The 72089-nt window shown below is 39.3% G+C and overlaps 2 protein-coding genes across 2 annotated transcripts; both read left to right on the forward strand.

The window, feature by feature from the left end:
• Positions 1-1360: 1360 nt before the first annotated feature.
• On the forward strand, positions 1361-14775 carry ctsc (cathepsin C). The gene is made up of 8 exons (XM_041805370.1): positions 1361-1960; positions 3347-3492; positions 4240-4394; positions 6193-6348; positions 8419-8537; positions 9775-9906; positions 10310-10542; positions 13609-14775. The coding sequence occupies exons 1-8, from the start codon at positions 1801-1803 to the stop codon at positions 13873-13875; spliced, it is 1368 nt and encodes a 455-aa protein (XP_041661304.1). The 5' UTR covers positions 1361-1800; the 3' UTR covers positions 13876-14775.
• Positions 14776-16510: 1735 nt separating this feature from the next.
• Positions 16511-33953, forward strand: rab38a (RAB38a, member RAS oncogene family). Its single transcript, XM_041809112.1, has 3 exons — positions 16511-16888; positions 21988-22268; positions 33073-33953. Exons 1-3 carry the CDS (start codon positions 16687-16689, stop codon positions 33226-33228), a joined length of 639 nt encoding a protein of 212 aa, XP_041665046.1. The 5' UTR covers positions 16511-16686; the 3' UTR covers positions 33229-33953.
• The last annotated feature ends 38136 nt before the right edge of the window (positions 33954-72089 follow it).

Genomic DNA, 72089 nt, shown 5'->3' on the forward strand with positions numbered 1-72089 from the left:
ACTCTCTCCTTTACTCACACAGAAGAGTTGACAGTCTGACCTCCATAAAGAGACAAGCAAGAAGAAATTCCACCATAGGATCACAATATAGAACACATTCACTAAATAGCAGCAGAGAAAAAGATCAGCAAGACTTCATTTCCATCTTTACACTGACTTAATGTAAGGTCCATTTCTGGGGCTCAGCATGTACAGGGATCAACCTCATATCACCATAGAGTAACTGCCCTGCTGACTCGGGCTATTCACTGCTGCAGTAATCGGTGTCACCTCTTGGTAAGATGTCATTTTGGCTTTCTGGCTCGTCACACAAGAGAAAATCTTTGCTTTTCTTTAAGCCTCGGTGCATGACCAGATTACAACTAAAGGTTCCTGTTTGATTCCAAACAGCTTTAGTCATAGTTAACAGACAGTAGGTGGCGACATTTGCAATTTAAAGTAGTTTCACTGCAAATATTAGAATCAGTGTTGCTTACTAGGTGGAAAAGGCCCTCCTGTTTGTGTCGCCTGGTTTGAGTTTAACCCTTTTCAGAGAAGCAATTATCATGTAAGGTAAGGTTAAAACTTCTGTTCTATAAAACTGACACATGGACTTTAGTAGAAAAAAATCATGACATATGACATTAACAACAGTTATATATCAGCTTCATTCTGGTGCTCACTGAAATCTCACTAAGATAGACTGGCAGATAAGATGCCCAAGCCAACCTTATAACACATTTATGTTTGAAGTTTCTGATTGAAATGACACTACTCATAATTTCTGCATCACTGAAATTGAAATCTGTGTCTTACCAAATCTTTGTCTTACCATTGCTTCCTATGGGATTTTTTGTTTAAATTAGCAAGCACAAATAAATGAAATTTGGATATTTCTTAACTGTTATGAATGAGAAATGTCTGTACTTTTCCTCTAAATTAAATTATGTATTGAAAAATGCTTGATATATAAAAACTACCCTGTAGATAACACATAACCCCACATTTTCAGTGACAAAAATGATGAATTAAAATGTTCAATCTGCAATAGAATGTTCAAGGTTCCTATTGCATAGTAATTATATTGTAGTTTAAACTTCTATACTTTGTTGTTATCCTTAAAAATGCATAATTATTACCAAAATGTTCAGTTTTTTCTCATTATCCTTTATTGATATTGAGAAAAAACTGAAATGAAATCATCATTGAAGCGAAGAAAGTTTACTGATGTAGAAATGCACATTGATACTTTGCATTCGTTTCTCGACATTTGAACATTTGTGTCTGTGTCCCGAGCTGCTCTCGGCTCCTAAACCAAGCGTACTGCGCCTGCGCCTCAGCTCACATGACAAGGAAAACGAAACCAAAAAAGACAGCACAAACATGGCACTGTCGTGTTAAGAGGAATCCGCTTTTGCTTCCTTTTTCGCTAGAAGTTTGGAACTCATTGTTGAAGTTCGGTGTAAAGGTCACTCTAAACTGCTGCTGTCAGGCTGTTTCACGTACATGATTAAGAGATCAAACGTTTTCTGTAGACTATAGTTTCTATTGCGGAGAAAGTTAGCTAGTAGGCTATCCAGCTAGCTAATTCCGCGCATGTGCATTGTGTTTTTTGGTCTTCGGGGACTTATCTCGACAGAATAGGTTTTGTTCTGAGTCTTTGTAAAAGTTCAGTTTGCATAAATAGCGGGCAGAGGACAAGGCCAAACAAAGACATCAAAGTTACTAGCAGTGAGGTACGAAGGCTTCCCCCAATCAAGGCAGACCTAGCTGCGCATTTCTACATGTGATTGTTGTCTGGTGAGGTAGCTGTGGTTAAAGATGAGGCTGAGCGGTGTGTTGGTGTGTGTGATCCTGCTTTGGGTTGAAGGGTCGTGGGGTGACACACCTGCCAACTGCACCTATGAGGACCTGCTGGGGACTTGGGTGTTCCAGGTGTCCACGGGTGGACACGACAAGACCATCAACTGCTCCGCTCAAGGTAAAGTCGTTCACCCACCATCATGGTGTGAAACCGCTGACACCATGGACAGGCCAAGAGTGATGGCGAGTTCCTAATTTGGGAAGCATGTGACATGTTTGGGCTTGAAGCTGTTTGTACGTGTTGTGCTCGGGCTTGACACAGTAAATAATTCAATAAAAAATGTCAAGAAGTCAAGCTACCACTCGTTGTCCTGGTAGAGCATGATTATAAACGAACTTGACGCGTTTTAGCGTCCTTCCTTCCTTCCTTTCTTCCTTCAGGAACTTACAGAACGGGTACGCAGTCAAACAGCTTGTACCCAATGTGGAGCAACAGGTGGAAACTATAAGTAATCAAAGTGAATCAGTTTGAATCAGTGTTCGCTAGCTCACAAAAAAAAAACAAGGTCAGCAAGGGACAGACAGCCTCCCAAGAGGTAAATATGAGGTCAATAAGGGTCAGCCTTAGGATATACACAAATAAAAAATGGGGAGACAAGACAAAAAGTCATCATTGCACAAACGAATGTATGTACTGTGTCTGTCATTTCATTAAATATCTCCTATTGTTTTTTTTTTCTCCTTTTGATTCATGCTCTTCACCAAAGACAACACTTTTTTGGTCAATACTACTAGTTTTAAGAAGTTTTCCAGTCATGTGATTTGTCACAGCTTTCTTTCTTTCTGTCACTTAAGGTAGTGTGGTTAAAAAGAACCTGTATGCACTGTGGGACTTCTGTTTTACTGATTACAGTTATTCACAAGGTGTGCTATAAACTACAAGGTCTTATCCTTTTTATATAACCTGCTGTGGTCTAAAGTTGAAAACAAGCTTTTGTAGCATGTGCACTGCCATGGAAAACATAATGTGTATTATTTCTCTATTAATTTTAAGTGAAACTCAAGATACGTGATAAGAAAAATTGATGTCAAAGGGGATTTTTTTCAAGCTATGTGAATCATATGTAGGTGCTTGAAACAGCCCATAAATGTGAATGTAGGATAGCCTGCAGATGTTTTAGAGCTGGGTTAGTCATTTCATGAAATATCTCTGTCATCCAAACTCAGATTATTGTATTGATATTCAAATACATCATTGGCGAAAATAATCTTAAGTTATAGCCTGCATTAACATTTTTTAAAGTCCCTCAGGGCCCTACCACTTCAACGTCATACATGTCCAAAAATGTAAAGAATTTGTACACATTACTTACAGATAAAGGTAGCAGTCAAATAATAGTTACAACCCTCCATTTTAAGTATGAATTTTGCTTTATGTAAGGGCTAAAATATGTTATCTATGGGAAGTCTATGTATGCCTTGGGGAACCAAGGATAGGAATCTAAAGTTGACATTGAATGTGTCAGTTCTTTAACATATGGCTTGTTGTAATGTTGCTCTTCAGCTACAGGTGAGAGCACAGTGACCGTGACCCTGGACAAACTGTCGGTAGCCACAGATGAGCTGGGGAACACCGGCTTCTTCACCCTCATCTACAACCAGGGTTTTGAAGTGGTCATTAATGGATACAAATGGTTCGCCTTCTTCAAGGTAAAACATACAGCTCTCTTTGTTAAGTCATTTCTGCTTTTACAATGACAAATCTGCCAAAAGCAAATTATTTAGCAGCCTGTCCAGCTTCATTTTGGTGAACTGAAAGTATTCTGTTTAATCCATTATAATATAATCCATTATAATACTCAGTTTATTTAATGCATTTTTAGTTCATTCATCAAGTACCAGCTGACCAGAGACTTTCTATAGTCAAAGTTTTACTTCTATAGGTGTCAGGGTTTATCGGAATAATGTGGCCAGGAAATAGCACGATGTTTAACAGTGGTTTGGGTTATATTTAACACTTGACCAGAGCGTTGGTTTCACAATTATTCAATTTCCTTTGCCTTTATCTGATTTGATGCTATCTGAGAAAGTCTGCATGTCTTTAATGCAAAGGCTGAAAATCGCTAGAGATGTGGAAAGTTAAAAAGTAGCTGCTGTAGTTGAGGTTAACTTTTAGTCATGAGTCACTTCTCATCACTCACATGACAAGAGTTGTAGGAAGTGTTATAGCCTGTCTAAAAAAACCCATACTGTGATTCATTCTTGTCCTGTGAAACTTCCTCTTTATTTAGTTTTGTCAACACAAATGGAAAGATTTTGTTGTGTTAATTCTTAAACTCAGTGACTTTATTTATGAATAGTGTGCAAAAAAGTATTTTTTCTTAAAAACGAGATACAGAGGATTATTAAAAAGATCTTAATGGAATACTGTTTAACAGTCTCACTCTATACTTTCAGTACACTGAAGAAGGCCCTAAGGTGACCAGCTACTGTGACCAGACCCTGCCAGGGTGGGTGCATGATGTCCTGGGTCACAACTGGGCCTGTTTTGTAGGGAAGAAGGTGAAGTCAGTACCATCTCACTCATACTACAAGCCAGTCTACAGCAGCAGGTATGTAACACTGTTTCCTGGTACATTCCTGAGCTGAGTAACACAAAGGAAAGCTAACAAGTGAGACATCAGTGGACTTTAGCAAATAGAAAAGCTTTTAGCGCACAGAATCCAGCTACAGATGGTGTTGTTGATCCTAGTTCTGAATACTATGGACATCTCTGCTTTGATTAAAAAGGTCTTGCTATTTTCTTTCTCCTAACATAAATAATGACTGTCCCGATCTGGGAAGTGGACTTTAACTCTGATTTTATAACTGAGGAGTCTGACTTAAAGATTCATACTATTTGAAGTTCTTTATTCCAACTGAAACATAAGTCTGCATTAACTATAATTTCTCTGTGCTGCAAGATGATAAACTGAATTTTAGGTGAGAAAAACATTGGGATCACTGTTACCGAAGATATAATCATGTTTTTGGGCATTATTTTACATGACCTCTTTTGAAAGTGTTTTGCTTTTTTCAGGTCTCATTTGAATTTACAGCAAAGAGTGACAGGAGATATTTGGAGGAGAGAGTAAAGGACGTGTAGCAAATATTGAAGGTTTGACTTAAACCTGGACAGGGAACATTCAAAGCAATTTGATCATGCCACTCATTTGCACCTCTGCCGTTAGGGGGGATTCAAACTGCTGATTTAAACCAGCACTTCCATTGCCTAAATTGTTTTTTAAGTCAGGACTTGAGTAGAGAATCTAGAATTTTTTCCAACTATTTAGGGTAAGTATATTAGATAAAAATGTCTTAATTTATTTGAACTTTGTCCAAGCTGTTCTTAAGCAGATATACAGATACTCAGATTTTATATAGTTAATCACAATAAATGTAACTTTTTGTTACATTTCAAAGTCCACCAGTTTTAACCTGCTTTTGTTTCATTTGGTCTTAAAGTTATGGCCGTTGACTATTTGTTATTGTGAAAGTTGAGAAGTATGGAACTTAGGGTAGATCAAAGATAATGACATGAACTTCACCACAGTAAAAGTACCTTGTTTTGGATTAAAAACGACATTGGAGAACAACTGAAAAGGTAAAGACTGAAATCACAGGGTGTAGATGACTTTTGACTTATCCACTGAACTCTTTTTGAGTTACTTTAAAAGAGAAATGAGACATTAAAGTGCAGTGATGGACTTTTTCACATCACTGTGGCTCCAGGGAGACACTGCTGGGGCTTAACCAAAGTGTTCAAAGGGGACGATAAAGCATTAAATGAAATGCGATTAATAAAATATATATATATATATATATATATATATATATATATATATATATATATATATATATATATATTTTTTTTTTTTTTTTGGGCCTTTTCATGCTTTTATTTGATAGAGGAAGGACAGTGAATAGACTCGGAAACAGGGAAGAGAGTGGGGAGAGACATGTGGTAAAGGGCCACAGGCTTGATTTGAACCCAGGCCGCCCGCGTACATGGGTAGCGCCTTAAACCACTCGACAATCTGCGCTCCCGCGATTAATAATAATTTAAAAGAATGGTAATAGTGGGTGGCAGTTTGGCTCAGTGGGTAGAGCAGATGCCCATTTACTGAGGTTATGGTCCTCAACGCGCTGGTTGCAGGATGGATTTCTGGTCTCAGTGCATGTTTGGTGCATATCTTCACCTACTCTCTCTCTACACATTTCCTGTCTCTCTCTGGATGTCATACCTAGAAAAACCAAAAAGACCAGAAATAATTTAGTAAATATAAATTAACTGTACTTATTATAGACCTTAATCATGACTAATGCATTAATGCTGACAGCCCTTGTCATTTTGTTTTTTATACCCTCCAGGCTGCTCCAGAAGCCGTACAAACACAACCCGGACTTTGTGAATTCCATTAACTCTGTTCAGAAATCCTGGAGAGCCACTGCCTACCTTGAGCATGAGATGTACACTCTGCAGGAGCTGCACTACAGGGCAGGAGGTCCTGCCTCCCGGATCCCCATGTGAGCATTTATTTACATTTAACTACTGTGCAAAAGATTTCCATTATGAAAGAAAAACTTTGAATCAGAGGCATGAATCATAAATGTTGCCTCAACATTTAAATCAGTGAATACAGATTGTCAAATATCAGTGTAATTTGTTTAAATACTGCTCAATATTGTCTTATTAATGAGGTTGGAGGAAGTCATTGGCATTCTTTTAAACATGGCACTCAGATTAATTGTTAATAATCATAATAATAACTTTATTTATATAGCACTTTTAAAAACAAGGGTTTACAAAAGTGCTTTGATATGCAGAAAAACAAAGCAGCAGAACGCAAGAAGAGATAAAGACAGCAAAACATTAACACAAGAGAACACTCAAGATAAGAGAACCTAAACAAGATCAAACCCCAGGCTACATGTTCAACCCACACAACATTATTACTGAGACAACATGAGACATTATTAGAACTAATTAAAAAAAAAAATCATGAGTATTGATATCCCATGACATCATCAGAACTGAGAAACCTAAGACGTCATTAGAACAAGACATCCTGAGATATTACAAGAACTAGGAAATCATGAGTAAGGAAGAACCCACAAGTACCCGGCCAACACAGGAACCCAACCACTAAAAACCTGAGACCAAAGGGACTGAAGTTTTAAAAGGCAAGTAAAAGAGAAGCAATAAGAACTAAAAACATTAAGAGAGGTAAAATTGTAAATGAAAATGAATGTAAAAGAATAAGTCTGAGGAAGGAAAACGCTAAAATGATACAAGCATGGAGAGGGTGAAAGCAAAAACCAGTAAGAACTACCTAAGTAAATACTCAAGGCCATGGATATAGGAAATCAAAACAATAAGAAGAGTAAGGGATATTAAAACATAAATAAGAAAAATGAAAGATATTAAAACAAGCTAAAGATCAGAAGTGGTAATGAAATAATAATAACAGTAAAATAGCAAAAGTAGCAGTAATGGCAAAAAAAAGTGAAAATAGAATGATGAATAAAGGAATAAAAGGGAGTAGAAGATGACATCCTATAAAAGCAAGTCTATAAAAATTAGTTTTAAGAATTGATGTAAAAACAATGACTGTTTCTGCAAGCCTTACCTCCTCAGGTAGGTCGTTCCAAAGTTGAGGGGCCTTGATGGGAAAGGCCCTGTCACCTTTACTTACATAGGGGGTTAAAAGTTCTGTTACATATATTGGAGCCAGCCCCTTTAGTGCTTTAAAAGTAATGAGTAAAATCTTAAAATCACTTCTAAAACTAACTGGAAGCCAGTGTTAAGATGCTAAAATTGGGGTGATGTAATGTCATCTGTTAAAACCAGTTACAAGCCTAGCTGCTGCATTTTGTACTAGTTGGAGGCGAGAAAGAGGTTTCTGGCTAACGCCGGAAAGAGGTGAGTTATCTAGGCAGGAGAAAATGAGGGCGTGGATGACTTTTTCCATGTCTGACTGGGAGAGGATGGATTTTAATTTGGAGATACTACATAAGTGAAAGAAGCATGACTGTGTGGTTTTATTGATATATGCTGCAAAGGTGAGGTTAGAATCAAATTGAACTCCTAGATTTCTGGCTGTTGATTTGATATTTGATGAAAATGAACCAATGCTATTATTGATTATGTTTGAGAAATTTTGTAAGTTGAAGAGAATTATTTAAGATTTGCAGTTGTTCAGTTGTTTAGTTGTAGAAAGTTCTGTGCCATCCAACAGTTAATGTCAAACAGGCAGTCTTTTACAGCAGCTAGGCTTCTAGGGTCCTCAGGTCTCAGGGGCAGGTTAAAGCAACCATGTTGCTGTTAACAGCAACATGGTTACTTTACTTTCCCTAAAAGGATTATATGTTTTGGTAAGTCTAAAATATGTACTATGGCCTGCCACATTACTTTTAATGGACTGTAAGTGCTCTAAATTAATTTAAGTATCTTTCCACCACCACTCCACACCCCTGCATAATCAACATCTGCTTCCACTGAACTCATGCATTTCATTTACATAGTATTATACTTTCTATAAAACTTTCTGTAGACACAAAGTATCTGACTTCAGGTGTTCTTCATTTCTTCCCCAGGCGTGTGCGTCCCATGCCTGTGACAGCTGAAGTGGCAAAGATGGCGGCCGCTCTGCCTGAGCGCTGGGATTGGAGAAATGTTAACGGCGTTAACTTTGTCAGCCCTGTGCGAAACCAAGGTGAAATGTAATGGTTGTCCTTCAAAAAATCTAAATAGGATTGAACTTTTCATTCATAGTATAAGAAACTGAAAAATAAAAACCTATAAAAGCAAACAATATAGACCTGCACAAGACTTGTTGAACCAAAGGAAGTCGAAGCCTTTTACAGTTGAGCAGCTGTCAGTAAGAGCACACACTGAACTGCAGCTCCAAGCGACTTTGGTCCCTCTTGGCAGGCCTGGGTCTGCTTTCTGCTGCTCCTGTGTTTCTGCACAGCCTGGTGTGTGAGTAGAGATTATTCGTGCTGAGTAGTTTGAGTGTCTGAGAGGGCCTCTGTAGAGCTCGGTTTAAGGATCTGGAGAGGGCTGGAGTGTTTCAATAGGAGCCCTCTAAGCCACTGCGGTGCTGTGCAGCTTATTTTCCTTTAGTGTTGTGAGCCAGGTGGGTTTTGTAGTTACCATTTCAATTCACAAAAATTGGTTAGATTTAGAACAAGTTGGATAATAATTGGCCAAGCTTGCATAGGAGCATGGCTACTTTTCTCACACTTCATCCAACTCTGATTTTCTTGAAACAAAGATGTGATCAAAAATGATAAAAAATTGAAAACTTATTTCACCATATTGTGATGAAAACCTAAGGACTGCCACAGTTTTGAAGGTAAATGGCTAACTTAAAGGAAAGGTTATTAGTTTTTTAGTCTATAGAGACTTTAGGTCTGCACCAGATAAAACCCACTCTCGATGTGATCCTGACTTTAATCACTACTACAATTAAACCTCCCTGCAAATCCCCACAGCCTCTGTTCGCTGACCTAATTTGTGTCTTTACAGCCTTTTATTAAAAGCTGTGGCTCACACTGTAGATGGAAATCTATGTCTTGAAGCCATGTTTTCTACCTCAGTGTCTTGCTTCTGTAATATTCAATGCATTATACAAAGATAAGTAAACTAAGGCAAAAATATTCTGATACAGAAACTTAAATATGTACTGAAAACATTTCTGAACAGAAAACATCATAGAGCAAGGGTTACTAAGAGTTAAAATTTTCCATTAAGTTGTTAGCTTCAGGTTATGGAGGTACATTTTAAGGCCATTAGCTGCATTTATTACAACATTAAACATATTACTGCCTTGAGGATGTTAAGAGTTGACTTAAATGGTGAACAACATACTTTCAAAGCTTCATTATGTCAGTGCTGTTGCCTGTAATTAGATTGATTTAACCTGAGTATGTGTATCTGTTGTGTTACAGCATCATGTGGTAGCTGCTACTCCTTTGCTTCTATGGGAATGCTGGAAGCTCGCATTCGAATCCTCACTAACAACAGTGAGAGCCCCATCCTCAGCCCGCAGCAAGTGGTCTCCTGTTCTGAATATTCTCAAGGTAAACTAACGCTGTCCTAAATCTCCTTTCCTTACTGACTAAATTAATTCATTCCCATTAAACTGACTGATGAAATATACAAAAGGTACCTCAGAAAGTACAGATAATACAGAACGAGATGAGTAGTGAAAAGGCTATTTCTTAATGCATCAGTTTTGTCCACTCTTCTCTTCAGTCTTTTTTTATGTTTGTTAAAATCTCCAAGTTGCCATTTTAAAATGTCAAGTGTTTCATTACTGCCTTGATTAATGCATTTAACCAATCAAAGAGTCCTTATAAAAGCCTCCATTTAAATTTTTGATGTTGGATCAAATAAGCAATTATTCCCTAAAGAACATCAAGACAAACTCCTAAGAAAAAAAAATATGGAGGTTCTACACTGAATTCTTCTTTACTTTTCAAGGTTGTGACGGAGGGTTCCCATACCTGATTGGGAAGTATGCGCAGGACTTTGGGATCGTGGATGAGTCATGCTTCCCGTATGTTGGAAAGGACTCCCCGTGTGGCGTTCCTCAGAACTGCGTTCGCATGTACACTGCACAGTACAATTATGTCGGTGGGTTTTATGGCGGCTGCAGTGAAATGGCTATGATGTTGGATCTGGTCAAAAATGGACCCATGGCAGTTGCTTTTGAGGTACTTAAGCCCATTATAATTTCTGGAGTATTTTTCATTTACATGCAGGATGTGTTGATTAAATGGGGATTTTTGCTGTAAGTGCAGCTTAAAGAGGGGGTATTATACTTTTCCAGTTTTTAAAACATAAATATCAAGTCACAATGTTGGATGTCCATACTTCACGTATACAGATTTTCAAACCGCAAGATAAATGTATACGGCAGTAACCTTGGAATTAGCATGTAAACTGATGAAAACGGTTCGTTAAAAATCTCTCTGAGATTCTCCCAGTGTTCTCCTGAGACGAGATTTTGATGGAGCAAACTGATGAGGTCATCACAATAGGATCTCCTGACTGGTTCGTCCGTGCTGCCGGCAAAGCGGAACAGACCGCCCCCACAAGGCCTTTTAGCATTTAGCATTTAGCAACACAGTAGTTAAACACTTACCAAACAGATATGTCCCATGCTGCTGTTGGTTTTATTCCCCCTCTCTCTCCAAACTATCAGTCAAACTCTGGGTCTAACACATATAGAAATTTGCCATAATTTACTCATTCGGACCGGTTCATTCAAAGTTTACAAGTACTAGCCTAGCAATTTAGCCACATCGGAGGGGGCGGACACAAAACATTGAGTCCTGTTGCCGGCCAGCCTCCGGCAAATCGGCCAGTCGGAGGAAAGCAAGTCCGTGGAGCGGGGTTTAGTTAAAGAGACAGCAGCGAAAACGAAGCGTTTCAGATGAAGGTTAAAGTAAGGGCTTTTCAGGACGCCAGTGTGAGAAACATGAGGAGTTTTTTGAGCTGTAAACCATGTAAAGCTACTGCGTGTGTATCAGAGAGATGGTGTAAAGCCTTGAAAAAAGGCATAATACCCCCACTTTAATGTGGCGTATAACATAATTTTCATCTTTCCTTTTCTCAGCCCAAGAAATGAGACCTATACAAAGGCTCTTACTGACTTTCTGAAACTTAAGTTATTTTTAATCTCAGAACACAAAAGAGCACATTTGAATATATTCCTACTTTCTACCTTGATCACCAGCTGGCTATGAGATGAAATGATGTCTGTTTTGAGCTATATGGTTGGTGTTTTACTTAGAATCTTTATTTTTATGTGCACAGACCGGATCAAAGCCTGATTTATTGTTCTGCATCAAATCTACCAATTTGACCAGCGAACGAATATTAAATTTATACATTTCATGATCTATATTTCACATACACCTGGAAAACCTCCCATACAAAGTGTTTTGGAAGGGCATGACTTCCAAAAAATTCTAAGGCTGATTGGACAATGGTTCTGTAATTATCCGCCAATTAAAGCAACAAGACAAGATGAGGCAGTAGGCAGCTCTGGTGAGCTCATGCAGGCGCTGTTTTGGTTTACATTTGAAGGAGCTAGTTGGTGGATCAAACTCATGCCAAGAAAAAGCTTTCAGTGTTAAAGCCAAGTCCAAGCTTATCGCTTCACTGGGGACAGTCATTGCTACAGGCTTGCAATACAATTGAACCATTTGACTTTTGACTTTTGCAAACTTATGCCAGTGGAGGTTGGAAAAAGAGCAAAAACATCTCTAATGGCAAGAAACGCTTTCAGTGCAGTCATTTGCGCTTTTTCAACAAAGAAATTCGGTCCAGTTCTGATAAAACCATCTGCTGTAATATAACTACTGCCAGGCTCATTGCTACACCAGCATCAGCCATTGCTACTTAGGCTTCCAGTACAGCTAAACCCTGCCTGAAGCTACTGCCTTGTTCTCCTCAGATGACGCTGATTGGTCCGGGCTGTTCTTAGACCTGCCAGAATCATTTTAGACTGGAGCTTTGCTCCATGTTGGATCTGCCTGATGACTGACATGGAATCTGGCCAATTAATTAGCTTTGGAAGGCTACACAGGCACACAGACACACAAGTATGTAGTGCTTACAGTAGGATTGGTGTAGCCATGGATTGGATTCAACATTGATCAGTAAACAAGCTTAAGGAGGGAAACTTTTGCAAAAGGAAAACTAAGGAGGTCAGAGCTAAAGTTATTATTACAAAGTTTCTTCTGCATTTAGATGCTGTGACACTTCACCTTAGGGAGACAAAACAAGGGCCTAGTAAAAACAGTGGCAGAAATGCCATTAAATTACGCTCTGAACTTAAATTATTTTGTTCTTTATTAAACTGGTTGAACCTCCCCTGTAAAAGCCTAAATGCAGACTGAAAGAGCCATAAGTCTTAACAAATATTGTTGGTACTATAGTAGCCACAAGTGGACATTGACCATGCATTTAATACTGTGAATTTTTGTTTTTTTTCCCCTATGATAACCACTTATTTCCATCCCATCCTCAGTAGGAATGAGTATTGAAATCAGGCACTGACATGGTACCAGTACCAACACATCCGATACCTGCTAGACTGAATTACAACACAGATATCTTTAGCTGATTTCAGTAACCTCCCACCCCAAATGAAAGGCAAGAAAACAGTCATGAAATTTGTGTGATTTATGTAAGTTACACCAGTTTCCTTTTCTTATCCTGTACTTGACTGGCATCTTCTAAAGAAGTCTCACTGACTTTTAACACTTTTTTCATCTCAAAAGTATTGATTCAGGCACCGTCTAGACCTCTAGGCACCATATAAAAAGTACCAATTTAGCAACAATATCTGAAAATAATCAGATACTCATCTCTACTTCTCAGAGTAGCACAAGCACAAAATAACCATAGAAATAGGCTTAACTTACCTGAGTAGTGTAGGTGAGGTCAGCATTGCATGCTGTGGTCTGGCCTATTACAGTGACACCAGAAAATTGTGTTGTTTTATGAGAAAACAAGCTTTGCTATCTCAATATAATGAGATTACTGGGACTACCAGAAAGTCAAGACCTCAAGAAAACCGTAAATCACTAATATCAGAAAAACCAATGTAAATCAAATGTGTGGATGCATGTTCACTTAAAGCTGTTTATTAATGCAGCCTTCATTCTTCAACATTCATTCATTTTTTCCTAAATATATAAGGGGTTTGTGTGTCATAGGCTTGACTTGTATTAAGTAAGGTGTAAATCAACTTTTAACTGTTCTCCCAGGTTTATCCTGACTTCATGCACTATAAAGAGGGCATCTACCACCATACGGGCCTGGCAGACCCCTTCAACCCCTTTGAGCTCACCAACCATGCTGTGCTGCTGGTGGGCTATGGCCGCTGCCACATGACCGGACAGAAGTACTGGATTGTGAAGAACAGCTGGAGCACCAACTGGGGCGAGGATGGCTATTTCCGAATTCGCCGTGGGAGTGATGAGTGCGCCATTGAGAGCATTGCAGTCGCAGCCAATCCCATTCCCAAACTGTAGAAACAAGAAAGTCCGATTGCAGTGGAGCTGATGTGAATTTGATTCTCAAAAGTGCAACTTGAAATCAATCTCTGATCAGTCTAACAGTTTTTATTCCACAATAAATCTCAAATCTGATTTTTCACAGCAGGTTACATCATACGCCTAATGGGTAGCACTCAACAGGCCTTTGCTTCTAATCAAACAAGTGGTGTCAGCTAGACCTGTAGGGGACCTGATGACAATTTTGAAAAAAAAAATGGACAAAGATTTTTTTTTTTAAGATAACTGCATTGGGTGTTGGATGAGTTGGGCAGATGTCCAGTATTGAAGACAAGTGGGACATAAGGTTCAGTTGTATGCCTAAATAATAAAATGACATGTTTATAGCACCTCAAATGATTGGAGTTGAAGGTACACATTAATTCTGAGTTTTGACATCCATGTTTTCTACATACACTATACCAAAGTCCTGTCAAACTGAAACTACCACAAATTTCTAGTTTGCTGTGCTTTTTGATTTGCTGCCCGTGGTTGAATTGATTTCAAGCTCAATCTGCCAAAACAAAAGGACCGCTGCTTGCTGTTACAAATCATGGTAGTTTGTTATTGAAAGTTTAAGGGAACTGACAGCTGAAGGGATTGTTAGCTTGTCAGGCGCACAACCTTGATTCATTGTCTCAGGGAATCAGTGAAGAGATTTTCTGTTTTGTTTCTTTTTTGCCACATATTAAAGCCTCGACTGCCATGTCTCTCGGTGGACTAAATTCAAGGGATATTTGATCAATGGAATAAAGGGATCTGGCTGGCTGATTGTAGTGCCTTTTATTTTCACTCCATGTTAGAAAAGTGTTGCCATTGCATTGTGAAATTTTCACTTTTGGATAAAATGTACAAAATAAAAATTATTCAGAAGAATAACCAGGACTGGTTTTGTGTAATATGATGGAGAAAACTCTTCTTGGGGTCTTTAACATGTATTTCAGGTATTGTCCATTTAAAGAGTAAATACAACCTCAAACATTGGATACTGATGAGGGTTTCATGCTTTAATGATGAATCAGCATTTGGGTAATTTCAAAGACCCTTAAGGCAGGGGTGCCGAAACTTTTTCCCCTGAGGGCCACATCAAAAATACAGATGGATAATGGGACCACTTTCATATACCTCACATGGGGATTAAGAAAGGTCAGCTCAGACTACACAGATTTTGGCCTGACTTCAGTGTTGCAGCTGATCGTCAAACATCGGGCCTCATCGTGAGCGTTGCGAACAACAAGACAACGCGACAAAACTTGCATGCCAGAATCTTCCTTGCATTGTTTTCTAGTTTGACACCCTGACCTGACATTAACGTATATTCTGATGCCTACCATTAGGAAAGTATTTATCTTTGCATCATTTACCAGAGTCCCTAGTTTTTCATCCTCCGAGCATGTAATGTGTACATTTTATTTTTGTTATCCCATGCATATCTTACAGAGAGCCAGTCCTCTTTAATACATTCATGATAGTTATCCATATTCCATCATCTAATCCAAAGTTGTTTCTTGTTTGCTTTTTTCTTCTATTACATGATTGACACTCTTTGACCTGACAACCTGTGAAGTTGCATACAGTCTCAGAGACAGTGGCGATGCCAGCATAAGATGAGCACTTGTAGTGAGACCAGGCTGTCCTCCAAAATGGGTCGAGATTTTAGTTGCATAGTCTGACATGGTGTGGTCAGGAACAACCAAAAAGTCTGTAGCTAGACCCGGCATTTAGTAAAACCACTCTAATGTAGGTTAAGAAAGGCCTAGTGATGCTGTGCTTAAATGGCAGGTTAGTGGTTGAAAAGGCAAAAAGCCTATTGGGGAGGCCAATACAATTTCAGGGGTGTTGGTCCACCATGGCTTCCACTGGCTCTGCCTCTTGAATGCCATTGATACTGCTGTTTGCTACCTTGTTCCATCAGGGTGTTATAAACTAAGAAATTGTTATTTTGGGTATCAATATGTTTACTATTAACAGTGTTGTCCTAATTTAGTCATGCAAAAAACAATACGTTTTGCAGAAGTGTTACAGAAGTAGCAGGATACTACTGCCTTGTGATGAAACTAAGAGGTATAATACAGTCAAGAAAAGGCTTCCTAATGTGGCCATATTTCTTTTTTATTTTTTAGAATTAACTTTGTAGGCCACATGTAGCCCCTGGGCCACAGTTTGGACACCCCTGGCTCAAGAGGGCATGTGTACGTTTCCCTACACTTTTCTCTGTTGTTTTCTCTAGATCTTGAAAAACCAACACCAGAAATAACTCTTTCACAAAATTGAGTACAATTAATGGATGTTGTTTGCTTTAGGCTTACGTGTTTTTGCTTGATGCTACCGTTTATTTCAAATCGCACTTGTTTTTGGGAAAAAAAAAAAGGGTGGGGGTTCCCTCCAAAACGTCCATTTTAAAGCTTAAATGTGCAAGCTTAGGTTTTCCACACAATACATGACGTTTCATAGATTTTGTTTCTAGATGTTTCATCGAATTTGAAAGGTTGGACGTCCCCCCATCAGATGATAATTTATTAAGTTTTGTGGTCTAAAAGTTTTTTTTCAGACGGGGGTTGGAAACCGACGTGACTCCAGTACGTAGCTGCCCTGCGTCAGTCACAGGGTCCAGACGTCTGTGCTCCGCTTCCCTGCGTAGGCCAGGGCGTACCTGACCTCGCCTTCTCTCACTTTCCCCAGCTCTCTGGAGTTCTCTCAGCGCTGTCCTGTTCTGCTACCCTCTCCTCCCCTTCCGTCCTTTCCCATTTACGGAGGATTCATGCTCAGCTCTCGCCCTCCTCGGTCGCCATGCAGAACAGCCACCAAAAGGAGCATCTCTATAAGATCCTTGTGATAGGGGATCTCGGGGTCGGCAAGACCAGCATCATCAAGCGGTATGTCCATCACAACTTCAGCCCAAACTATCGAGCCACCATCGGGGTGGACTTCGCACTCAAAGTCCTCAATTGGGACCAGGAAACGGTGCGTCTACAGCTCTGGGACATTGCAGGTACAGTCCAACTTTTTACGCACGGTTCAGATGAAAAGTCGATACACGAGGCTAGTTTAAAACTGTGAGAATTTAATCAAGAAAAACAATGTTAAGCCCTAAAGCTTACTTTACTGTTTTTGTTTTAAACATTTTACACACTTGCTCCTCACTTGACAGCCACAGCCTAGGAATAGGCTATAATGGAAACAGTCTGAAAATGTTATTTGTAAAGAAATACCTTTCGTCAGGACACATCGGTCAAGATGGAGTTATTTAGAGATTATATTTGTTTTATAATCTAAATATGAAGGAACTGGAAAATTCACTAGAATAAATGCATGTTATCTAATTAAAACTTTTTAGAGTCAAATCAGCCTAATGCAACGGTTGGAAATTAATTATAGTGGCGTTTAAATGAGATGTTTTCTTCACAGAGATGAAGTGGTTTATGAATTTGCCTCATGCTTTGGTAATTAGCCTATAATAAGAAAATACTTTCTCATTCCACTCTGCTGCCATTGGAGGTTAAACTTTTAAAGTTATAAATTCAGTTTTTGTCAGAGCTTTGCTGATAAAAAAGAGAATACAGCCATTTTCTCTACAAATAGGCAAAGCATTTCTTTCTTCTCTTCAAGGAAACTTGTGTCACTTTGAAAGCATTTGAGATGTACAGATAGTTCAGAGTTGGTTATAAAAGACAGCGATCCAGGGAATGAGCATGAGACTATTTCGTCACAGTCGCTCTTTCAGTTTTGTGGCTGATATTAAAGGTTATCCAGGGTTAATGTTCCTCATGTGTACCGGCTGACCTGTTGGCATCACAACTCCTAAATCCCTGTAATCAACACATTTATACATCCACATGATTCTCTGTATCTAAGGAGCACACGCATTTATCCTGTAATGTAATTAATGCTGCCTTACTATGGCTTTAACCACCATTTAGACCACTTAAAAAAACCATACTGTTCATGTCACGTGACCTTTTTTGGGGTATCATGACCCCACGTGATGTAACAGGGAGCAACCATGGCAACAGTCAGCCATTATGTTTTTTCAGGTTATAGAATGAGCCAAATTATAAGACTGTTGAGCCCAATCATTTATTTGTTATTGTCCTTCCAATTTATTACTAAATAGAAGCACATGCTTCAGATTATTACAAAAGGTATCCTTATTTTTTCTTCATAATTTGCACATAGCCTTGGCAGTGTTTTTCCCCAAGTTTCTGTCACTTTTCCCTCAAATCTACTGTTGTTTCTTAACTACAAAATGAGCATCTAACATCTTAAAGGACATCCCAGTACCTAAAAAACATGTCACTAGATTACAAATTTAAACACACATATAGTTTATATCTAAGTCTGATCACCTGAGTGGCATTCCTTACTGTATGATGCTGTTATTTTGCACATTTGACTGTCTCAAACTATTTAATTGGGATTCTGATATGATGAATTTTCACATATCTGGACCATTTAATAATTTGTTTATTAGAGAAAAATCTCATAATAAAATTGGAAGTTCTCACATCTTTTCCCAGTCCACATTGCATTATCATGGTGTTTTTGAGCACATAAATCTTAAATAATAGAAGACCTTTGAGCGGGATGCTGTTGGGTGTGATAACAAATCTGAAGGCTCCAGCGGTCTCATCTCACATGAGTGTCGGCTGAGGTTTAGAAGAATCCTCTGACCTGCTGCTCTCTCCCCTCCTGTGCGCCCTCTCCAGTAAGCGCAAGCAGTCATGTGTCTCAAACTCATGTGAGGGAGATTTGAGGCCCGAGTCCGTGTATACAGAAAGCTTTTATTGTGAACTAAAGATGAGTGGCTCTCTCAGAGGAGAACTGTTACAGGTCTGACTATACATACCCCCGTTCAATCGCCCTGCAGTCATTGAAGCCTTGAGGCACAGAAACAGCTCTGCATAGTTTAGGTGAGCTATGTAAATTACAGTATCATAAAGTGCTTCTAAGTTTATTTCGGATCATAGAAAACAGTTAAGATAAGCTCAAAGTAGCACATGGGTTTCAAAGTATATTCAGCTTCTCAAAAGTATTTTTCTGATGTGGGAAAGTGATGGTGGCCTAAAGTTTTCTCATGCCATAGATGTAATAAATCACTCATGATTTCTGTGCGTTTTCAAAGACAAATAGTGACCTCAGCTGTTCTATTTTTGGTAGCCATTTCTCTAACCACAAAGTTGAAAGGCCAGCTGCACAGAAAATATCACGACTGGAATATGGATGATTATGTACCAGAATTATGTTGTTATACTTGTGAAGTTGTGGAGGTCAGTGCTTGCTGATCAGGTTTAAATCTGGATATTTTTGGCCTCTGCTTCACTTCAGTTCTTAGTTATTGCAACACTGAATCCCTGCTAATGAATCCAATGGCTCTTCTTACATTAGGTAACTAATGAACCCACACTGCAATCCATTTCTAAACATCATTTGTTTTTATGTTCACTGTTTTTCACCTACTTGTTGACTCTTTTCTTTAAGATTATTTTAGCTTCAAAAAGTTGGTGTACTTTTATGTGCGCATTTGTCAGGACTTAACAGCTGTTGCGTCAAGATCATTGAAGCCAGACCAAATTCAGTCGATTCTACACAAACAAAATCCTAATGAACAGAAGAAGAAGTCTTAACTTTTAAAGTAATAGATAATTCTAATAAATAACCTAGCAACTTTAACTTCAAGGCTATGCTTTGCAAAATCAGAAACTGAGCTATGTATGTTGGGAAAAAGTTGTTCAAAATTGAAATGAAAGAGAACCATGTTTGACTGAATTTTGGATTAAGACTGTTATAAAGTTTTCCAGAAGTTTTACATCCAAGTTTTAGATTTTTAAAATCTTTTTTTTGATGGAGCTAAATGTAAGGCTTGTGACACTCTGTGAACTCATACTCTTGCTCCTCTTGGCTCTACAGTGATGTAAAAACACTTTAACATCTTTGGTTTTCTCACTGATGGCAGGTTACCACGGGTTTTCTAAATAGAGTCTGCAGTTTTGCTAACTATGCCTCCCTTCTGCATGTGTATCTTCACTGAATGCCTGAATTCATAGAAAATACAGTTTTTGTTGGTGAAGAGAGATGCAGCGTGGCCAGGAAATTGGTGCATTCAACAGATAACCCCCCCAGCATCCCAGAGCAAAGATTACAGCTAAAGTTTTCATGGTTTTGAGCCTAACAGATTTTTTATCCATTACTGAAAATTGGCTTGGTATCAATAGAACAGTCTACTGTAATATAACAAACACTTTTTTTATGGTTTTACATAAGACTTAAGAGTTTTTTTTTTTTTAAATTGAACCACCATTATTGATAAAGAGACTTCTCTTTAAAATTGTCCTTTAAAGCTTCATTTCTACCAAGCAATCTGGTTTGGTATGCAAGCATTGGTGTTTCCACTGTCAAAAATGGGAAAGATACCAAAACAGCCGATCTGTGGGTGCTGGTAGCGTAGTGGTTATTTCAGCACTCACGATGCACTGAGGCTGTTGTCTTTGAAGCTGACAGCCTAAATCCAGCCTATAGCTCCTTTCCCACATTTCATTCCTGAGTCTCTCTGTCCCCAGTTTCCATCTCCAGCATTTGTCCTGCCTCTCATATAAAGAGATAGAAGCCCAAAACTAAATCTTTCATAACAATAATAATAACCCATCTGTACCATTCTACATTTTTTGACATGTTTCTGTCAAAGTAACAAGCATACTGATTAGGGCTGGGCACTTAATTGAAATTTAGATTAGGTTGCCATATCTTTAGCTGCAATTCTCAAATCGCAGAAGGTGCAATGTATCTGAAATGTGTTTCAAAATTCCAATTTAATAAAAAAAAATGTTACAGCAGAAATGGTATGCTCTACACATCATGTAAATATTCAAGTGTATTTTTTTCTAGAACAGTTTGCTGAAAATCCTACTTTTCTTGTTTTTTAAATGCTTGTCCTGTTAAAAATGAGGAAGACATAAAATCATCATTCCCTTTAATACAACAATCCATATTGAATTTGCAACAAGCCAAAGTAATTGCAGTGAGATTTTTTTTTTTAATTGTTCAGCCTTTATCACATATTATATGCCATGTTTTATAGCGAGCTCAACAGCGTCCCCTCTTTGTTTTACCATAAACATGCTTTTAAAGGAAACTGTGACATACTATGTAGCAATTAAACCTTGTGGGATACTGGTTAGATTAAGATGACAACTCAATTCAAGACAAATGACAAGCCCTGTTGATGTGTCGCTTCTAGAGCTGCCTCTTTTATGTGATCGACAGGAGTCAGCTCCAAACGCTTACTGGAAATGCACCACTTGTAGGACTGTACTGTCCCTGTGCAGGAAACATCAGTATGTGTGAGCTGACTTACACACATAGGTAGGGACACTTGGTAGATAATAATACCATACTATTAAACTTAATTTATATGAGGATATGTCCTTTTAAAGCTGAAAGTCCTTGGAGAAGTCACATCTCCTCCCAGCTGTTCTGCTGCTGACCCCGTGCTCTCATCCACCTGTGCAAGAAATCAGATGAACAGACAGCGTTTAACATTGTAAATCAATGAGCTTCTCTTCTTCTCACCTCTATTTCAGAACCATATATCTACAGTTTTTATATGTCAGCAGCATAAGGATATCTCATCTGAAAGCTGACTGTGTTCTGTGTATGTCAGTCCAGCACTGATGGTGCTCCAGCAGAAGTTACGGATGGGATGATTAGTGGATACAACATTCCAACTGAGCTTATCGAATTAATTTTACCCTCAAGAATGTTTTACAGGGAAGTTCACATGTAGATTCCTAAACACCAATAACACCTTTCTCTTTGTCACATTCCACCTTCATATCTTATCTCTCACTTTCTGCTCTTTTACTGGCACAAACATGCATATAATTGTGCGTATGTGTATCTGAGAGCGTCTGAAGGAGGGGAAGAGTTATGCAGGGAATGCATGATGGTGGCACGTACAAGACCAGAGTGTGATAAATGAGCAAATCAGATGATTCAGATTCAAGTATGCATCACCAAACATTCTCAGACCTTCACACTGCCTCCACATGATTTCTTTGTGTGTACATCTGTCCTTGTACTGTGTTCGTCTTCTAGGTCAGGAGAGGTTCGGCAACATGACCCGGGTGTACTACCGTGAGGCCATGGGTGCCTTCATCGTGTTCGACGTCACAAGACCTGCCTCCTTCGAGGCTGTCACCAAATGGAAGGAGGACTTGGATTCCAAACTGACACTAGCCAATGGGAAACATGTAGCCACTGTGCTTTTGGCGAACAAATGTGACCAGGGTCGGGAAGTACTGACCAATAACGGAATAAAGATGGAGCAGTTCTGCCAGGAGAATGGCTTTGTGGGATGGTATGAGACGTCAGCTAAGGTGAGAATGATGGTGTGACGCCCACACCCACACTTACACAGATACAAAGTGGTAAACATAGAGCAGGTGGGTTTGTCTGTGTCTTTCCACATCCTATTCGAATGCCTTTGAAAAGCAGCTGGCACCCCACCAGCTCCGCTGTATAGGACCCAGCATCTCATCACCCTGTGGAGATGCCACCACAGAGGCACACTCGGAAGATGTCTTTTAAAAGTGCTGAGTTTAACAGTCTCTCCGTCTGCTCTTTATTTGCATATGAAAAAAAACACCTCACTCTCTGAGCTCCGCTGCTTTTTCTCTCTTTTTAACTGAGTCGAGTCTCTCAGCAGACTTTACTGTGGTTATTTCAGGTCAGCTGCATCTGCATCAGGTGTTCCATCATCCACAAGAGATGTAATGGTTGTCCAAGGAATATCTTTAGGAATAGTGTTTTATTTTTAGTTTAGGAAATGTGATGAATCTTTTCTTTGCAAAAGAAAAATATGATATGATAGGATAGGATACAATAAGAGAGGATAAAGTATAAATCAGATACAGTACAACAAAACAGGTCTCATCACAATGGTATGATACAGTAAGACACAATATGATATGGTCTGACATGACACAACATAGTAAGACACAATAACACTAGATACAATACATTTTGGTGCAATACAACATGACACAATACAATAAATTTCGTTATCCCCTTGCTGAATTCTGACTCATAGTGAAGGTTCTGCACATATCTAGTGGCCTCCACTGTAGTATTAATCAGTAAAAATACAATAAAATTAGCCAAACAGAGAAGACAAGCACATTTCAATGACAAACTGAGCATACGGATTAACACTGACCCAGCCTTTTTTTTTTAGCTAAAGGTGGAAAAGCATAACGAAGCATCTTTTCTAACAGCAGTGAACTTCACTTAGTATCTGTTGCAGAGACAGATGTCACCAATAGCTTTTATTAATTTCAAAAAGAATTTAATAGCTGCGTAAGCTACATAGATATTGTGATTAAAGCTTAGCACACAAAGCTGCTAAGCTATGTAGGCATGTTCTCTACATAGCTATGTTAGCTTTAGCTATGTAAAAAAGCTAAAGCAAGAAATCGTTCGTGTAACTACTTAAAAAACTGGTCTATACATAATCTTATCCTGAATTGGACCTCTGATCTTTCTCTCTGTTTTATTTATGAAATGTTGCTTAGTCTGTAATCTTGGCATTGCAGTTATTTCGTGAATGTAACTGCCAGATTATGTTTATGAATAAAGTTGAATTATAAAATAATAACTGGAAATGTGTTGTGCTGGAATATTACAACACTTACTTTCCGAGGTATACAGTGTCTCAGATGAACGGTCTGTGAAAGTGGCTGTCAGAGATGTAGCCTGTAGCCGGACCCCTCTCAATGCTTGAGAGAAAGCGGGTGGTATCCGCTAAGCTCTGCGGTAACAACAGATGGCACCAAATAACAGACCATGAGATCTGCCAGCAGGTATTGTTTAAAATAATTCAGTTGCAGTAGTCTGTTTCAACCTATAGAGGGCTGTCACTATGCACAGTTTTAACATAAAAAGTTAAATTTAAATGACAAGGTTTGGACTTTTACTGATCAACAGTACTACAAAATCCTCATTATCATAGGTCTTCATCTGAAAAAACCGGTCTGAGGTTTTAGTTGCTCTTTCATGAAACTTTTAGAGACAAATGTGAAGTGTAATCCTATGTTAATTGCTGCAGACAGGAGTGTAAAGAAATGACTCACTAGGATGAGTTCTTTCTGTAGGAGCTAATGCAGAGCAGGAATCTCACAGCTGGATGATGAAGGGAGAAAATAGACCCAGACACACACATCACTACAGCTACATAATCCTTTCCTTTTTCATCTGGCTTACTAACACCATCAAAATGTACACACATTCATGCTAGAGCACATACTTAATGTCTATTAAGAAAACACCTTAAGGTCTATAGTCATATTTTTACCTATGTTTCTGCCCTCATTGCCCATTTTCATCCAACTTAACTAAAATCATGACCAGTATTTGAGCCATAGTTTTATAAAACAGACAAATAATAATAATAATAATAATGATAATAATAATTATAAAAATTTTATTTATGAAGCACTTTTAAAAACAGTTGTTGACAAAGGGCTTTACACACGGCAAGAGCAAGAACTTAGGGAAAAATAAACATCAACGATCAGAGCAGAAGAGGAGCTCTGTAAATTCAAACAAGAAGGGAAGAATGTAATGTGGACACAGGAAAATTAACGAAAATGAAAGAAATAAAAATGACACAAGTAGATCTTGAATGGCGGTTATAGTAGAAGATTATAAAATCTAAAATATAATGGAGTTAGTGAAAATAATGATTCCTATGATAATATTTCGACAGATATCGTAGGATTTGGGAGAAGGAAAGAGTTAAATACATATATTCAAACAAACAACCAAACAAATACATGAAGATGACAGCATCACATCAGTGGGGATAAAACAAAAATAAGATTCAAAACAGAAATGTAATAGAAAAGAGGACAGGTAAGTAAAATGTAGGTAGGTAAACACCAGATGATAAAGTAAATGAACATGAGATAGGAAAGAAGAAATAAAGAAATAAAATTAAATAAAGAAACCAACGAAAAGGTTATGGATTGAGGTAACTGCAGCAACCTTTAAGTGAAAGACCTCAAACGGGTGTCCAGGATTGTGCAGGACTTGTGTCAAAATCAAAGCTGTAAACAAGAAAAGGATTTTGTGGCTTTACTTACACTACTGTGTTGAAAATATGTCCAACAGTCTGCTTTGTATGCAGAGTCTGAAGCGAAGCCCCCAAACACCTCTGTTTTGTGTTTGTTTTCGGCTATTGTGCAGGCAGAGTCTGGGCTGAAAAAGTGTGTAGTGTAATGTATGTGACATACCGTGAGCTCACTGCTAAACAACCTGCCAGGTGAAATATTTCAAACCGTTATCTGAAACAACCCCAGCCATGCTCTGCATGCACAACAACGCACAGTGAGGAAGAAGTGAAGTTGGCGGATAATAGCAAAGGTGCAACTTTGTTTTTATTTTGTTTTATTTTAAAAGAATCTTTGGTTGTAGATCTAACGTGTATACCTGCAGAGAGATACTGATAAATCAGGACGTGGCACACACAGGGGTGTGTGTGCAGAGGAGACAGCAGTGTGTAACATCCTACTGAGCACGCTGTTAGATCTAATGAATATTCAGCATCTGTGCTGCGCCTGCATCACGCCTCTCATATTAAGAAAGCTGGTGCATGCGTATCTGTCTCATCAGTACTCTCTGCAGGTCTTCTCTTCTGAACCTGACTTTTAACACCCCTAGCCATTCATCAAGTTTATTCAGCTTTCAGCTCTGCTCCGACTGGCTCTAAATCCTTTTCTATGGGTGCTGTCCAAAACAGACATTTTGCTTTTGTGTTTCATTTAAAAGGGTGAAATATGTCTGTGAAAAAGGCAAGACACATTACTCAGGATTATCTCTCAGATTTATGATGGCAGATGTGTTTTCCACTCCTACTGGCATCTTTTAGGCCAAGTTGTATAATAGGCATCATCACATAACTGCACTTAGTTTCAGCCCTTTGTTGTATGTAATCTCGCTCCTCATACTGTGCCCTCTTTGTGTCTATTTAAGGCAGTTTCTTAAAAAAAAAAAAAGAAAAAAAAAAAGAACCAAACACAAGAACTTTATGCACAGGAGTGCCAAACGCTGTTTAAAGTTGTACCTAATTTAAATTTAATTAGAGAATAAAATAAGCAGCACTCAAGACATTTCTATTTGTATTGCACCAAAAATGTTATTTTCTGTCACAGCATTCATTATCTCCTCTTAACATCAAATCTAGCTGCTCAGCTGTCACTGAAAAATGCACTCTTTCTTATTATTCACTACCATAGAATTATTTCTAGATCATTTTTGTTGTTTTTTGATGCACAGGAACATTATTCAGAAAAGAACTGAGTTTTAATAAATGAATTAGTACATTTGCTTTGGGTTTAAATTTAAATTGCTACTGGTATTGAGTAATGCAACAAAAAACAAAATATTTTGGGAGGTATTAGCTGGAAAACTAATAGACCAAAGCATGAAGCCTTAGCTAGTTCAGGTTCAAAACTGATAACAGTAGAACCAAAAAGGAAGATTTTACAGCTGTTTTAATAAGGAAAAGTCCAGGCATTTCAAATTGGAGACTCCAAGGATCAAGGTTGGCAGTAGTTTTTGGAAAACAGAAATTATTACAGCAAATACAGCGGACTCTTGAGAACAATAACTGCAAATTTTAAATTCTAAAAACAGTCCAGAAATCTCTATGGATGTGATTATGTTTATAAACTAAATATTTTCTTGGATTTAGAATGTTTTGACTCTTACTGATGCAGTAGGACTATTTTTGATGAGTTATGATGATCAGCACAGTACAGGAGAGCTTCAAACAGTGAGCTGTGTAACTTTCATTTGTTTGTTTGTGAGTAGTTTGACAAATGCGTTAATTGTGGCTGCTGTCATGGTTTTATCCTGAAATGGTTTACATGGTCAGAATCCTTAGAATCAGAGCTTTCTGGTGGTGTATAACATGTTCTATTTACATTTTGTAAATATGAGCCCTTGGATATTTTATGGGGTTGTATAAATGTGTCTGCAAAGTAAATTATGCTATTTACTCAATCCTGTACCCAGGGTCTCCTAACCCTCAATTTCCGCACAGTTTGCACCATAGACTGCTGAGCAGATTGCTCACTTTCCAGTGACGGCTGGAGGGCTCAGGTCACTGGAAGCAACGGGCTTGAGAAGGGACACATGGAAGGCAGGGTGGATCTTCATGGACTCGGGGGGCTTGAGCTGCACTGTGTAAGGGTTAATGATCTTAATGATTTCAAATGGACCAACAAAACGAGGAGACAGCTTACGTGACTTGGTCTCCAGAGGTAGGTCACGTGACGAGAGCCAGACCTTCTGACCAAGGCGATACTCCGGGGCAGGTGAACGATGTGCGTCAGCCAGTCTCTTATTCCGCTCCGCAGTGCGAGTGAGCGCAGCCCTGGCAGTCTTCCACACCTCCCTCATCCTCCGCAGATGTTCTTGCACGGAGGGGACAGCCACAGATTGCTCCTGCTCAGGAAACAGAGGTGGTTGAAATCCAAAACAGCATATAACAACAGGTGAGGGAATTGTGGGCGTATTCCACCCAGGAAAGGTGAGAGCTCCAGGTAACGGGGCAGTGAGCTGCTACACACCGCAGAGCAGCCTCCAAACTCTGGTTCGCCCGCTCTGTCTGGCCGTTGCTCTGGGGATGATATCCAGATGTGAGGCTGACTGTTGCGCCCAACTCCTTAGAACCCCCTCCAAACTTGTGATATGAACTGGGGTCCACGGTCTGAAATGATGTCACTAGGAATACCATGAAGCTTGAAAACATGCTGGATTAATAAGTGTGCAGTCTCTAGAGCAGTGGGGAGTTTGGGTAGGGGAACATAATGCACACACTTTGAGAATTGATCAACAATGGTGAGAATAACTGTGTTACCTTCGGACGGAGGCAGTCCGGTGACAAACTTAAGGGCAATGTGTGACCAAGGGCGACTAGGAGTGGGTAGAGGGCGCAACAAGCCAGCAGGAGGTTGATGGGAGGATTTACCTCTGGCACAGACAGAGCAAGTGGCCACAAACTGACAGGTGTCTCTGGTCATGCCAAGCCACCAGAAGCTCTGGTGGAGGAACTGGAGGGTTCTCTGGAAACCAGGATGGCAGGTTAATTTTGACGAGTGGGCCCACTTGAGCACAGAAGATCGCGCAGAATCAGGAACAAAGAGACAATTAGGAGGTCCAGTACCAGGATCGGGCTACTGCTTTTGAACGTCTTTTACAATTGTATCTATTTCCCAGGTAGCTGCTCCGATGATGCATGAGGGAGGAAGAATCAGGTCGGGTTTCTCTGAGTCGAGAGAGGAGGAGTCCAAACGAGAGATGGTTTGGTATTCCGTGATCCAGGTCTGTATGAGAGGGTGAAGTCGAATCGACCAATGCCTCCACTCCTGAAGAGCCCACATCACAGCCAGCAACTCTCTGTTTCTGACATCACAATTTCTCTCTGCAGGGGATAGACGATGTGAAAAGAAGGCACAGGGGTGTAGTTTCTGGGTATTGGGGTCTCTTTGAGAGAGAATCGCTCCAACGTCAGCATCTGACGCGTCTACCTCCACAATAAACTGGAGGGAAGAATCTGGGTGTTTGAGCACAGGTGCTGTGGTAAAGAGTGTCTTAAGACTTGCGAATGCAGCTGCAGCTTTGGGTGTCCACCGATAGGGGGAACTGGAGGAGGTGAGTTTGGTCAGGGGTGCAGCCACTTTACTGTAGTCAAGGATAAACCTTCTGTAGAAGTTAGCGAATCCCAGGAATCTCTGGAGCTCTTTACAGGTGGTAGGGGTGGGCCATTCGGTGACTGCTTGTATTTTGGTTGGATCTGGTTGTAGCTGACCTTAAGCGATGATGTATCCTAGGAAGCTCACTGATGAATGGAATTCACATTTCTCGGGTTTCACATACAGTTTGTTCTCTAAAAGTCTCTGGAGGACAAGGCGAACATGTTGCTGGTGTTCTTGGAGGGAGCGGGAAAAGATGAGGATGTCTACCAGATAGACAAACATGAATCTGTTCAACATGTCTCTGAGAACATCATTAATTAAGGCTTGGAAGACTGCTGGGGCATTATTCAGGCCAAAGAGCATAACCTGATACTCGAAATGTCCTAGGGGTGTATTGAACACTGTTTTCCACTCATCTCCCTCTTTGATCTGGATGAGGTGGTAGGCGTTTCTGAGGTCGAGCTTGGTGAAGACTTGGGCTGAACAAAGGGGCTCAAAAGAGGGATCAGTGAGGGGTAGAGAGTACTTGTTCTTAACTGTGATGTCATTAAGCCCTCTTAAATCTATGCAGGGACGGAGAGAGGAGTCTTTCTTCTTAACAAAAAAGAATCCCTCCCCTAGCGGAGATGAGGAGGGATGTATGAGACCTGTAGCCTGTGAGTCTTGAATGTAGGTCTCCATAGCAGCTTTCTCAGGGCATGACATGTTGTAGAGGTGACTACTGGGGAGAGGAGCACCAGAGAGGAGATCTATAGCACAGTCATAGGGACGATGAGGGGGTAGAGAGACTGCCAACTCCTTGCTAAATACAGGGGCTAAATTGTGATACTCAGAGGGGACATTGGAGAGATCTGGTTGAAAGGGAACGACTTGAGGGCAAGGAGCAAAGGGGTTAGCTGAGCGAAGGCAGTGAGAATGGCAATGGATACTCAATGGATACTCCAATGGAGGCTGTCTTCCAATTTATCTGTGGGTTGTGGAGCTATAACCAGGGGAGACCTAACACTATGGGTGAATGTGGCGAGGGAATCACAAAGAGTTGTATGTCTTCTCGGTGGTTACCAGAGATGATCAGAGTGAGAGGTGCAGTTCGATGAGTTACATTGGCAATCAACCTTCCATCCAGAGCAGTGAGATTTTTAGGAGATGGTAAGGGCTCAAGGGGTAGCTGGAGTTGTTTAGCTAGTTCATCTTGAATGAAATTATCATAAGCTCCGGAATCAATGAGGACTTGAAGGGGAAGGAAGTCCTGCCCCCACAACAGGCAGGAAGGAACGGAGATCCGTGGAGGAGAGTTGGAGGTAGAGGAGGTGTGGCTCACCAGTGCACCCTCCTTCACTGGTGAGCCTGATCTTTTGGCATCTGGGGACAGGAAGCTAGGTAGTGGCCCACCTGACCACAATGAATACATAACTGCAAGTTAAACCTTCTCTGACGTTCACTGGGGGTTAATCTAGCTCTTGCTAACTGCATAGGCTCCTCGGGAGGTGAGGAAGGCAGAGGAGCACAAGATCTAGGAGTAACTGGAGTGTGCTGAGACGACTGACCTGAAGAGGGAGCCAAACTACCAGACCTGACTACTCTCTGCTGACCCCTCTCCCTCTGTCTCTCTCTCAGGCAGTTATCAATCTTTATGGCTAAAGAGATAAGGTCTTCTAAGGAATCGGGCTCATCTCTGGAGGCTAACTCATCCTTAAGTTCGTCAGATAAACTCCTAAGGAAAATAACTTTAAGCTCCTGTTCCCCCCATCTGCTCGTGGAAACAATTATGCGGAAGTCAATGGAAAACTCTGCGACTGACTGAGAGCCTTAAGAGAGGGAGAATAACCACTTAGCTGCCTCTTGGTCCTGGAGGGGATGATCAAACACTCTACAAAGTTTGCTAGAAAAAACAGAATATGAGGCTAACACTGGTGATCCCTGTTCCCAGATAGCAGTGGCCCATTTTGAAGCTTTACCACGTAAAAGATTAATTACATAAGCTATCTTGGCTCTATCAGTGGGGTAACTATGGGGCTGCTGATCAAACACAAGGGAGCAATGTAACAAAAAACCACTGGCACTACCCATCTCTCCAGCAAACATTTCTGGGGGAGGCACAAAAGGTTCTTTATGAGGAAGGAGGGGAGGGGAAGGTGAGTTTTCTGCTGGGGTGGAAGTGTTACTCACTGAAGGGAGATCTTGTGGGGGGCTGTGCGGCTGATTGGCGCTCTCAGATGGCGGTCTGGAGCTGATCAGAGAGACTGGTGACCTGGCTGCTCAGTGTTTGGAGTGATAGCATGATTCCACAGAGCACGTTCTCATGTTGTCCTAGGCGTTGTCCCTGGTGAGTGATGGCGGTTCTGATTGAGTCCGGTATGCTGGGTCCATGCTGACCAGAGTTTTCTGTGATGTGCAGGTATGGTTGAACCCAGAATGCAGAGGCGGATGAGCAGTTTTAACAGATTTATTGAACACATAATAGTGCAGGGGGGAGGGGGAATCCCCCGGTCCAAGGGAGTGAGAGTAAATGGGGAGAGAGTGCTGAGGCTGGGCTGTGGTGGAGCGGTGAGTGAGGCACACTAGCGAGTAGCAGGCAAAACTCTGGCACTGAGGAGAGTCTCTGCAGGTCTCTTGTAGGGAGCACTGATGATTAACCTGTGCCAGGTGTGATCAATCTCCTCAGCACCGTGGGGGGAAGGTAGCAGCCTCAGGTAAAAGCACAGTGAAGTTAGCAGCCAGCAAACAGGAAACCGGAAACAGGAAGCTGGACATTTCCAAAATAAAACTAAGAATAATGAATAAACACCACAGCTACTCTAGTTAAAAAAAAGGTTAAACTCAGAGTTTAGAGGATGAGAATGGCCTCCATGAGTGTCAGAAGTGCCAATCTACTCTGCTACGCTTTAGAAATGTGCTAAATCTTTTTTCAGCAAAGACCACTATTCCAGAATGCCACCGTCTGACCATAGGGTCTATTTCGAAATAAAGCACTGGGTAAAATGACTGACAAACATGTATCTAATCACTAACCAACATTACAACAAAACACAAAGCAAACGAACAACAAATCAACCTCAGACAAAGTAACATACTGTTGGTATGTTTTTCTCTTTATTCCTGTGTGATTTTGTGATCCATCTGCTTTGAGCTGAGCTAAGTGGGCCTGTGCTCTCTGCACTCCACTCCGTTTCAGTAATGGGTCCAGCGAGCGGGTGCTTACAAAAAACTACTGCACCAACCGAATGCTGTGAGTAGGACTGTATAGTATTTGTGGGTTGTTAAGATTTAAAGCTGTCTTGAGGAATTTTTCACTCTTTATGAAACAGATCAGAATAAATACTGATGTCTCAAAATGACCAACAAAAGCAAATAAGACAATCAGTAATGTGACTGTGACTGAAAAGCTGGTTCATGCATTTATATCCAGCAGGTTAGATTACTGCAATGCCCTTTTTGCTGGACTCCCTAAAAGTCAATTGGAAGGCCCCAGCTCATCGAAAACGCTGCTGCCAGAGTGCTTACAAGGACAAGAAAAACAGAACATATTACACCTGTACTAAAAAATCTCCAGTTACTTCCTGTTCAGTACAGAATTGATTTCAAAATAATACTTCTAGTTTATAAATCTCTGAATGCTATGGCACCCCAATATCTTTCTGACCTTCTCACTGACTACCATCCCATCAGACCTCTCCAATCATCAGGCATGTGTCTCCTCAATGTACCTAAAATGAAAACTAAATCTGGCAAAGGTGCATTTAGTCACTATGGTGATGTCCTCTGGAACAAACTGCCTGCTGACCTGAGATCTGTTGAAATGCTTAGTTCCTTCAAAAGTGGCCTTAAAATGCTGCTTTTCTCACAAGCCTTTGGCTGTTATGTTATCTTTGTGTGCAAACTTGTTCATGGATTTGAATATGTTCCTCTTAGGAGATCCCAACATTAGTATATGCAAAAATGTTTTACAGATTGTTGCAAGGTGTGTCCAAGATCATTAATTATTTTGCCTGAAATTTCTGTTTTTCTTGACTCAATAGGGTATCTTTGTTGCTGTTTGTTTGTTTGTTTTGCATCTGTTTTATCCTCAGTAAAGCGCAGTGAATTGACATTTGTATGAAATGTGCTATATAAATAAGATTGAATTGAATTGAATACAATTTAGAATCAGTTATTTTTATTCCTCATTTTCCAGTGCTATTGATCAAAAATAGTCACTTATTTGTCACTATAAATGTTTTAGTTTGAGTGCTACTTATTTTTTTAGTGATGTTATTTTGTGTATAGAGGGGGTGAAGCTGTATTATAAACGTTGGATTTTCTTTCTACATAGTTTTCCTTCTAAAAACATGTACACTAATCAATTTATCCTTCCCTCTCTCTTTTCCTCCCTACCTCTCTCGCTCTGTTTTTCCCCTCTCTGTTGGTTTCTTTACTTCTACAGGAAAACATTAACATCGATGAAGCAGCGAACTGCTTGGTGAAACACATCATCGCCAGTGAGAATGACATGCTCCAGTCAGAGGTCCCTGACACCATCACCCCTCAGTTAGAGAAGGACAAAGGCGGGACATGCTCGTCTTGCTTCAGAGCCCAGTAATACCTCGACTTCTTCAAAAATTCCCATTACAACACTAAGTCCAGTTTGTCTGTGAGCAAGAGGCCGAGGGAGAACTCCAGCTGTTTTAATTAATCTAAGCATGCATGGGCGTCAGCTGTTTTCTTGTCTGGTTCCTCAGGTGGGTTGGTGGATGTGGGTTTCAGGGTTGGGTGGGGGGAGTGGATGAGATCTTGCATAAGGAATGGATTGAAACAGACAGAAAGAGGGATGGATGCAGCTGTGTGCTTGTCAAAGGCAAGGTCACCCTCTGGGCAACATCAAGCCTTGACACTGCTACTTCAGTTGCCATGGAGACACAGTTAATGAACACATGCTCAGCGAATCACAGTATATGTGTTCTTTCAGTTCATGAAGGTAAACCACGTTACCTGTCTGTCTGTCTTTCTTCCTCCCTCTTTTACTCTCCTTTACCTTTATCTTCTTTGTTCTTTTCTTTGTTTTTGCTTTTTTCTCCTCATCCCTCCCTGGCAGTTTCTTTTCAGTCATTCACATGTCATGCTGGGCTTATAGGTGGGCAGTAAAGCACATTTATATCTCTTAATTCAATGGTTTTATATTAAATTTATACTTCACCGTTCAATATTTGTAATATTTGTAATTATGGGATAAATGCATATATTTATCTATATGCAGTATATGTATACAACATGTACATATTATTTACAGTTTATTGTGACAGATTATAGAACCAAAGATGTATCCAATTTTCCACATGTTCATATGAATAAAGCATAGTTTTACTGACACATGCCTGGATGTTAATTTATGTCTCAGTCACTTTCACTGATTAGACCTGTGTTCATGAAGGTCCAAAGATCCATATTAAGGTTTTTTTGTATTCCTGTATCTCTTGAGCCAAAGTCAGACTTCATGTTATTTGACCAACACAGTTTGGCTGCAGACCATTCATTTCTAAAGGCCACTCTCACACTGTTCATCTGAGACGCTTTATGTCTCAGCCCTCTTGAAAACATTTGAAAAAAAAAATCAGATCAAGCTTTTGTTTAGGGTAAGGGTTTAGGAATGGTTAGGATACCAAACGTTAAAAGTAAAAAAACTGAGCTGCAAAACCTCATATGAAGCAGAGTTAACAGTTTGCTAACAGGAAAAAAAGTTTGTCCTCCATAAAAACATTCCAGCCCTGCCAGCTTAGCTTACATATCTCTATAAGCTGCATAAACTAGATATATAACGTTGCTACGGAGCTAACATAGCTAAAGCTAAGCTCACAAAGCAGCTACATATCTACGTTTTCTGTGTAGCTTAGTTAGCTCTAGCTATATTTGCTAAAGCCCTCGTTTCTAAAGCAAACTTAGCTAAAGACTGAGCTACTTAGCTCACGTACATAATCTAAGCCCACAGAGCAGCAATGTAAGATACATAGCAAAGCTATCTTTAGCTACATTTGCATAAACTCCCATTCTTAAATGTGAGTGTGCTACATTGGCTTATGTAGTAACATTAATTACGTAACTCTGTTAGCTTTAGCTAAAGCTAAGTTAGCTAAAGATAAGCACACAAAGCTGCTATGTAAGCTACATAGCTAAGTTTGCATTGGCTTATATAGTAATGTTTATTACATGGCTGGCATAGCTATGCTAGACAGACAATGCAGACATGACAGAATTTTATTAAATCTACTTACAAAAAATTATCATTAGTTAATTTCCGCTGTCTCATCTCCCACAGTGGCTAAAGAAAGTACAAAAGTATTCCTGTCATCTAAATCAGCTGACTCAGTGGCTGTGTGCTCCATCTCCACCAATGTGTCCTCTCTGGTCCACTGAGCAGTGAAGACTGTAAAATGAACTTTCACTCAATGTTTTTCAGCTCCAACATTATACATACTTCATGATTGTTGCTTCACTGATACTGCAATCCATTTCATAATAAAGAAGTTGTGATGAACAACTATCTTATAACAAAGGGGAGAGCATGTGAATAATGAAGAATAAATAAACCAGTCTATGTCAGTGTCCACCCACCAGATTTATAATTTCATTTTTTTGCGAAGTGTAGATATTTTTGTATGGCATGCATAGTAAAGATGCACAATATGATCAAAGTATTTAGCCATGACTGTTGAATATTGAATTCAGGTGTTTCAATCAGACCTGGTGCCACAGGTGTATAAAATCAAGCACCTAGCCATGCAGTCTTCATTTGCAAACATTTGTAATACAAATAGGTTGCTCAGGATAGTTCAGTGCAACAAATGTGGTTCTGTGATGGATGCCACCATTGCAATAAGATGGTTCATGAAATTTCATCCCTGCTGGATATATTAGGAACAACAGATGCTAAGCCCCAAAGAAGAAGACCATGTAAAATTACAGTATGAGGACGACTGCCACGGCAAATGGCGTGTAAAAGTCACCAACACTCTGTAGCAGCCACATGCACGCTTTGTACCACCAAGTCCAATGCCAAGCGTAGGATGAAGTGGTATAAGGCACACTGGAACTGAACTGTTGAGCAGTGGGAACATGTTCTGTGCAGTGACAAACCACGCTTTTCTGTTAGGAAGTCAGATGGGCGAGTCTGGGTTTGACAGATGCTGGGATAACAACACCTGCCTGACTGCAATGTACCAACTGTGTACCAGCTTTGGAGGAGGGATACCGGTATGGGGCTGATTTTCAAGGTTTGGGCTGAGCCCCGTATCTCCAGTGTAAGGCATTAATCTTAATGCTTCAATATAAAAAGACATTTTGGACATCCCTAGGCTTCCAACTTTGTGGCAACAGTTTGGGGTAGGCTCTTTCCTATTCCAAAATGACTGTAGCCCAGTACACAAAGTAAGGACTATAGCGACATGGTTTCTATGTCTGTATGGCGCAGATGAACTTGACTGGCTAACAGAGCTCTGACCTCACTCCCTACTGCCAGCCTTTGGGATGTGCCTGACCTCATAAATGTTCTACTGTATGAATGGGCACAAATTCCCACAAAAACATTGCAAAATCTTGTGGAAAGCCTTCCAAGAAGAGTAGAAGCTGTTAGAGCTGCATAAGTGGAGTGCCACTCCATATTAAAGTACATGTATTTGAATACAATGTCATTACAATCCCTGTTGGTTTGATGCCAGGAGGCCAAATAATTTTGTCCATAAGTTGTTTCAATGTTAATACAATAAGGTCAACATATTTTCACATCTAGGGTACTTTTATAGCTTGGGTTCCTTTTTATCCCACTGAAGGTGGCGATTTAATTTTTGGTGTTGTTTCCATTAGATTTTGGTTTAGAGGAATGAAGACAGTGCCACTCTGTAATTTCCACTGATTTAACAGGATTTTCTGCACTTATGTAACTGTGTGTGAAAAAACACACACACAGGACAGTAGGGAATGAGGCTATTGCTGCAGAGTAATGTGGGAATTTTCTCTTTGCCGTGTGTTTAAAGCAAACCCGTTTTTTTCTCTGCACACCCACACACAGAGACATACAGTGATGATCAGAACATCTAACAGATTCATCTTTCAGTTGTTGCTGGTCTCTACAGCAACAAGCTGCAGAAGGAGGGATAGTTTTTCCTCACTAAACAGGCATTGTATTTGCTTTTCTCCTGATATTTTTTTCATGTAAATGAAGAAAAGAGAGAGAGAAAGAGAAGAGAGAGAGGACCCATAACAAGGGACTGCAATCACAAGACTCCTCAGTCATACAGGATAAGGACAGAGTAATCTGCACATGATTTCAGGATGACTTCAAGCCTTTTTTTCTCTCACACACTAACACTGACACACTCGTACAGATTAACCTTCCAGTGCTATAACTATGATTGTCATTTAAAACTTTGCAAGAGGTATATACTTCCCCAGGGCGGCAAAATATGCACTCATTTGAAATGTACTTGTTCTTGAATTTTCAAAGGAAACATATCCCTTTTGATGATAAGGTTCATTTTAAGTATAAATAATAAAATGTCATGCTGCAGAACAGCCCCAGTGCAAATACAGACAGCGAGCTCTGTCTTGGTGCTACTACACAGTCGATAAACATTGAGAGAGGTGTTGGAAGTGGAGGCTGTGGCAGGCCGGCTCTGGCTGTGAATTAAACACCCGCTAAAATGAAATCGATAACAGAAGCCAGGGGAGAGCAGGGGATGAATGAAAATAGCGGCTGCACCGCCAACTTTGATCGATAAGCGTGAGTGTTTGTCTGTGTGTTTTTTCTGTGTGTGTTTCTGTGTGTGTTTGAGCTGCAGAAGTCTCAGTGAGTTTTAAATGGAGTGCTATGTGGAATATCAAAGGCCTACACGCTGATGACTCACTGTTCACAAGCAGCTTTGTCGGAGAGAGGATCCACTTCAATAGCAGACCTGGGTCTCACACACTCACACACCCACAAACAAATGCATACAAGGGTACTATTGATTACACTTATGGATTTGTTTACACTTCCAGCAGGTACTTTTTGATTTTTTTGTACATTCATTTAGGACCTGTTGTTTACACTGTTTATACCAATCTCAGCAATTTAACAGAATGCAATTAGATGATTATTGCTGATACTAGTGTTTTTTTCCCATCAGGTCATTCATATTTCAGTGCAAAATGTAGATTAAGTCCTAATAAACATCTGGCCTGAGCAAACAATGATTTATCGCCAACACTTGCACAAATATTTAATTAAAATGCATACATACTTCCTCAGAAAATGGTAATAAATAGAGAATTTAATTAGCTTTAAATCACAACAATCAGTCTAGCATGCAGAACAAAACAACACTTCAACAAAGCATTTCAATTGTTTCTTAACCTTCATTCAACCAGGAGTATTCTCATTGAGATATGAAAATCTATTTAGAAGAGAGTCATGGCCAAGACAACAGCATGAAAAGTTCAACACAAATGACAATCATAGCAAAGGCTAACCTGGCACGCCAGATGGTAAACCACTCATACACAGCGTTTGGGAAAGGACAGAGCCTTTGAAAAAAAAAATCGGAGAGTGATTGGATGAATGTTCTGCCTGTCACATCTTTACAGGCCAATCAGAGCAACAAAACACGTGACGTAGCCGCCAGTGAGCTGTGCCCCTACCGAAGGAGTAAACTCCATTAGAGCAGCATAATGCAAATCATGGCGACTGTAGACATGTCAGTACATGACTTTTGTTGTTTTTGAAAAGAAAACAACTCAATGCTGTTCTTTCTTCTTCTTTTAATGAAGAAATGTTGTCAAGTTCTGACAAAACCGTCATTTTAGCAGCATCCACGTTAATGTCTTCCGCCATAATTGCACCAGCCTCTTGTTGCTGCTTGCTTGCATCTGACCGCTGCGCCTGAAAGTACTGCCCCTCGTCACTGATTGGTCCTGTCACTTTCTAACCGGGCCCAAACGGTTCAGATGGGAGCTTTGCAAGATGGATTTGCCAATGAGAAATGCGGAAACAGGCGTATCCATCTGCTTTGCAAGGGTAAGCAAAGGCTACATCAATCAGCAAATCAGCAGATCAGCAGCTTTCAGGAGAAAAACATGCATACTATGGTCAAATATCCCCTATCTGTGGTTTTTAAACTCCCAAACTAACAAAATTCTCCAGTTTAAGGTGACCCTTTAGCTCAGATCAAAATGAAAGAGCTGCTGTTTTAATGCAAAACAAATTTCAGATCTTGCATCTGACAATAAAGTATCAAATCAAGTTAAAAAAAAACATTGAAAAGCTCTTTTACCCGAGACAGACCCAATTCAAGAAATTTCTCACATGAAAACATGCATGAAAACAGAGGTTACAGCTACTTACAGTTTTTTGTTTTTTTTCAAAACAATCTTCCATCCTTCCATCATGGAAGACCAATCAACTTTCTCCTACAAAACACAGTGAGGGTAAAGGAAACCACTGCTGTAATATTTTTACTACTGTTAACCTCATCATGTTAATGCTCATGATTAATTTAGAAATCTTAACGTGCTATGAAATAACAATGTAAACTAATCATATGACCAAGTTTGAAAGTGATGAGTGAGGAGACGGACCCAGGTCTGAAAATTTGGTTTTAAAAGCTGCTGAATACAAGTTTAGATAAAATCTAAGTTGTGTGTAAGCAAAGATGCTAACACTAACATGGTATCAAGCCGTGGTTGTCAAGCTACACTGGTGGAGTGCAGCATAATCACAGCATAATTATTTTATTTTATTTTTTAGTCAGTTACCTGTACAAATCTTTACATATCAGTGGATCTTGACACAAAATGGTGCGTTTTCTGGCCAGTAGAAGTAGGTTCAAAGAAAGTTTCACACATGCTTGAAACTAAAAAAATTCCCCCAGATGTTTGTTGTACTGGCAAATTAAATCACTTGTGTTCTGGCGGTGGCATCTCACTGTAGTGGTCTGCAAGAGGGGACATCTGAACTCTGCGGTCTGCAGCCAGAGTTTACCTGGAGTTTTCCTGCCAGCCTTCTAAAAGGTTGAGGAGAACTGATTGGTAACACAGTGAAAAATAATCAGGGAAATCTCCCTGTTAAACGTGTACAGGAGAAAGCAACAGAAAGGTTCTGTCAGAACGAACTAACATTTGTATTTTTTAGTTTTTCTGCCCTGTGAAGGTAAAAATCATACAGCAAAAGGCTTTTAAAGACATAATGTACAGCCAGCTTAGCAAAAAAGCACAATACATCCTGAAAAGTCCCTGAATGAAGATGCAGAGAACTGCCTGCCAGGGTCTTTGTGTCTGAATCACTGAAAAGGTGAGCTGTGAGAGCTAAGGAGACAGCTCTGCCTCTGTTTGAGTCTGACAGCACTGCAGTGCTCCCACTGTACTGTCAGTGTACTGAGCAGCAAAACAACAAGTATGGTCTTTGTACTCTTACTGCATAAAGGTAGAGGAGATTAAAATGGGCTGATTTTGTTGTAGGAGTGCAACCAAATACTTTTATGCATGAAGTTTTGTCTTACTGTCACAGCAGGATTATTGCTTTTTTGTACTAAAACAACAAACAATTCACCCCTCCTTTGGTCGATATTTATTTCAGGTAAAGAAACAAATAAAGCTACCAACAGCAACAACAACAACAACAACAACAACAACAACAACAACAACAACAACAACACATTTTTAACCTTAGAGAGAAAAACAAGTCTACACAGTCACATTGTGATATGCGCCATTAGAGGGATGTCAGGGTGAGGGCTGCTGCCCACAAATGAGCACTGCCTGGCAACTGATAGTTCTGGGCCTTACCCAAGGGCCCCTTGTAGTACTCAGGAAGTGAACCGGCACATCTCCAGCTTCCACACCAATTCCAGACTTGGTTGGATTGAGACTTGAGCCAGCAATCCTCTGGTTCTCAACCAAAGTCCAAACCAACTGAGCTACTGCTGCCCCCTGAAAGAACATTTGTACTAAAAACAACAAATCTTTCAAGAATTAGGCTTGCTGGACATGCATTTTTATTAAGAAAGTTTTGAATGGGTAGTTACATGCTTTCAAGATGCTGGGATAAAAAGGAACTAGTCTTACTGACTCCTCACAGTCATAAGCTTTCTACTGGAGCAAACTATGCTGAGGCAGAGACAGGGATCAGTATGTCAAGTCACAGAAAGATGAACTCACTGCATGAACGCTGCAGAGGCTCCATCTGTCTTGTTTCTCCTCAGGTTCCCCTTGGTACTCTTCACCCTGTCATCAAAGTAAAGGCAGACTGGGGACTGTTGCTCACAGGAGTAGGTCTGTGTTATTACTGCAGATTGTTGACCTTTGTAAGGTGTTACCCTGCTTCATATAGCCCCTTCTGGGTGAGTCTAAACCTGAAATCATGCAGAAAATAGAAAGTTTGTGAGATATTTATCTTTTTTGCCCTCTGTTTCCAGTGCATTCGGTGGAGTGTTAAGATATGTGTGATGTAGATCAAAAATATGTTTTTGTTTTACCAGGTTGTGTTAGTGAGTATCCTTATGGGATGTCTGTGTGGTACAGTAATTGCTCTGCACCGTCTGGTGCAGGCGACTAAGAAGGTTATGGAGAGGACAAAAAATGCCTTCTCCTTTTCTATATATGAGCAGTCTGTTGTCAGTCATCACTAATATTGTCTGACTCTCTCACATCCTCCAATCTGGGTATAAGCTTTAAAGTCAGGCAAACAATACAGAGTCAATGCAACTTTGATGAAAAATTGTAATAATGTGTCTTGAGGTCATATGGGAAATATATATGAAAAAACATTGAGATGTTCTCACTTATTCTGATCTCTATCATCCTTTACAGTGTTGTACAATGCAGTTAATATGCAATAAATGTTACATTGTTACATGTTTATGTGCTTCTCTTCCCTCTTTTACATGTTTTTTTCTTCCATTTTTTTTCTTTTATTAACTGATTCTACAGCTAAATAATTTATATACAATACAATACATCATTGGTATCCAAGACAGATTTCCCTAAGGGATTAATAATGGTACATTATGTTTTGGCATGTGAATGTATTGTATCCTATCCTGTTATGTTGATATTTTTATATTGTTCTGTAGAGTTTTTTGTTGTATCTTATCATAACTAATTGCATCAAACTGCACTGCATCACATTACAGTGCATTGTATTGCATGAAAATATGCAATGTGTTGTATTGTATCATATTGTATCATATCATAATTGCAGTCTATTATATCATAAAGTAATGTTTTGCAATGCCCATTGCATTTCAACATATTGTATCGTATCACATTGTATCCTATCCTATCCTATCCTATCCTATTTTCTTCATTGAGGACTTTTGCATTCATTTCACTTGAATTACTTGAAATCAAAGTACCAAAAACATTATAATCAGTGAATATGTGCAGGAAAATTAATTATTCTTATATATTCTTTAATTTTCCATCTTTTAAATATTTTTTTCATTTTTTGAGAGAGCCAGAGTTCACTGCCAGTACTTCACTGAAAACAATTTACCTTGACAGCTCTGCATCCCTGAATCAGCACCATGGACAGTGACTGTGACACACTTCAGGCACGATTGGCTCAAGGTGTCTTGGCATGAAGCATAGCCCCCCCCCGCATAGGGGGAAAAAAGGGATTACATCATCTAAACCCAACCTCTTTAAGCATCTGAAGTCAGCCTCTTTGCAACTGCTTTGCACCCAGGTTGTGTGATGTTTTAACAGTAAAATTTAGTTGGACTCACCCTAGATTGTTTTGTGCCACACACTTTGAAAACATGCTTCATGCTGTCAGAGTAGGCTCTTTAGGTCTTTCTTTTTGTCAGCTCATTGTGTTCTTAATTGCTATTTTCGTTCAATGATTTCAGGCTCATGGTGCATGATACCAGAGTGTCCTCTACAGAAACAATAGGGTTATATTTATGTCACATTATCACACAATTGCACCCAGTCTGCCCAGTTATTCGTCATTCTGTTGTGGCTAAAGAAGGTTGGAAATGACAGCAATATTTATGTTGGTATAGATTTAACGGTTTCCACTTCATAACTGTCTCCCTGCTCAGGCAGTCGATCGCTGCTGCATCGTTTGTCCTGAGATGAGTCCTTCAGCCAAGGCCGCTGTATCTCTCCCTCTGTGTGTCTGTGTTGCAGTTTACTGCATCTCTTTCTCTTTGACTTGGCACAGAAAAGGCAACCTGGGATATTGGAAAGCAATGTCCTTCCTCTCTGTGCCAACTGTGTCACCTGTAGTGGATGCATACAGAGCTGCACGTGTGCACAGAATATCCATGTTGATGCAACTGCATTATGCTGTTTGTGCCTCTGTGTGTTTATGTGTGTGCATTTATTTTTCACGCATATGCTAAAAATGTGCATGTATTTTTACCCTGGAGCTACTGTGAGTGTCTGTGGATTCATATCTACCCCCTGTGCTCTCCACTCTTCTGTTTGACAATGCAGCTTAGCAGGGTATGTGTAGCAGTGCACAAACACTGTACACTGTTCATAAACTTGCACATACAGTATATGGGGAACTGCATGACTAGAACTGCCAATAAAGGCAAAACTTCTGTTTGACTATATAAAAAAAATGCTTCATAGAAAAAATACCTCAGTGCATTTACTCATTTAAACTCACACCTTTGACACTTACCTTTAGTTCCAATACTTCAAAAGATATTCTTTTGGAAAGAATAGACTCTGAAGGGCGGAATACAGAGCACTACAAAGAGAAAATGTTGATGTGTTGGGAGGCAGACTTCATGGATGGATGGATGGCTGGAGAGTGGGTGGACGGAGGGGATGGAGGTGGGCGGATGAGAGGTATGTTGCCAGGCAGTGTGGGAGTTTGAGGGCATGTTCAAGAGTTGTGTCTGTGACCGTGTTTGTATGTGTGTGTGACTCCTCTCTATGTGTGTGGGCGAGAGGGAGAGCATGGGACCCACTGATTGCTCACGTGGAGGCAGTTGTCATGGCAACAGAGGATGACATCTAGTTTCCGCAAGATCTCAGCTGTCCCAGAATTGTACAGACCTCGCTTCTCATCTGTCTCTGTCTTCCTTGGACTATTTCTTCTTTTGTCAAATTCTGTTTTCTCACTCTCCTTCTTCTTAACATCCTTTTCTACCTCTTTCCCCATTCCCTCTATTCTCAGATTCCCTGTCCTCCCACACAGCGTTAACAGATATAAATAGAGGCAATAAATTGCAGCGAAGCCACCAAGGTTGAAATCTTTGTGTGTGTGTTTGTGTGTGTGTGTGTGTGTGTTGTTTGGATTCTCACTGTTATTTCCTGTACCGACTCACCGGAAGAATATCCCCCCACAGAGGGTTTAACTCCCAGAAACCCCCATCCCTTCATGACTGTCTGTATCAAATGGTACATACACACAAACACACTCACAACCCCTTAATTCTCAGCTTTGCTATAAAAACACACATAGGCCATTTTTCCAGGTGTGTGACTCTTTGGACTTTTTAGTGTCTCACCAGCATCTATAGTCGCTTCAAAGCTGATTTTAGTGATATTTTTTAAAAAATAATTCTAAATCATTGTAAAAAGGAGCAAAGCAACAAACTATCATGATACCCTTAATTTTTCTGATTTGTACTTTTTAATAAGAAAATAAAAAGATGAAGCAGATGCTGGATGTAGAAAATTTGTCTTACATGTGTACCATTCATAGCAAATTGAATGGATTGTCCAGATTCTGTGTCTGTCACCAGTCAGATCCTTCTGGAGCAAAGCTCCAGTCTGAAATGTTTGTGCCTGGTCTGAGAACATATAGACCAATCAGTATTATTTAAAAAGAAGGAGGCGGTAGCTGGGGCATGGTTTAGTTGATAACTGATAAATTTGATTCACCAGTTGATTGTGAGCAACCATAGCAGCTGCATGTTGAGGTCACGTTGTGTAGTTTGCTTACCAGAGCGCTGCATGGCCAACACGTCATATGTCTTATTGCCCTAAATAGCCTGTAATAAATGGGATAGCAAGGAACTTCCTCAAATGAGATTTTTTTTCTAAGGTTCTGCACCTGCCAAACACAGACTATGGGTGGTAGCCCAGATGGATGTGAACAGTCTATCTGGCATGTCAGGTAATACCTTTAATGTAAAAGTAAGATCTCAAAGCTCACATGACATATATGTATGATTATTAAAAACACTCATAATTAATGTATAGATTTTTTGTAATCACATGAACAAATATCACCAAATGTCCTTTGGGGTCATAAAGTGGGGGATAGCCATGAGGAATGAATGGAAACGGAGGAAAGTTAGTACTTTACAGCTCTAAATGCACCTGTATGCCGCAATTATTTTGAGAAAATTGTTTTAGGCATTGATTGCGATCCCTACACTTTAAAAAAAAGTGTTTTTTTTCAGCAGTTTACCTACTGTAGAGTTGATCATTAGACTTAGATTTAGATAGACTTTATCTGTCATTCAGATTACACCGAGAGAACACATCAGAACAAAATTCTGTTGCTTTGGCTTCGGATAGTGCAAAGATATAAACAGCAGCAGATATCATAAATTACTCAGTCCCGTGGACTTCCTAGCATCCAGCTTCTTCTAGACAGATGAGCCGCAGTTGTCAAATCTGCCGTGTTCCAGCACCAAGGACAGTGCAAGATCAACACCATTTAGCCACGCTCAGCATAAACATTACTAAACTTTCACAACAAAAAAACCTGCTTATTCAGATGAAATATCATTTATGAAATTGTACCTGTCACATCTTTTAGTATTCAATAGATTATTGTTATATAATCAGAGCTTGTCTGCTAAAACAAAACTTTTCTATCGGCTAACTTTCATGTCTATGGTCTGATCATGGATGACCCTCTGTCTCTCATCTTAATGCCTTTTCATTAAAAGATCTGTAAACAACTGTGCTGCCATCATGTGCTACCGGTAGGTCCCACATTTTATGACCATTGCTGTGCGTTTGCGCTCATACTAGGTAGGTTAAGACTGATATCTTAAACTTGTGCCAGCTGATCCCTGGCATAAAAAGTTACATCATGTCATAACATAAGAGCAACCCAAGTCCATTTGGTGCACAGGTTTTCACTTTAAGTCAGTCATAACTTCTAACTTTCTTTAGACATAGCCCTAAAATCAGCTGGTGTGCTTGACTCAAGACAGGATGAGTTTATGTGCGTCAGTGTCAGCCAACACATCTCCTCTGTTTGGATTTAATACTATGGACAAATGATGTAGACTGCTTCCACAGGCCACAGCACACAAGCCCACGTTAGTAGCTGTGGGACTTACATTAATCATATCTATACCAAAACAGAGAGCAGAAAGGCTGAAACTACGGGCCTGCACAGCTCACATGGCAAAATTCATACACTTCAGGCATCACTGAATGATCTGCTGACAGCTTGTTTTATCTCATAATAAAGCTATAAATACATCCAAAATTAATTACAGGCTGCAAACATAAAGAGCTCATGTTAAGGCACGGCAGCCACATTTATAATTAAAACATCATCTTTCCTTAATAAAAGTTTATTTGTCCATTTTGTTAGCTGAAATTGACTCTCGCTGCTAATGTTAACTTTGAAAATAGCGCTTGATTGTCTGTGATTGGTCAGGTGTTTACCGATATACTGCTTTTGCGCACAAGTCAGGATGTGATAGGCTAGGTGGACATGAAGTTTTTTATTGTTTAGCCTGCCTACCCATAGGCTGCAACATACAGCCACACACAGTCGGTACACCTCGACTCACTAGAAAAGTAACACACAATTTTATGTTTACACATACTGGCTTGCTACCCCTGGAGGTGCTGGATCCAATCACATGAGTACCAGTCCTGATCTGAGAGGTGCTGAATCCTGTTCTGGCAGGATCCGGTACAAATTAAGCCCTGAAAACAACCAGCTCTACTGAGCTGAGCCAAATGATCTTGATCTCTTAAAAGAGGTGGATTACCTGTGACAATGGGCAAGGATGGATGAACACCAGCTGAGGAAACATGGGAAAAAACATGACAAAACTGTACTGAACCAATCCAAACAGCTTTGTCTAAACAGACCATACATGATAATTGTGTGACACCACCTTTTCTGGCTTTATATAAGCTTTTTAATTCGTGCTTGCTGCCGTTTCTCCATGAGTTTTTTTCTTCTTGGAATTTTTTCCATTTTGAATTTTTAGCACACTTTAAAATAGCCAGACGTTAGTACCCTATAACTACAAATACTGCTTAAGCATTTTATTTTAATTTGCAAAAAAAGGTCATACACATACATAAAGGACAAAAATCAGAAAGACATGCAGTACTGTCCACAGGGAGTGCCACTGTTGACACACACCAAAAGTTCCTCTTGGGGCTTTAAGTAGTCAAAATCATCAGACAGTTCTACAGTACAGTACAATATAATACAGAATAAACTTATTTTTGTGTGTTAGTATGTCATATATCATTGGTTCAATCTAAAAGCCCCCCAACAAGCAAACCATTGGCTGTAGATTAAAATGGACTTCGCTTCTCTGCATCTCCTGTTGTACTGAACTGAAGCCATAATATCACATAACTGGCACTGACATATTGCAAAGGTTTAATGAATTTACTAACAGTTTTCATTGTGCCTACTCTGCTGAGTTCCCTGGAGCCCCATTTGTCAAAACAGCGTTCAATCACATCATCAAACTGATTTTTCCTGCATAGTCCAGTTCCTTTTTGTTTATTTCTTTATGTTGGGGCAATTATGTTGGAGATGTTAGGACAGAGGATGGAGTAGGAAATCAGGGAGAGAGAGGGAAAATGCATTTCAGAAAAAAAAAGCCACCGGTTTGACTTGGACATGGAGCATGTGCTTGGAAGACTAGCTTCTGTATATGGGACATGACCTAACGGCTTGGCCATTGATGCCCAAACAGAGTCAAGGTTTCAAAAAAAAAAAAAAAAAAAAAAAAAAAAAAAAAGATTGAATGTGTATTAAACATGAAGGTGGTAGGAATCATGACCTATGTTGCAACCAGTCAGCAGGGGGAGCTCTAAGTCTTTTGGTTTTACTTCCAGGCTGCTGTTGCTCTGTCCATCTTAATACACAGTCTGGTGTACACAGGCAACTGTGTGCAAACTCTTTGCAATATCAACTGTTTAATATATTTAAAAACAAGCTGTTTTTTCTTCAGGATGTTGCGCTGCAACTCAGTGTTCACAGAAAATTTTTAATTTCTGTTTTTGAACCACAAAAACACACAGAGAGTCCAAATATCAGCACTCAAACTGACCATGAAGCTAACATCAGAAGTTGTGGGAATGGAGTCACATGTGATATGCTTTTTCCACCCACTACAACCCATGTGTAACCCTGACCCATTTCTACTGGTTATAGTAGTAGCACTGAGAGCAGATTAGGATGTTAATATTCTCAATGCTTCACATCACATGCAGGGTCAAGGTATGTGACCTGAACCAGCCAAAACATTTAATCTCTCTCCAAGCTTCAGTCTGTAAAAACAAACTGGAGCCATGTTTACATTTATACCCAGTCAGGTGATCACTTTCCCACATCATGGTATTGTTTAGTAAATGCTAATAATGTTGCATCTTTAATAATGTAATGCTAATCATACAGTGTTCCTGGCAGTACTTCCACTCCAGGGGGCTGATGGTGACACATATTTGTGTAGATAAAAACATCAGAGGGGCTCATCTCACTCTGGAGGCTTGTATAACGTATATCTTTAATTATAACTGTTTATTCATCTCAAAGGGAAGGCATGCATGCAGAACGTCTCTTAACCTCAGATGACTTTGTCAGGTTCATTATCTTTAAGCCTTATATGGCTGCGCTAAACAGGCTGTGTGATTAATAATCAGTTGATGAATGATTAATGTCAGATGCCATCATTGAAATAAGCCTCTTAAAAGCAGCTCTATATTCTGATTATTCAGCTGTGTTGGTGTTAGCGTTTCTTCATTACTACCTTACATGAATTTAAATTACATTACTTTGTTTAACAGACTCTCCCAACTAAGGTCTTACATTTTTTTGCACACACATATGGGAAACACTTTTGATGGACACATAAATTGTTCATCCAAGACATGCAAAAGCTGAAATTAAAGCTGCTGCAAGGAAATAGGAGTTTGCAATGAGGATACAAAGGGATCTTATTATTTAACTTTTTGCTTGACACATATGAGACAACAGCAGTTATATGCAAAAAACACACCACAGAATCCATCACTTCTGCTTTTGCAGATTATTTAGTTATATCAGTGTTTATTTTTTTTATCTGTTTTATAATTATTTAGAGAAGCAGCCGACGCATTACAGGTGAGTCTCAAAATTAGAACTCATGAAAAAGTTCATTTTTCTGTGATTTAATTCAAGGAGCAAAACCTCCATATATTCTGGATCTCATATAAAGGGAAAAATAAAATACTTTTTCACTTTAATGTTGATAATTACGACTTACAGCTCACAAAAAAAAAAAAAAATACACTATCTTAAAATATCAGAATCAGAATGGCACGAAACATCAATCCGAAAAATCATTAACAAAACAAAAATGTTGACCTGGAAAATTATGCTCATTTATCCACTCAGTAATTGGAGCTCCTTTGCACAAATTACTGCATCTATGTGACATGATGGAGTCAATCAGTCCATGGCACTGCTGGGGTGTTATGCAGCCTTTAGCTCATCACAGCAAATTCAGGTCACTGGAATAAACTCTGTGTGAGTTAAAATCAACTCAATCTAAGTGTACATGTGAGACCATCGAATAAACTCTAGAGCTGCGTTAAAGTAACTCTTTTCTGGGAGTTGATTTTTAACTCTTATCAGGAGTTAAAATAAACTGTTACAGGACTTAAAATACTACTCTCACTAAGACTGAAATTAACTCCCATCTTGAGTTACATAAACTCTTTCTTAGTGTTCGTAGTTAATACTTCACTGTGTTACATATTTTCATGCACAGAGGTTATATTACAGAACACTTTAAACACCACCAGAAGAAACTCTACCATGCCACTTAAACCTGCAAATTCCCATTGATCATCTGGCTGAGCTGGTGTGCTCTGGTCAGGATGTGGCAAAGAAATGGAGATCTTCTCTTCCTTGGTTAAATCTCAGTCCTTGCCATGTGTGGGAAGTGTATAACTCAATGGACAGTGTCACTCATGGTGTAGATGTGTCTAACATCAAATCAACAATAATCCACCAGAAACATGAGCAAAAGAATTCCAGCAGTGATAACTGTACAACAGGCAACATCTAAACACATCTAAACATATATAAGTACATCTAAAAACATCTAAAATACATCTAAACACACAATGCATGATGGGAAAACTCCGCTTCCCAGATTTGAAGTGGCAGTGTAGGCGTGGCAACAAAGCTGTTGGGAATGAACTCAGGAGCAGTGTTGATTCACTGCTCTCAACACTGCGTGAATGAACCACTTTTTTTAACACTGCACAGAAGCATCACTAAACACTAGCTGGAGTCTAAGTGTGTGAATGTACTCTGAAAATCTAACTCTGTCCCTCTTGTTTGTTTTACTCCCAATTTTATCACTCTGGGAATTTGCTGGATTGTTGAGTCTGGTGTCTCCAGAGATTCTCTGTGGGGATCAGGTCAGACCAGTTGGATGGCCAATTAAACTCTGTAATACCATAGTCAGAAAGCCAGTTTCTGGTTCTGGCTTCACTGTGGAAAAGTCCAGCTGGAAAAAGAAATCTGTATCTCCATAAAACTTCTCAGCACATAAAAGAATGAGGTGCTCTAACATCTCCTGGTAGATGGCTGACAGTGTTGACTCTGGACTTGATAAAGCACAAGTGGACCAACAACAGCAGATGACATGGCACCGTAAACCATCACTGACTGTGGAAATTGTAAACACTGGACCTCAATCACCTCGGATTCTGTGCCTCTCTGATCTCCCCCCAGACTCTGGGACCTTGATTTCCAAATGAAATTCAAATTGACTTTCACCAGAAAAAAAACAAAACAAAACTGGACTTTGGACCACTGAGCAACAGTCCAGTTCTTTTTCTGAGTACGCCCACGTTGCTTGCTTATTCTTATGCTTATGACATTCCTGGTTTAGGATTGGCTTGACACTTAGAAAATGACTCTTGTAGACCATTTCTTGGACCTGTCTGTGTCATGGCTCTTAATCCACTGACTCCAGTCTCAGTCCACTCCTTGTGAAGCTCCCTTTAATTCTTGAATCTTCTTTGTTTGACAGTCCTCTGAAGGCTGAGCACATCTCTGTTGCTTGTGCACCTTTTTTTTTTTTTACCACACTATTCTCTTCCAGTCAACTTTCCATGAATATACTTTGATAAAGCCTCTAAGAACTGTCTGCCCTTTTACCAATGACCTTCTGTGGCTTACCGTTCTTGTGGAGCGTGCCAATGATTGTCCTTTGGACAAAAGTCAGCAGTCTTCCCCATGATTGCAGTTGTGTATATGGAACCAGAGAGAGGGAATGAAGGCTCAGGAAACCTTTGCAAATTGGACTTTTCTACAATATTCATATATTTTAGGACAGTGAAATTTGATTTTCCTGAGCTGTAAGCCGTAATCATCAAGATAAAAACAAAAAAGAAAAGTTGAAAGTATTACTTTGTGTGAGATAAATCTTGAATATATGGAGGTTTTGCTTCTTGAATAAAATCACAGAAAAAAATGAACCTTAACTTGATATTATCATTTTTTGAGATTCACCTTTACATCTAAGTTCATTAGCTTGAGGCTAAAACATAATGGGAATTTCCTTTAAAATGCTAACACAAGTAGCATCTTAGTTGCAGTAAACTTAGCTTACGAGAAAGTCAATGTTGCTAAAGTGTCTTGCATTAAAAGATGCTACATTTATTTTTTAAGAATCTGTACAGACTTTAACGCCTAAGTTGTGCCATTTGATCAAAAATCAATTATCTGCTGGCTGAATAAATTTGACACCAGATTATCAGCAAACACTTGGACATGCCATGACATCAGTCACCCCTGTACAGCATAAGTGAATCCAGAATATGCTACAGTGCTTAGGCAGTAAAAAATAAACTCAGTAAGAGATATTTTGTATTTTTCTTGTAACTTTTAGGTTTCAATGCTTCTCTAGGTTCCACAACATTTTAAAACCATTTGTTTAAGATTATTTGAAGAATCTTGCATCCACTTTTCACACACATCATTCACTTACCGATCCACATGCAAATTACTCACTTTCTATCTTTTAGAATCCACTGCACATGCCCCGGTGCATCTCAGATGTGTCAGAAGCGGCACCTTGCTCTGCTCCGCTAAAGATATGTGCCAGGTCCATTTTCAGTCAAAAACGCATCAATCCACATGTAGTCAATTGATCCAAACAAGACAAAGAATGCACAAAACATCTGTTCACTGTAAATCTCATCACTATGTTGACATTATGTCCCATCCTGTTGCAAAAGCCATGAGTCATCAGTCAAGGGGTCACAGGTTTAAAATGAAGCCATCAATGAAGAAAAGTTAAAGTTCTGTGATGGTATACTGCAGGATTTTATGATACCACACATCCTTTGAAGAAAACGTGACCCTTTTAACTTCCTAATGTACTCATTAAAGGTAGAAGCAAAAAAAAAAAAAAGTTTCTGCATGAACCTGTAGTTCTCCTGTGATCTAAGGTGTGCTGTCTGCTGGGGCTAACCATTGCACACAAGGAAAGAAATGCAAGTAGAGTATGTGCAATTTGCTTTTTATCATGTAATTGCAATGCCAACAATCTCTCCTCACTACAAATTTACTTTTTTTTGGTTCTAACAGAGATATCTAAAGCCCTGAACCTTTTTAATTTTCTCATTTGGGTACATGTTGTCATTCATGCATCTACATAAATTTGCACAATTCCATAGTAGCTTACATCTATTTTTATTCTGACAATTTAGAGCATTTTAGAATAGAACAGTATAAATAAAAAAGTCAGGAAAAACAGAATAAAAGTAAATTTTCTTAAACATACGAGTCGTCTGTGCATGTCCAGTATAGATGTCACAATAAAGGACCCAACAGCATCCCTGAATTAATCATTTCTTTTGTCCCACCTTCACCATCTTGCTGCACCTTAATCAAGTCACTCTCTGTTTGCCCCCCCCCCCCCCCCACACACACACACACTGAAACACATGCTCAGACAAACAAAATGCAACGTGATTTATGGCTGTGTTAGCAACGACCTCTATCCCCTGAGGCGCAAATGAGAAAAAAAAAAACAGGACAAACACCTGAGACCTGACAAGGAGCTCATCTGTCCATATTTACAGAAAGGAAGAAAAGAAAGGACAGACAGCACAAAGACATGAGAAGTAAAATAGATCTTTACTAAATAAAGTGTAATGACAATAGTCTCATGACATGCATTAAAAGGACATCCTGTATTAACGCTTACTTATTCATTGCTTGTAAGACACTGAAACGGTGGTGGATAAACATGATTTCAAGGATGCACCTCAGATTTATAATTTTTTTATTTACCACACTTAATATTCCTGATTAGAGGGAAATAATATTGCAGCTGCTTTCCGCGGAGCTCTAGTCTTTAGGTAAAGAATGTAATGACCAGCAACTAATACAAAGGAGACTCCATAAGGATAAAGCTCATGAAAATAATTCAACAAACATGATGCCTGCACAGAGAATGATGCTGATTGGTTAGGTCTGTTGTCAGACGGGGCACAATCTCTCTCTGAATAGAAGATGGGTTTGCCTGATGACAGACATAGGATCTGGCAATCCATCTGCTTTGCAAACCTAGATTTTGACAACTTTCCTCCCTCATTATGATAAATGGTCAGTAGACCTGAGCTTGTATAGCACTTTTCTACTCATCTGACAACTCAAAATACTTTTTACTCCACATTGACACACTGATTGCAAAGACTGCTATGTACAGTGACCAACTAATTCCGTTCATGCTCAGCTTCACACATTCATATACCACTGATGCAGCAGTAGGAGCATTTAAAGGTTGAGTTTGAATGTGTGCGTGCAGCAGATCGAACCCCTGACTATCCAGTTGGGATATGACGGACTCTATCTACTGAACCTCAGTCTACTGCCCTACTACCTACTGACAACGTAAACAGTAGGTTACTGGGAGGGAGTTCTGGGCTGGGATGCTTGAGAGACAGAATGCAGAGCTGAATAATCATGGTCCATTTCAAATAAGCAGCACAAAACATGTAGCAGTTGATGCAATGCATCCATCGTTAGAACAGTAAACGTGTCAGTCATGGCAAGGAATGGATTGTTACAACTGTGAAAATTAAAGATTTCTCTAGTTTTGAATAGTTGGACAAAGTTGATGAAATGTAAGTGATCAACTAAAAATACAGAGTGGTGGTTTTCTTCATAATGCAAACATTAAAAGACAAACATAAGAGGGAAAACTATGAGCAAGCTATGGCAAAAATAAAGCACGATCAGAGAAAGTGATGGTGAGTGGTGAAAAGGGAAACTGAGAATATCATTTGAGAAAGGTTGGATGAGCTCTGAGAGTCCCAGCATGCCAAGAGCAGCCTCTCTGCACATCTGTCTGCTCATCCCATGAGAGGATTGTAATAGCAGACGCAACAGGAAGTGTATGTGCGCTCACCTCTGCCTTCAACACAGAAACATCTGTCTCCTCATACAGGCCATATGCCTTTTAACACAAGCCCCCTCTCTCTCGTCTGTACCACGTCTTTCATGTCTTTTTCTCTTTCTGTCCCTGTCTTGTTGGCTTTGATGCAGTGCCAGGGCTGCCAGACGCTCCTGCTGCACTTCTTCATGAGAACAGTCTCCTTCAGCTACTGTCCTCACAAACAAACTCACTTTCACGCTTACTTAAACTCACACTAAGAGGACATTTGCTGGCATTAAATAGTAAAGCCTTGTATACCACTGATCAGTGGTGGAGCAAGATGTTTAAAGGGAAAGGAACCACGTGATAACAAATGCATCTGCTGTATGTGGTGGGGCATCAGTATGTAAAACGTTTTCATGCATTTATGGTGGATAGTAGGAAAGCTTGGCTAGGAGTGAAGGTTTTGTAAGGTGGGCTAAATTGGAGAAAAATTCTACTTTTGGCCATTTTTGAAGATATTAGTGACATTAGTTTTGGTCTTTCTCAGTTAAAGACCTATCTTCCCCACATCTGTTTCTGAGCTGGGTATTGATCAACTTTTGTTTGGAGGACAACCACTATAAAGCAGTTTTTGGTATACTGTAGGGGTGGGACAAAAAAATCGATACACTGAAATAATGCGATATTTCCTGACGCGAGATTCTATCGATATATTAAAATGTGGTATCGATATTTTATTAATTAATAATTCACTTTGTTGGTGCAGTAGTTTGTGGTGTAATTCAATCCCCTGGCATAACTCAAAAATGGTTTAATAAAACAACAAAAGAACTTATTAAAACTAAATCCACTGGATGCATAAACTCTGGAGAATCACTTGAAGTTACATGAAGGAGAAACACACGGAGGGAGCCATATGACAATCTAACAAAGGACAGGGAGAAACACAGAATCTAAACACAGGGAGTGATTGCACAAGGAGAGACAGGTGTGTAAAACGAGACACAGGTGAAACTAGTGAGGGTAATCAAACTGAGGCAGGAAGAAAAACTGGAATCACACACAGTTACTGTACTGATAAACCAGACAAAAAGTATTGCTTCGTTATCAAGAAGTACTATGCTGCAGAAAACAGTACGGTGAGTCAAAGATTCCATTTTTGCAGAGTGCGTGCTCCCGCAACCTGCATGCAGATCTCGGCAGGCAGGCATAACTCGGCACAACACCTGTAGGTGTCGACCGTCATGGTCAGTTCTTAATTTGTAAATCTTCAGGTCCCAGAACACGCTGGTGTTGTTCCGGCGGCAAGGGGGAAACAAAAATGTCACGGAATACATCAAAATAGGGTTTAACTTTAAGTCAGTCATAACTTCTGACTCTCTTCAGACATAGCCCTAACATCAGCTGGTGTGCTCGGCTGAGGACAGGATAAGATTATTTGTGTAAGTGTCAACCAACACATCTCCCCTGTTTGGATTCAATACTATGGACACTCTGCGCCAACACACATGCAAATGGGCCCACAAACACACACACAACTAAATGATGTAGACTGCTCCCACAGGTCACAGCACACAAGCCCACGTTAATAGCTGTGGGACTTACATTAATCATATCTATACCAAAACAGACAGCAGAAAGGCTGAAACTACAGGCCTGCACAGCTCACATGGCAAAATTCATACACTTCAGGCGTCACTGAATGATCTGCTGACAGCTTGTTTTATCTCATAATAAAGCTATAAATGCATCCAAAAATAATTACGGGCTGCGAAAATAAAGAGCTCATGTTAAGGCACGGTGGCCAAATTTCTAATTAAAACATGGTCTTACCTTAATATAATGGCCCACTGTCTGTCTCTCTCAGATCTGTCCCGTTAGTCCTAATGTGATTACCCAACGATAGCAGTGATAGCAGCCTGCTCGCGGATGATGCTAACTCTTCATCTCAGCTCTCAGGTGCCTGTACAGGTGACCGGTAACTCAGTGTCGACAGGTGCATCAGCTGTTGTTTCAGTGTCACGACTGCTGCTGATGACATCAGGGTCACAGCTGTTTTTAACTTTTGACTTCAAAAATGTTTATTTGTCCATTTTGTTAGCTGAAATTGACTCTCCCTGCTAATGTTAACTTTGAAAATGGCACTTGATTGTCTGTGATTGGTCAGGTGTTTACCGATATACTGCTTTTGCGCACAAGTCAGGATATGTTAGGTTACGTGGACATGACGCTTTTTTTGTTTAGCTTGCCCACCCATAGGCTGCAACATACAGTCACACACAGTCAGTACTCCTCGACTCACTGGAAAAGTAACATGCAATTTTATGTTTACACATACTGGCCTGCAGAAATTTAAGAAAAGGCTAGGCCTTCCCTAGCTTTATGCACCTGCTACCCCTGGAGGTGCCCGATCCGATCAAATAAGTGCCGGTCCCGATCTGACAGGTGCCAGATCCTATTCCGACGGGATCTGGCACAAATCCCGTGCACGAGTTTTGATACCCAAACCTCCTGTTATTGCTGTGGCTGTTGAGCCCTCATTTACCTGATGGAACAGCTAAAGAACAGAAATTTGAGCGGTAATAATTTTAAGAACGAGGACAGCTCGAGCTGTCCAGTGGGGTTTAACAGGTGAGTAAAACAACACCAGCCTTATTCAGCATTGTGTTAAGCAGAATCTCGATGCTAATCTTTGTTTGTGCTCTGGTCACACACATTTGATTTGCTTATACACACAAATATTGTCTGCTCTTGTAAAGCTTTTAAGATCTGATAACTGCATTTTTCACCCGTGGTGTCTCAAGTACTGCTTATTTTTATGCAAGTACATTTTTCTATTTAATTTTTATAGTGCTGCTGAAAAGCATTGTTATTGAGAAGTGGTCTGTTGTAAGGCTGCTAAGAGCTTTGAAGGAATAAATTAACCCTTTCTCTGGAAATAAGGACCCATGTGCTTTCAAAATGTTTACACTTTAAAGTTTGTGGGGCTTTGGAGGTATGCAAGTTCCTTTATCACGCTCAGAATAGCCTTGCACTCTTCTTGGTTTGTGTGTGAGCTTTGCTGGACTTAAATGAGCTCTCCTGCTGTAAAGGTTGGTTGAATAAATTGTCCCACAGACATACAGAACTCAGAGCAACAAGCACACACTCACAGACACAAATGAGAAGTGAGCCATAGATATGCCTGAACACACACATCCTCCAATCTCTCAGGATCGATCTAAGCCATGTACCTGTCTAAAAGGGGTTTAGACTGGGGGTCTACAAGCAATCGGTCACACTGCACTGCCCAGCAGTCACACGCAGACTCACACACACCTATATCTATGTCTTCGCCTCTTTCACATTCATACATAATACATACGACCCCTGCATGGTTACAGAGAGGAGTGCGAGCGCGTTTGACAGGAAAATTCAGCATAACAAGAAGAGAAAAGTTCAACTTAAATGAGGGCCAAAGATCTCTTTCCTATGTCCAGTTGCTCTCTCCTCACGGTGTTACCGTGCTCTTTCACACTTACACACAAACACACAATCCATTCGTCAGTCACAGCTGCCCCTTTGCCCTGTCGCTCCACCTGTCTCCTGCTGCCGTTTCCCTGCGGACCCAATCAGCGATGAGCAGTGGAAGAGCGATTATGGCCTTAAGCAGCATTCAATAGGAAGAGGAAAAGAGAGGAGGAGAGGGACAGGGCAGAGCGGATGTCTGTGAATGAGGCTGAGGTGGGAGGAGAGGATGAGCACACCAGAGGATTACAAATGTGGAACAAGAGGTGGTGGGATATGAGAGGGAATGGTGAAGAAAAGGAGAGAGGATGGTGGCTTTGGTCGAGATGGGGAAAGTGACAAATTAAACCTGAGATAGAAAGGACAGCAGAAGATGGAGAAAGGGTTGCATTATTTCTATTAGTATAACGGGTTTGACTGACTGAGCTCACACTGCCATATTGAATAGATAACTTCATTTTTATATGGATGTATGACACATTTGCATTTCACACTCTTGTAGAGTGAAGCAAGAAATCCTTTCACCAACATAACATTTACATAATGTTATGTTGGTGATGACATTTTGGAGCCCGAGTTGCCTGTTGTGGTTTTTATGTTACAGTCCTACAGCTGCCCAAGACAAACATTTTCAACAAAATCCAGGTGACTGAGCCTTTCAGCTTAAGTAAAAAAAAAAACACACAAACAGTCAAAAGTGAGCACAATGAAAGTTTTTTTACGGCACATTTATTATCTGCTGCTTTCCCTGGTTGGTAAGTAGCTGATAAGTGCTTCTTAGTTTGGGATCAATAAAGTCCATCCAGCCATCCAGTGTTCATCTGTCTGTTCATCCATCCATTAATTAATCTGTCCAATCATCTGTCAATCCAACCATCCATTTATTAATTCAACCACCCATCCAAACTCTTCTCCATCCATGCATCATTCCTTTTTCGGTCCTTCAATCCATCAATCTATCCATCTGTCTGTTTGTCTGTCCATCTCTCTGTCCGTCCATTATTTAATCTGTTCCATCCATCCATCCATCCATCCATCCACCCACCATATATCATGACCTATACTGCCACCATGTTTTTAGAGTGCGTTTAGAGCTTTCCAAGGCACAATCCTAATGAGGGGCCCATGGAGGTCGGCATAGTCCATCATATTTTCAAATAATGACAACAAAACAAAATTTAATCTAAATTCTCACATTCCATCAGAGCAAAAATGTCAGTATGATGTACCCTGTTAAAAATGTAAACTCACTCTCCTTAAATTGATATAAGACATTTTTGTATAGTGGACAGCCCAACACCAACACTGCTGATCTGATTGTGTGGTGTGTTGGTATTATTCATTTACATCTCACTAGGGCACAATTCGATGGAATTTAAGGAGACCAGCTTTTATTTTGGGTATCCTGTCCTATTACAGTTTTTCTCAGTCGCTTTGGTACATTTCCCAGAGCAGAATTGAAATTCTCAAAACTATTTGTTGAATCTTCACATCATTTTGTCACTTGTGCACATCAAAAAAGCAGTTTCTCATTTCTTTGAACAGGTTTCAAATGCTTTGGTACATCCATGCAAATGATTATGCACAATTCTCTGCTGTTTCCTATATTATCAATTGCTTATGTCATGTTGATCAAAATGTATTATAATGGGTCTCTGTTGAATAGTCTCACCCCCACAACATTTAGGCATTAGTTCATCGCATAAGTCTTTACATGCAAAATGGTTGAACAAGTTCTCATAATATGTCAAGCATATTTCTATACATTTCCATTAGACTTTTTTTTCCTAAATCTGTTCTGAATTGGGAAATTGCTCCCAGGTGAATCTTGACTTTCTCTAATGAAGGGAAATGTGTGAAGCAGAGGCTGGATAAGACACTAAAAGATTCTTTCCATGCTGCACTGTAAGCAAAGACGTTCGTTGGGATGTGGATGGGAATTTGTGGCCCAACAGACAGGAACGTCAGGAGGTGTAGGAAGACTGCACTGTAATTCCTACAGCACTGCATTACAGTTTTCCCTAATGAAATTGTCCTATGTTCACATTTCTACTTTTGATTTTTTTTGTTTTTTCTTTGTGCTATGCAGTGCTGTCTTTTCCTTTCCGTATCACAATGACATGGTCTGTCAACAAATTACAGTACAAACAGTAAAAGCATAAATGTGATTCAAATAGTTTTAGAATGACTTCACTTGTCAGCCATTATTAGTAAATATTTAAAAAACAGTGTGTTAAAACTGGCAAAAATGGCCAGATAAAGTGGTGAAAATGGGTTAAAGAGTGGCAAAAATGGGAGATAAGCATCCAACTGGGTTGTGGAGTGGCGCAAAGGGACAAAAAATTGCAGGAAAAGTGGTGAAAAGAGGTTAAAATATGGCAAACCATTAGTATAAGAGGAAACATGAACAAAAAGTATATCAAAATGAATTAAAAGTGGCAAAATGGTGAAAAAAGGTCATGAAAAGTGGCAAAAATAGACAAAAAGTGTCAAAAATGGATAAAGGAGGGATCAAACAAGCCAGAAATATGGTTTAAAGGAGTTAAAGAATGGCAAACAATTGGGTTGAAGAGTGATAACATAGCAAAATAAAATAGCATAAATGGGTTAAAAGTGGCACAAAGTGTTGCAGAAATGGCAGAATGAAGCAGTGAAGTAGTGAAAAGTGTGAAACATGAGTTCATTTTGGTGATAAAATCATAATTGTTGAGGGCCCATTCTCTGGGATTCTGTGGGCAGGCCTGTCTCCTTGTGGTCAATGGCATTTTAGATCGGGATAGATCTCACTGGTAATGTCTAAAATGTCCTGTGATTTGAAAAAAAATACAAATACGAATGAAATAAAATGTTAATCAGAACAAAATATTGATTTGATTTTTCTTTATTTGGAAGTCCAGCCCCCAGAGACTGTTGAGACTAAATCTGGCCCTTATGTACTTGATTACCCCTGCACTAAGGTGTTACTTACAATTTACAATAATTGTAATCAAAACTTTACCCATAGTTTACATCAGAACATCCCTCCAGAGTACACTGTTATATTGACAACATGACTAAGCAATTTGACTGTCTTATCTGTACACAATGACACAAGGACTTGTCGTTCTGATGGCACTGACATGTTCATTGACACAGATATTTACTTTGAGAGATAAGCTATGGATTTCGAGCAAGAGACTGACTTTTGCAGGTAATCCATGGTGTTTTGCTACTTGTACAAATTGTTTTGAGAAATGCACTTACTGTTTGGCAAATGTCAAGGATGACTCGAGAAATGTACCAAAGCGACTGAGAAAATCTGTAATTGACAGAAATGTCCGGAGTTTGACTATAAATGTAAATAGCCAACCTCTTGCATGTTCTTCAGTTGTTCTTTTGTAGGTTTGAACATTCTACATTGTATTTAAGAGTGTGTTATGGAGCGATTTTGTGATGCAGCATGAAAACCCTACCAATTATGAATTCTGTAACTTTTGAATTTTGTGCTTATTTTGTTAAATTTTGGGAAATCTTAGAAATGCCAAAAAAGAAACCCTTTTGGTGGAATAAAAATGATAATCCTTTCATTCCGAGAAGGTCCTCATACCCTTTGCACTTGGGCACATAAAACCATTTTTTATGAAAAGGATAAAGAAATACCGAACTAGACGAGCTCTACAACAAAAACACTTACATTATGGACATCCTGACAACAAATGTATGTTAAATCTGAAATTTAAAGCCGTGCTGCTTTACTTTGCTTTACTTTAAGATCATCATGATCTCGCAGTATTTTCTGAGTGCTCATCTTGGCCCTCAAGGGAACTATGATAGATCTTTTCAGTTGACTGACATTTTAAAGACAAAATTCTATTTAGCAATTCCTGAGGTATTTAAGACACAAAATCAAGCTGACATGAGTGTCTTTGTCCCCACTTTAAAGCACGAGACGAGAGAAATGTTAAAAAAAAAAGAGAAGTGAGAAAACTGTAAATGTAGACTTATGTCAGCGTGCATTTCTGTGGATCGACCCTTGAAGCAAAAGTGTCTGTAGTGATTTTCCTGACATTTTCAATGACATTAAAGCTTTGTCTGACATTTAAATTTAATATTGATTTTTTTGCTCACTGCTCCTTGGACATGTTGCTGTAAAACAAGACTGATGACCTACCACTGTGTGCACTGTTGCTCATGCATGCTTGACTGAAAGTACTACCTTTAGTGTACCCTCTTCAAATGCATTAGTGTCTGTACATTCACATGTGGGGGTGTCTGCCTTTTACGTTATCTTTTCCTCTTCCAGTAGTCTCCGTGTGACTCAGTCTTGAGTTCTCACTTGTTATAAATCCATATGTGGAGGGCAAACCAGTGATGAAGTGATGTTCATGCCACCTGTTTGCTCTGCACAATCCTGCAAAGACTCCATATATTCCTCAGTCCATCTTTGCTTAGGGGGAAAGATAATATTCTCTTAACATTTGCAGGGTGATGGGTATGGATGATATCTTTGGAATGGGCGGAACATGCTCAGATAAGGTGTAACGTGATGTTGGATGTGACAAAATGAAGTGAACTAGAAGCAGAGTGGAATATTAAAGTACTGGTACACAGTGGACCTTTCCTGGACAGTCTAGGAGAGAAGCATCGTTCTGATATGCTCTGGTTTATTATGAGCAATTAGTGGCACAGCTTCGCTGGCTGGTGATTTGCTCTGTAGTTCTTAATGAGACCTAAAGCCATATGTTAAGAATGTCTGCATGGAAAATGTGAGGCGCTGCCCACTGATCACCCTCTGGTGGTGAGTTTGTACAGACGGGGGAGGTTGCCTGCCTCGATCCTATCAGTGATGTATAATTAGCATTTTAATGTCTGAAGCTATGAGAGTTATTCATGCATGTGCATTTCCCACAGCAGACACTGTGGTGGAAAATATCAAACAGGTGCTAAGTTGTTTTTTAACAACTGACAGACCTTACAAATGATTAAAGGGAACCACAACAAGCCATAAACATCTTTAAATTAGATTAAATGTAACACTGTCAGCTTTTATTGGACTTTTTGTTCTCTAGTACAGAGAGCTGTTTTTCTTATATTGGCATATATAAAATCAAGCCCTCTTATTTTTGTTTTCATGTTGATTTTTGTAGCCTCTTTCTACTGTCTGTGCTGCTGAAGTTTCAGAAACTGTCAGTAATTAAATTGAATTCAATTCAGTTGAATGAATGATCGATGGTTGATGGATAGAAATGTGGATTTTAAAAAACATGTGCAATGTCCATTTCATGGTGTTGGTGTGGTGACTGAAGTTCTTCTTTGGTCACAGGAGTTCATGTAATGTGCTTCAACAACTGCACACTGTTGCACTTCATTTAGCAGATATGGTAGTTTGTGTTCATTGTTCATGCTGATGAATTGGTTTTGTTTGCTGGTGAAAAAAAAAAGTGGAAAAACCTTGTCTCTGATGTCATTGTACAAAGGACAGCAAAGATGTCTCTGTTTCCACTTCCTGTTGGCTGCAGTGGGTGCACAGTAGTGGCTGTGCAAACTGGTTTCACTACTATTACTGATAAAATTTCAGTATGATTCCTGCAACACCATCATTACCGGTTTCATACATTCAGTTGTAGTGCCAACGCGAAGCATAACTGCTGCTACCGCTAATTAAACAAAGTGAACAGATCAGTCTGAGTCCAGTCAGCAGCAAGTTTTGCTCTAGCATTACAATCAGCCAGGTAACTAACTAAACGGCTAAATGACTTGCTTAGTGTAAGTCCATGCTGAGTCCAAGAAGCAAGCAGTGGTGTTAAATGAAGTCAGAAATGCAGCTGTAAACATTCAGAAAGTTGAATTAATGATAAACATGTTACTTTGGTCAATTGCTTAAAATAATAGTCAGCTGCTGTTATTGCTTGTTGAATGCTTTTATCGTGAACACTCCCTATAGGACATATAGTCAAAAGCAGCTTGACACACCTCAGCATTACAGAAGTGAAACTTAAAACTACAGGTGCAATTACAAAGGAATGAACACAGAGAGACTTATAAAATCATGTTTCTGTGATCTGCTAACAATTCAGTTCAGTATGCCATCACAGGTTTGCTGTAGGAGGAGGAGGGGTTTGTAGCATCTGAATATTCATGTAAATGTGCTACTTTAATCCTGTAATACCAATATTATAACACAGTTGCCATAAAGGGTAAAAAAGCATGCAGTGGTATGATATTTAGGCCTGATGTTAGATAAGTGTAGTTTTTTTAGTCTTTCAATTTCACCTGTATTTAGAAAGAACTGGTTCTGGTGGAGCTGAGATGTGTTTCTCTTTTGAAAAATTATAGTTTTGGTTTTGGTTGGTTTCACCGTCAGAGCCCAGGCATTGGAGAAACTGTGCAGATAGGCAGGTGCTGTTGTAGTGCTTCTTTAGTTGGCGAGAGATCTAACTGTCAGTATAAGAAAAATGATTACTTGAGTGAAGAACATATAAAGGAAGAGCAAGGACAACTTGGTAGATGTTTCTTCTGCTGTATAAGCCCAAATAACTTAGAAGTGCATGAATGTATGAAATCGTTAAATATGTTGTTAATGAGAGCATCTAACACAAACTGAAGAAAGGCCACATTAATACAACAGTGATTTTATCCAACTATAGTAACCTTTATGGTTGTGGTTGTTCATTACATGACAATAATGTTTTGGATGCCTGAAAATAAAGTCCTTCGACAGTGTATTTGTTGTTGTTTTTTTAATAGTTTGAATTAGAAACAAAAATTTTAAGTCAGCTTAATATGAGCTATGCAAGATGTCCTGAGATATCAAACAGCCTTACACTTTGTGAATAGATTCTTGTTTTTGTCCACAATTGCAAAGTTTAGAGGGGCTCTGATGTTTTCTTGTATGAAAAATGGATGAAAATTTAATCTGTCAGAAATGTAAGGGTCATAAGTCTTTGGTGAGTGAGGTTGTGGTCTGATTTTACATTGAGCATCCTCATGGTTTCTGCTGGGTGGACTGTAATAAGTGGTCACAGTAGTAATATCTTCTAGGACGGAGTCTTCAATCATTTTTAATGGTGGTTATTGCCTTGGAGCCAGAATCTTTCTCCTGCCCTGACGGCTCCATGGTGGCAGTATTGAAGGATGACGGCACATAAAGAGCTCACCTGTACTGCTTTATTTCTTTATTTCTGCTTTATTCTCTCCTGTCACTGAGGGGCTGAGCCTTTTGTCAGAATGCTCTGATTCAGTGGCTTTCCTCTGCTTTTATGTGCACAGCAGATTGTGGAATTAACTTTTTAATGTCAAAGATAGCAGCTGGTGGTCATTTAAAGTGTTCTAGTAGATACAGATTGCATTTAGACGGGTGAGAATAAAGTGGGAAGGAATGTCTATCTTCTGTGGTTTAAATATTTTAATCAAAAATATGACAAAATATAGCATGAAATGAAACAGGACTTTTGGCATGATGGGGTTGCATGACGCAACTCCAAAAATGGCTGGTAGAACACTGTTATAAAAATTTAGTTTCTCCTCTGGGATACATCAAAATTTCTATACATACCAAGCCCAGTCTTATCAAAGTCCCAATCCAATCCCAATCCCAATTCCACTGCCCATCCGATCCTAATCTTAATACTATTACCAATCCCAACCCCAATCTAATCTGAATCTGAATCCCAATATGTACCAATCCCAAACTCATTCCAATACCAATATTATCACAGTCCCAATCTAATCTTAATCCCAAATCTAATCCCAAATCTTTTTCCTTATGCCTATCCAGTCCTTATCCCTATCCTTTCCTATTCCTTATCAAACTTTTTCTAATCCTTATCCTTATTCAATCTCAATGTGATCCTAGTCCTAATCTCAATACCATTCTAATTCAAATCCCGTTCTTATTCCCTATCCAAAATTAAAATCCAGATCTTGTCCCAATCACAATCTAATTCCAGTCCCAACTGCAATCCCAATCTAATCCAAATCCCAGTTTTATGCCAGTCCTAATTCCTATCAAATTCCAATACTAATTCCAATCCTTATGCTGATCCCTATCCAATCTTAATCCTTTTCTTATCCTTATCGTTATCCAATCCAAAGCCAATGCCAGTCCTGATCTAATTCTCAATCCAAATTCCAATCTAATACCAATACCAATACTCATCTCAATCCAATCCAATCCTTAATCTAATCTAATCTAATCTAATCTAATCTAATCTAATCTAATCTAATCTAATCTAATCTAATCTAATCTAATCTAATCTAATCTAATTAAACCTTCTGGGTATTTTAATTAGGTCCAGTTTTTGTACAGAGTTCACAAACCCCTAACTATTTTTTTCTTGTCTCCAATTTGATATAAAAATGTCAGCCTTTTACTTTTGAATTTACTCAAAACAATTTAGTTCTCCAATTGGCAGATCAAGAAGACAAGAAGAATTAAACCATCACATTTTCACACTGGCCTATGGACCTTTGAATGTAATTGCTTTTTTGTAACTTTTTGTGGTTACAAAAATTTTGTGATGGTGTATTGTCGTTGCCACTTGCCAGCCATGATATTTGCATATAAAACCCTTTAAATGACCTTTTAAGGATTTAATGTAATCATCTTTTGTGAAAACAGTATAACAAAGGAACATGAGCAACAGCAATATCAGTTAGGGATGGGGATCACTAGTGGCCCCATGATATGATATTATCATGATACTTTGGTCACGATTCGATATCATTGGGATTTTTGCATTTTGCAAACAGTGAGTGTTACAATACCATATATTGCAATGTATTGCAATCTATACTGTTTAGCTACTTTAGCATTAGTCTTGCCCTCATGTTTGTCTTATTTCAGCAGTATTTTATTTTCATGTAGCACTTCTTGCAAACCTCATATGTCATGTCCATCTCATTGGTGCCCTGCTTGCATTCCTATTGTTGTTCCCCAGGTGCTGCAATGTTTGTTGTACTAACTTTCTCCTGCTCTATGACATCACCTCTGCAGACCTCACTTGACAAACAATTATCCAAACAATTGATTTTGTTTTTCCATTATCAGAGAGTTCAGTTCATATTAGCAGTTAATTCGAAAAAATCGATACTTGGTGGACAAGACGATAGGTATATCACCAGACAAAATATCGCAATACTCTGCTGTATCGATTTCTTTCTCCCACCCCTAAAATCACTATTATGATTTTTGTGTCTACTAAATTGAAAATTACTGTTATATGAGATTTAAAGTTTAGAGTATTGGTTTTGGGGTTGCCTATACTTGTACACTGATTCCTAAATTACCCATCAGTATAAATAAATAATTTTTGTTCTGAGTCTAGGCTTTGAAACTCTGTGTGTTCATCAACATCATTAAAAATGACCTGGGAGAAAACAATCATCCTGTTAGGCTTGATGTACCGTAAACACATTATGCAGAAACTACTTAATGCTACCTGAGGCCAAAGCTAATGGCTTCTTCGAAAATACACACATGTTTTAGGTACTCATATCAGCACGGTTATGATAATGTGGTGTGTCTTTTACAGAGAAAGTCCAAAGCATTGCTTTAACCACAACACATGTATGACAGATCATATTATTGTACCCTTCACGTGTGAAGTGTTGCATTGCATTTTACAGCTGATATATAATGGTATCTTTATGTGTTTCTGTGTGTGTGCTTGTAGTACATCTTGTGGTTAATATTTGCGTCATTAGGGAAGAGCTACATGATAGGGGCCCCACTAATGGGATTGATTGGCCTCATTAATCTACGATCATTTCCTTTCCTGCCCCTCTCTTACAGACTCTTCCTCTTAAGTTCTCTGTAAATCTTTAGCTTAAATTGTGCATTATAAACAGGGTAATTATTTAACATGTGATCTGCACAGTGTTATTTCTGTGTAGACAGGTCAACATGATTGATACGCATTTACATCCAGTTGTAAACATGCACCACTGAGCTTGTAAGAGCCAGGAGAGGGTAAACATTATTCTTACACTTACAGAACAGACATTAATTTAAGGCTGGTATCTCTTTAATAACCAGAAATATTCAATGGCCCTGACAGTCATTACAAAGTCTTGAAATACCAGGCTCAGACAACTTGTTTTTGAATATTTTATTCCTATATCAGCATTTATTATCATTTCCTAAAAATCTGTCCAGATTCCATGTCTGTCATCAATCAAATCCATCTTGCAAAGCTGCAGTCTGAAGCATTTGTGTCCTGTGGGGTATTGCACAAAGCCAGGATAAGGGATTAAGCCAGTAAATATCGGTTATCCTGGAGGAACTTTGCCTCAAGTCGGCTGCACGAAAGCAGGTCAAGTTTATCCCAGACAAGTAACCATGGGGATTTATTCTCTGCAGCTAGCCTGCTCCAGACCAGGCTAACAACCAGGATAAGATTAATCCTGTGGTGGCTCTGCGGTCAGTACTGTGAGAAATTAGTGTGGTTTACAGCATTTCCATGGTTTTTCTACATGTTACATCATTTAATCATCCTGCATCCAAGTATTATAACTGTAGTCATTTCATTTGCCAGTTGACTTTTAGTTTTAGTTTTATTTATTTGCACAGATCACATGAAGACAAAAAGCACATATAAAAAGTCAAAATATTTGAGCAATAAAAGTAAGAGGCCAGACGGTTTATTTGGAATCCTTTCCTTATTAATACAACACCAACGTTGAAAGGTTCAAATAGATTAAAAAAAAGACCTTACTCAAATAGGTACTATACAATACAGATGCAAAAAAAGGGCCCCATTATTTTCTAGTTTATTTTGTAATCACCGTTTCTCAGCTTTGAGTCTGGAGTGGAGAGAGCAAAAGTCATAAGGATTAACACACTGCAAGCAAAGTCAAAGTCAGACAGTATAATATTGTCAAATGTGTTTAATCTGCAGTGGAACTGCAATATGTACCTTGTAAGAAGCTGCAACTTTCAGTTGCAAGGACTGAGTCCCTCACTGGATCTCCTTCTTCACTGGCCTCCCTTTATTCAAATCAATTGCCAGCTCCTCTGCTGGGGTCAGATCCTGACTGGGTGGGCCAACCCCCGTGCTAGATCTATCTGCTTTTTTCTTGACAGCTAAAATCGTACAGAAATTCATTGTCAGCAGACAACAAATCTATCACTTCATTTGATAATTGCTCTTTAACTTACCAGACTGCAGAATATTTTGATATTTTGTTTTCACCTGTTTCCAGGTCCTTTTCTGGCCAGACAAGTTTGTTCTTTATGAAGGACGATGGAAAACACAACATGGGAAAAAATGATTCAACAGATAACACTGACACAGAGTAGATAATTTCTTTGAACTTAATTATACTCTACATAACCTGAGTAACATGCACTTCTATGGACCACATATAGCAAAAAAACAAAACTATTGATTAGTGGACTTGAAAAGTCATCAGCTCTGCATCCTTTAACTCTAATTATGACAGTTTCTGTGGAGTACAGTTTATTAATTGTACATGTTTCGGCTACTTACGCATTAAGCCGGTCCGCTATTGTCTGCCAGGCTTTTTCCCTCTCCTTTTAAACTGTGCTGGTGTTGCCTTTTTTTCGTTTTATTTTTGTCTTTCATTTCTTCATATTGCTGAAGAAGCAGCTCTTGTTCAGCAGGTGTGAAGAATGACGTGCGTTCCTTTTTTCCATCGGTGATTCTGTGATCAATCTCGTGGTCTTCTTAAGAATGCTGTGAACACGCAATTATCCCAACGATCTACACCTGGCTTGACTAAGCCGTGTCTTTTCATCCTGGCTCGGCAAACATGCAACCAATTAATCCAAGAAAGCACCAACAAGGCTTGGTCAAGCCGCACCTGCTCATTTATTCTGGATGTCTTTATCCTACTTTTGTGCAATACCACACTGGTCTGACAACGGATCAGACCAATCAGCGTCATTTGAAGAGAATGGGACGGTAGTTTCAGGCGGGGTTTAGTAACCAGTAGTAGAATGGCTGCCACCGGTGAAGCAGATAACTCGGATGAATCTATTGTGTAGTGGCAGTTTTTTATCAGAACTTGACCACTTCTCATTATTAAGAGCAAAGAGCCATGTTGAAGCTTTTCTGGGCAGTAAAGATGTTTTAGCGTTTCTCCTGACTGGCTTGGCATGAGTTTGTGTCACCATCTGTCTTCAGTAATAGTTAATAACTGAAGCCTTTGTCGCGTTGATTGCCCTGTACTGAACCAGTGTTAATTTTGACAGTTATTTTAATTTTAGTCTTAGTCTTTTGATTACATGTCTGAGTTTTAGTCACATTTTAATCATTTCTGCCTTTTTTTTAGTTTGTCTAGTTTTAATCAATGAATATTCCAAAACATTTTAGTCTAGTTTTAGTCCATAAAAAGTCCTCACATTTTGGTCTTTACTTTTAGTCCAAGTATTTATTTTCTTGCCTAAATTTGGTACCAAGTCATGGTGGTGTGTTCTATGCACTCTGCCAAACCTGGGGTCCCTGCTTTCTACTGCTATGAGGCGAAAGAGTTACAGATGCATTGCTTATGACAGATTTACCCACAGAGGTGAAATGTCATGGATTTTTAATGTCAGACGAAAACTAAATCACATTTCAGTCTAGTTTTAGTCATCTTGACAGAAACTAAACTTACTTTTAGTCAGTTTTAGCCATCACAGATCTATCTTTGGCTAGTCTTAGTCTAGTTTTCATCATGGAAAGAAAAGGCTGTAGACAAACATTTTTAGTTTTAGTTGACAAAATTAACACTATGGAATGAGATGGACAGAGTGTTTGTCCAATCACCCTTTGAGATTTTTTTAAAGATATTGCCCATCTCAAACACTTTTAGTGGGCGGTTGCTCAGATGCATGTGAGACATTTCCCATGCTGTGGATATGTGGATTAGGCATATCAGGTTATTCAGCCATAACTTTGTTTTAATATGTCATAACACATGGATAACAGAGCAGCCAGGAGCTACAGACTGATTTAACTTCTGGTTGTAGTTTAATAACAGCAATGTCAGAGTATTACCGACCTTATTTACACATTATTTATCATCATTTATCTTTAAGTCTTGGAGAGGTGGAATTGTTGCTCTCAATCCAGTTACCCATGCTGCTGCCACTACCAGACTGACCAACACATCCAATGAAGCTGCCAGAACACACAAATCTGCCACTAGATACTTTTCCTTTTTTTAACCGATTAAAATTCAAGCAAAGGGCAAGACTATTTAGTTTTTGTTGAACAGTTTAAGTGCAATCAATAATCCATGTCACTTTGACCCCGACTCCTTCTCAGTGTTTTAAAAATTCAACAAAAGAGTAAAAACAACTATCAAAGACACCTGTTGCTGTTTTATAAAGCAACCAACTAAAATAACACACTTGGATCTTTAGATTTAGTGGCTTCAGCTTTTGGCGTATTTGTAGTCAATTTTAACAGCTTGCTGACATTTTTAAATTAAACATAAAAACAGTAACGCTGTCTCTCTCTGTTGGAAAGAAAACACAGAGCGTCTGTAAAGCTGGTGCCTATCCCTGAAACCTGCTTTCTCAGCAGTCGCCATAAATCCCTGCTCTTCAGTAGAATAAGTGACTATTGTGTAGATCAGTGAGGTGGACAAAAACAAGAACCCCCTTCAATATTTCCAGCTTCTCTTCAAGTGCTTACTCTGTGTGTCTCATTCACAGTCAATGACTCTGAAAGTCATCAATTTCCTGTATCACTGTGGAGAGTGAATAAAAGAACTAGTGGCACTGCCACCTGGGAAACATGACCAGTTAGTTTCAGTTCTTTCCAGGTCTATTTGCATTTAAAAGCACATCCACTGACAGTGTCTGGATCTGCTACAAAGAATGAAGACTAAAACATGCTGATTTTATTGAAACATGCTGGGCGTGACAGGAATCTATGAATTTGATGAAAGCAGGTTTGATGTGAGTATTTCTGTTCCCTTGCATGTTAAAGGTCAATACATGGATTCACGAGGCTTCTTATAATGTCTATTGACTTCCATTAACGTCCTGTGATTGATCATATAACTTACTGAAGGTTTAGGTTTTTCTTCCTTTCAACACTAAGGTCCTTTCAGGTAGTTCAGTTAAACTCATTTCCTCCTCATTTTACCCAGTTTTATCGCTGTTTAAATTGAAAACTGCCATGAATACTTTAGCTGTATTTCCTCAGGCAGTTTTTTGACATACTTCTCATAGATGTCCTCTTGGGTATGTGCCACAGGTTAAAAATAAGGTTATGAAGTGTCCCAAATACTGAAACTGTTTAAATTCATGTGTTGAGATTGACATATGAAAATGGAGTCAGATTTGCAGACAGATGGTAGTGATATTTCAGTTTTTAATTGTTTGTATTTGGTTTATTAAGTAAATGCATGACAGCCAACCTTTTTA

This window comes from Cheilinus undulatus, linkage group 2 (genome assembly GCF_018320785.1).
Source record: "Cheilinus undulatus linkage group 2, ASM1832078v1, whole genome shotgun sequence".
Taxonomy (NCBI): Eukaryota; Metazoa; Chordata; class Actinopteri; order Labriformes; family Labridae; genus Cheilinus; species Cheilinus undulatus.

Coding starts and splice junctions, on each gene's coding strand:
- ctsc (XM_041805370.1), top strand. CDS start 1,801: ATGAGGCTGAGCGGTGTGTTGGTGTGTGTGATCCTGCTTTGGGTTGAA. Junction 4,395..6,192: donor AAGCCAGTCTACAGCAGCAG/GTATGTAACACT, acceptor TATACCCTCCAG/GCTGCTCCAGAAGCCGTACA. Junction 10,543..13,608: donor CCATGGCAGTTGCTTTTGAG/GTACTTAAGCCC, acceptor CTGTTCTCCCAG/GTTTATCCTGACTTCATGCA.
- rab38a (XM_041809112.1), top strand. CDS start 16,687: ATGCAGAACAGCCACCAAAAGGAGCATCTCTATAAGATCCTTGTGATA. Junction 16,889..21,987: donor ACAGCTCTGGGACATTGCAG/GTACAGTCCAAC, acceptor TTCGTCTTCTAG/GTCAGGAGAGGTTCGGCAAC. Junction 22,269..33,072: donor GGTATGAGACGTCAGCTAAG/GTGAGAATGATG, acceptor TTACTTCTACAG/GAAAACATTAACATCGATGA.